The sequence below is a fragment of the Acinonyx jubatus genome, chromosome C2, assembly GCF_027475565.1.
Source record: "Acinonyx jubatus isolate Ajub_Pintada_27869175 chromosome C2, VMU_Ajub_asm_v1.0, whole genome shotgun sequence".
Taxonomy (NCBI): Eukaryota; Metazoa; Chordata; class Mammalia; order Carnivora; family Felidae; genus Acinonyx; species Acinonyx jubatus.
Window position 1 is genome coordinate 45626750 of NC_069384.1, and position 72089 is coordinate 45698838.

A 72089-nucleotide genomic window follows, 5' to 3' on the forward strand; every position below is an offset into this window, starting at 1 on the left:
ATATCAGTTTTTTCTGTATGACTTATTTCACTTAGCATAATGCCTTCAAGCTCCATACATGTTATTGCAGATGGCAGAAATTCCTTTATTTTAGGCTAAATAATATTCCAGTGTGTGTGTGTGTGTGTGTGTGTGTGTGTGTGTGTGTGTGTGTCACATTTTCTTTAATGGCTTTAGTGTTTTCTACAGTAGCTATAACCAACTTAGATTTTTATCAATAGTGCAATTTCTCCACATCTTCACCAATACTTGTTGTCTCATCTTTTCTATAATTGCCATTCTAACAGGTATTAGGCAATGACTCATTGAGGTTTTGATCTGCATTTCCCTGATGCATTTCATTTGCAACATCCCTTATGTTGAATACCTTTTGTACATGTTGGCCATTTCTACATCTTCTTTGGAAAATGTGCCTATTCAAGTCTTCTGTCCATTTTTAAATCAGATTATTTGTTTTTGCTATTAAGTTCTAGGAGTTCCTCATATACTTTGGATATTAACATCATCAGACATATAGTTAGCAAATATTTTCTCCTATTCCACAGATTTCCTTTAATTTTGTTGATTATTTCTTTTACTGAGTTGTTAGTTTGATATAGTCCCAGTTACTTTACTTTTGTTGTTTGTGCTTTTGCTGCCATCCAAAAAAATCATTGGCAATACCAATGTCAAGAAACTTTTTCTTTGTGTATTCTTCTAGGACTTTTGCAGTTTCAGGTCTTACATTTAAATCTTTAATCCATGGCACAAAAACAGACACATAGACCAATGGAATAGAAAAGAAACCCCAGAACTAGACCCACAAACGTATGGCCAACTAACCTTTGACAAAGCAGGAAATAACATTCAATGGAAAAAAAGACAGTCTCTTTAACAAATGGTGCTGGGAGAACTGGACAGCAACATGCAGAAGATTGAAACTAGACCACTTTCTCACACCATTCACAAAAATAAACTCAAAATGCATAAAGGACCTGAATGTGAGACAGGAAACCATCAAAACCCTAGAGGAGAAAGCAGGAAAAGACCTCTCTGACCTCAGCCATAGCAATTTCTTACTTCACACATCTCCAAAGGCAAGGGAATTAAAAGCAAAAATGAACTACTGGGACCTTATGAAGATAAAAAGCTTCTGCACAGCAAAGGAAACAACCAACAAAACTAAAAGGCAACCAACGGAATGGGAAAAGATATTTGCAAATGACATATCGGACAAAGGGCTAGTATCCAAAATCTATAAAGAGCTCACCAAACTCCACACCCAAAAAACAAATAACCCAGTGAAGAAATGGGCAGAAAACATGACTAGACACTTCTGTAAAGAAGACATCCGGATGGCCAACAGGCACATGAAAAGATGCTCAACATCGCTCCTCATCAGGGAAATACAAATCAAAACCACACTCAGATATCACCTCACGCCAGTCAGAGTGGCCAAAATGAACAAATCAGGAGACTATAGATGCTGGAGAGGATGTGGAGAAACGGGAACCCTCTTGCACTGTTGGTGGGAATGCAAATTGGTACAGCCACTCTGGAAAACAGTGTGGAGGTTCCTCAAAAAATTAAAAATACACCTACCCTATGACCCAGCAATAGCACTGCTAGGAATTTACACAAGGGATACAGGAGTACTGATGCATAGGGGCACCTGCACCCCAATGTTTATAGCAGCACTCTCAACAATAGCCAAATTATGGAAAGAGCCTAAATGTCCATCAACTGATGAATGGATAAAGAAATTGTGGTTTATATACACAATGGAGTACTACATGGCAATGAGAAAGAATGAAATATGGCCATTTGTAGCAACGTGGATGGAACTGGAGAGTGTTATGCTAAGTGAAATAAGCCATACAGAGAAAGACAGATACCATATGGTTTCACTCTTATGTGCATCCTGAGAAACTTAACAGAAACCCATGGGGGAGGGGAAGGAAAAAAAAAAGAGGTTAGAGTGGAAGAGAGCCAAAGCATAAGAGACTCTTAAAAGCTGAGTACAAACTGAGGGTTGATGGGGGTGGGAGGGAGGGGAGGGTGGGTGATGGGTATTGAGGAGGGCACCTTTTGGGATGAGCACTGGGTGTTGTATGGAAACCAATTTGACAATAAACTTCATATATTGAAAAAAAAATAAATCTTTAATCCATTTTGAATTAATTTTTCTAAGTGGTCTAAGATTGGTTCCAACTGCATTCTTTTGTATGTGCATATCCAGTTTCCCCAACACCATTTATTGAAGAGACTAACTTTTCCTCATTCAGTATTCTTGGCTCCTCTGTCAAATATATGCCTATATATGTGTGGGTTTACTTCTGGGCTCTTCACTCTGTTGCAATGATCCACATTTTTTTATGCCATTACCATTCTGTTTTGATTTTTATAGCTTTGAGTATAACTTAAAACTAGTGTGAGGTATTCAGCTTTGCTCTTCTTTCTCAAGACTGCCCTTGTCATTTAGAGTCTTTTGTGGTTTCATATGAATTTTGGATTTATTTTTCCTATGTTGGTAAAAAATGTCATTAAAATTTTGATAGGGATTGCATTATTTTAGATAGTATGGATATTTTAACAATATTTATTCTTTTTATCAATTAACATGGAATATCTTTTTATGTATTTGTGTCTTCTTCAATTTATATCATCAATGTCTTGTAGTTTTCAGTATACAGATCTTTCACCTTCATGATTAAATTATTCCTAAGTACTTTACTGGTTTTGATTCTATTGTAAATGGTATTGCTTTCTTTATTTCTCTTTCAGATGTTCCTTGTGAGTGTACAGAAATACAACTGATTTTTGTATTTTGATTTTGTATCCTGTGGCTTCACTGATTTTGATTAATTCTAACAGTTTTTTAGTGGAGTCTTTATCGAGTTTTCTATATAATAACATCATGTGGTTTGCAATTTTATTTCTTCCTTTCCTATTTGGATGCTTTTTATTTCTTTTCCTTGCCTGACTGCTCTGGCTAGGACTTCCAGTACTATGTTGAATAAAAACGGTTAGTGTGAGTACACTTGTCTTGTTCCTAATCTTAGAAGAATAGGTTTCAACCTTTTACCATTGAGTACTGTGTTTGCTGGGAGTTTGTCATATATGGTCTTTACAGGTCCATACTTATTTTTTGAGGAGTTTTTAACATTTGGGGCCCCTGGGTGGCTCAGCTGATTAAGCATCTGACTCTTGGTTTCGGCTCAGGTAATGATCTCATGGTTTCGTGAATTCAAGCCCTGCATGAGGGTCTGTGCTTACAGCATGGGGCCTGCTTGGAATTCTCTCTCCCCCTCTCTCTCTGTCCCTCCCCTATTCGTGATATCTCTGTCGCTCTCAAAAATGAATAAACTTTTTAAAAAAAGAATTTTTATGATGAAATGTTTAATTTTGTCAAATGATTTTTCTGCATCTATTGAGGTCATAATATAGTATTTTTCTTCATTCTATTGATGTGCTATATTGCATTTATTGATTTACGTATGTTGAAATAATCCTTGTAGCTCAAGGATAAATCCACTTGATTATGGTGTATGATCCTTACACTGTGCTGTTGAATTTGATTTGCTAGCATTTTATTGAGGACTTAATGCACATCATCTACATTCAGGGATATTGGCCTGTAGTTTTCTTTTCTTTTAGTGTTTGGTATCATGGTAATCCAGCCTTATAAAATGAGTTTGGGAGTGTTCTTTCTTCTTCAGTTTTTTTTGGAAGAGTTTGAGAAGGATCACCTTTAATTCTTAAACGTTTGGTATAATTCACCAGTGAAGCCATTTAATCCCGGGCTTTTCTTTGTTGGCAGGTTTTTCATTACTGATTCAATCTCCTTACTAGCAATTATTCTGTTCAGATTTTCTATTTCTTCATGATTTAGTTTAGGTAGGTTGCAAGTTTCTAGGAATTTATTCATTTGTTCTTGATTATCCAATGTCCTGGCCTATAATCATTCATAAGTAGTTCCATGAATACAACTGTAATGTCCCCTGTGTTTATAATTTTTTAGTTTTTGTTCTTCTTTTCTTGATTAATGTACCTAAAATATGTTAATTTTGTATATGCTTAAAAAACAGCTCCTAGTTTAATTGATTTGTTTTCTATTGTCTCTTCAGTTTCTATTTCATTTATTTCTTCTCTAAACTATTATTTCTTTCTTTCTATTTACCTTGGGTTTAGTATGTTCTTTTCTAATTCTCTTAGGTATAGTGATAGAGTGTTTACCTGAGATTCTTTTTTTCCTCACTGTATGCATTTATACTTATAGACATTCACCATAGGACTGCTTTTGCTGCATCCCACGAGTTGTTCAATGTGTGCTTCCATTTTTATTTGTCTTTTTAAAATTTCTCTTTTATTTTTTGATTTACTGGTTGCTCAGGAGCATGTCGTTTAATTTCCATGTATTTGTGAATGTTCCTACTTTCTTCCTGTTATTGATTTCTGGTTTTGTACCATGTGGTTAGAAAAGATACTTGATATATTTCTATCTTCTTGAATTTGTTGAGATGTGTTTTGTAGTCTAACATATAATTTAAATCCTAAATCCTAAAATATTCTATATGCACTTGGGAAGAATGTGTATTCTGCTGCTACTGGATGGAATGCTCTGTGTATAACTGTCAGGTCTATTTGGTCTGTAGTGTTGCTCAAATCCACTGTTTCCTTATTGACTCTCTTTCTGGATAATCTATCCATTGTTGAGAGTGGGGGTATTAAACTCCCTAACTATTATTGTATTGCTATCTATTTCTCCTTTTAGTTCTGTTAGGATTTGCTTTATATATTTAGGTGCTATGATGTTGGGTACATAAATATTTACAATTGTTTTATCTTCTTGATACATTTACATCTTTATTATTATATAATGACCTTCTTTGTCTCTTGTGACCATTTTTAGCTTACATTCTATTTTATCTAAGTATAGCTACCCCTAATTGCTTTTGTTTACCATTTGTTAAGAATATTATTTTCCATCTCTTCACTTTCAGTTTATGTGTGTTCTTAAAACTTAAGTGAGCCTCTTATAAGCAGCATGTTGTTGGGTCTTATTTTTTATTCATTAAACTCTTCTTGGGGCGCCTGGTGACTCAGTCAGTTAAGCGTCCGACTTCGGCTCAGGTCATGATCTCACGGTTTGTGAGTTCAAGCCCCACGTCAGGCTCTGTGCTGTCAGCTTGGAGCCTGGAACCCGATTCAGATTCTGTGTCTCTCTCTGCCCCTTCCCTGCTCGTTCTCTGTCTCTGTCTCTGTCTCTCTCTCTCTCTCTCAAAGAAACATAAAAAAATTTAAACTCTTCTATGTCTTTGTTTAGAGAATTCAAGTCATTTACATTTAAAGTAATTATTGATTGTTAAGGCTTACTACTGTTATTTGTTAATTGTTTTCTGACTGTAAATCCTTTGTTTCATGCTCCCTCCCTTGGCTGACTTCTTTTGTAATTTGATGACTTTTTGTGATAACATGTTCTGACTCCTTTATTATAATCATCTGGGGTTTGTGGTTTAACGTATAATCTATCCTAAAATGACCTATATGAATTTGGGAAGAATGTGTATTCTGTTGCTATTGGATCGAAAGTTCTTTATATAACTGTCAGGTCTATTTGGTCTATAGTTCAGTGGTTTCCTTGAGACGTACATAAAATATCTTAAAGTTACCCTATTTTAAGCTAATAACAAGTTTGGGTGAGGCCAGTGGCTATGCTTTGAAGCGGTATTTAGGGTAGGGGCACCACAGTCTAAGTTCTGTGGTAGGGTTGGCCTGTAGGCTGAGCTCTGTGCTCAAGAGGGCTCATTGGGTGGGCTCCCTAGTTGGGCACCTGGCCTATAGGGTAGGGCAAGGCTACTAGCTGGGCTCTGCATTTACCTCTGATCAGGCAGGGTCCCATGCTGTGTTCCCTGGCAGGGTAGTGCCACTCATTGTATTGTTCAACTGGTATGCAGACAAATAAATTGTGGTATAGCCATATGATGACATACTATTGTAACCTGTCAGAATCCAATCAAGGTAAAGAAAACATAGTGATCTGAACAGGGAGATTTTACGTCACTAACTGGTAACAGGAAGTTAGCCTCTAACAGGGAATAAAAGAAAAGCTAAAGAATACCCTAGAGCTGAGGGACAGTTCCTAAGCAAGGAACAAACTTGGAAAGGTAAGGAGGTCTCCTCTTCAAGGCTGTGATTTAGGCCTCTCTGGAAAGTGTATAACTTCTACATACTGGGCAATGAAGAAGTTTGCTGGGTTATGCAAACTACAGCTGGTCAACTGTGGAAGTTACTGGGCAAGGAATTATAGACTGAGACCAGTGAGTAGGAGCCCTCCTTCCAAAGTGCCTGTAGTTCAGAAGACCATAATTTGGTTTCCCCAGGAAATCATGGGCCAGTGTTAGCAAGAAAAGTTGCTAGAAAGTGAGTGCTCTTGTATGTCCCATGTGCATTCCAATTGAAAATATGCCGTAGGAACAAAAGAGGAAGCTTATCATAACCCATAAGAAAAGTCCATTTCTCCTAAAGTGTCCCTTAAGGGACTTCTACTGATAAAGCTTAAAATTGTGCAAGCTTGGAAAGGATCAATGTTTACCAATTCCAGCTCCAGTATCATAAAGCAGAGAAATTAATGCTGGATTTGGAACTGAGAGGCTAATCCATCCCTTTCACCATTCAGCTTCCATATGCATCATACTATATACCTGAACTTCTGTAAAGCAACAACATAACTCTAAATTCCTACCTGACAAGATTCAACTATCCTTCAAACAACTGAAAAAGTTTTCACCATTTTCTCAAAATGAGGACATGTACTATCTCAACAGCTATTGTATCTGTTGCTAGTTCTATTAATAATCCCTCAATCACAGTCCCACTGAATATTCTTATGCCTACAGAATAAATTATAAAGTTATTTTCAAACAGCTTTTATATAAATTATTAACAAATAGAAGAAAATATTTAGCATATACAAATAGACATACATAATGTGAGACAGAAAATATACAAAGCTGCTATATTCTTCATTTCTGTAATTGGTCATGTGGCTATAGTTTATATCTATGGCCTTTTTCCTTCAGTATACACTCCATCTTTCCATTGCCATCAATCAGAACATCAGCTTGTTCTGGTTCTTTTCATGGTGAAGTAATGCAAACCTTAATTCCCAAAGTGTCTGGGTCCTTGATAGTCATGCATTTGTTTGGTTGCTCTGGTATTCCATTAAAATTTACTACAGGGATGGAGGTGCTGTGAGAAGCCAAAGAGAATCACTTGTGTTACCAAATAGCTACCTTTGTCCCTATGTAAAGTAGCAATCCAATTTTCCCTGGTAATTAGGACCATTTACACAAGTCTTACTCATGAACAACCCAAAATGGACAATAGCAGTCTCATTTTCCAGTTCAATAGAATAATTGTTTTTTTCACCAGTGGAAGGAGTCCCTCTTGGAGAAAAAACCCTTCAAAACATCAAAACCTAGTTGCCAGAATAGGAATCCAAAAACCCGTGAGTAAATTATTTGGTAAACATATAGTCTGGCTATGGGGAAGCCACTCCATATAACAGGATCTAATTCAAGGTATATATTGAATCCTGAAGACAGACTACCATGCTTTTGAGCTATTGTCTCCAATTTATTATGTAATTAATTATTCAGAAAGTCACTTTTTATTTCAAGTAGGCCAACCACATCCAGGAGATGGAGTATGACAAGTCAACCATATAGTAATGAGCCCATGGCTTTATTTTCTTTGCAATAAAATGAGTTCCTTAATCATAAGCAATCATGTACAGAATGCTATTATGGTGGATAAAGCATTTTATGATACCACAGATGGTGGTTCTGTCAGAAATATAATGGGCAGGAAAGGTAAATCCATATCCAGAACATGTGTCTGTTCTAGTGAGGATGAATCCCTGTTCCCTCAATGATGGAAGAGGTCCAGTGTAGTAGTATCCAGGAAATTATGCCAAATCAAGGGCTCAGCATTGTCTATATTTTAACTGGAATAGGAACTCAACAGTAGTATTACATCAGTGTTCATAAGAGAAAGTCTATGTTGTTGAGTCAATAAAACCACAATCCCTGCCACTATAGAAAAATGGCCACTTTGCTCCTGATCACATTAAGGAAGCAAGGAGTGGCTGGAAAAAGAGGCTAAGTAATATCCACAGAGTTTGCAATTTTCCATAGTAGCTGACCCAATTTATATTCCCACCAGTAAGGTACAAGGGTTTCCTTTTCTGTACATCCTCACCAACACTTGCTATTTCTAATCTTTTTGATAACAGCCATTCCAACAGGTGTGAAGTAATACCTCTTTGTGGTTCTGATTTACATTTCCCTTATGATTTGTGATAATGCACATCTTTTCATGTGCCTGTTGGTTACTTGTATTGTCTTTTAAAAAAATGTCTACTCAGATCCTGTGCCCACTTTTTAATCAGATTATTTTTTGGTGGTGAATTATATTAGTTGTTTTTGTAATTTGAATATTAACTCCTTATCAGATACATGATTTGCAAATGCCTTCTCATGTTTAGTAGATTGTCTTTTTATTTTTTCCATGGTTCCCTTCACCTTTTAGAGGCCATTTGTTTATTTTCACTTTTGTTGCCATTGACTTTGAAAGCAGTTCCAAAAAATTATCATCAGGATTGATGTCAAGGAACTTATCACCTATGTTTTCTTCCAGCAGTTTTATGGATTCAGGTCATACATTCAAGTCTTTAAGCCAGTTGTATTTGATTTTCATGTATGGTATAAGATAGTGTCCAGTTTTATTCTTTTGCATGTGGCTGTCCAGTTTTCTCCAAAAGAAAAAACAGGAAAAAATAACAGCCAGGGGTCTAATCAATACAGATATAAGAAAGATGGAAGTAAAAAGTACATGGAATCAAATGAAATTGAAAATATGACGGTCCAAACTATTTGGTATTCACCAAAGGGCAGTCCTAGAGGGAAGTATATTGCAGTATAGGTCCACCCCAAAAAGCAAGAAAAGTCTCAAATACATACCTAAACTTACACCTACAGGAGCTAAAAAAAGAAACAGCAAATAAAGTCTAAACTCAGCAGAATAAGGGCAATAATAAATATTACAGCAGAAATAAATGATACAGAAACAAACAAAAAATGATAGAACAGATAAAGAAACTAAGAGATGGTTCTTTGAAAGAATTAACAAAGGTGATAAACTCTTAGCCAAACTTATAAAGAGAAAAGAGAAAGGACAGAAATAAATAAAATAAAGAGGAGAGATCACAACCACCACAGAAATACAATTATAAGAAAATATGAGGAAAATTTATATGCCAACAAACTGACAAATCTGGAAGAAATGGACATATTCCTAGAAACATACAAGCAAAACTCAAACAGGAAAAACCAAAGCTAGTGGGGAGGAGAGTATCACCATTCAGGACTTTAAGCTATATTACAAAGCTGTAATAATCAAGACAGTATGGTATTGGCACAAAAACAGACACACAGATCAATGGAACAGAATAGAGAACCCAGAAATTAACCCACAAATGTATTGCCAACTAAACTTCAAAAAAGCAGGAAAAAGCATCCAGTGAAAAAAAAAGACAGCTTCTTCAGCAAATGGTGCCTGGAAAACTGGACAGCAACATACAGAAGAATGAAACTGGACCACTTTCTTATATTATACACACAAAAAAAATTCAAAATGGATGAATTACCTGTATGTGATATAGGAAACCATCAAAATCCTAGATGAGAAGACAGGCAGCAACCTCTTTGATCTTGGCAGCAGCAACTTCTTACCAGAAATATGTCTGGAGGTAAGAAAAATAAAAGAAAAAATGGGGACCTCATCAAGATTAAAAAATAAATAAATAAATAAATAAATACTTCTGTACAAGGAAACAATGAACAAAACTAAAAGGCAACCAATGGAGTGGGAGAAGATATTTGCAAATGACATATCTGATAAAGGGTTTGTATCCAAAATCTATAAATAACTTCTCAAATTCAACACCCCCAAAACAAATAGTCCAGTGAAGAAATGGGCAGAAGACATGAATAGACACTTTTCCAAAGAAGACATCCAAAAGGCTAACAGACCCATGAAAAGATACTCAACATCACTCATTGTCAGAGCAATACAAATCAAAACCACAATGAGATACCACCTTACACCTGTCAGAATGGCTAAAATTAACAACTGAGGAAACAACAGATGTTACTGAGGATGGGAAGGTTGCACTTCTGGTGGGAATGCAAACTGGTGCAACCACTCTGGAGAACAGTATGGAGATTTCTCAAAAAATGAAAAATGGAACTACACTACGACTCAGCAATTGCACTACTAGGTATTTACCCAAAGGATACAAAAGGCTGATTTGAAGGGGCACATGCACCCCAATGTTTATAGCAGTGCTATCAACAATAGCCAAATTACAGAAAGATCCCAAATGTCCATCAACTGATGAATAAAGAAGATGTGGTATGTATGTGTGTGTGTGTGTGTGTGTGTGTGTGTGTATATATATATATATATATAATTTAGATATATATTATATATATATATAACATATACATATATATGTAATAAATATATTTTATATATATATATATATATATATATATATATATATATATATATAAAACAGAATACCACTCAGTGAACAAAAATAATGAAATCTTGCTACCTGCAACAACGTGGATGGAATTAGAATGTATTATGCAAAGCAAAAGAAGTCAAAGAAAGATAAGTATATGATTTCACTCACATGCGGAATTTAAGAAACACAACAGATGAACATGGTAAGGGAAGAAACAAAATAAGATAAAAACAGAGGGAGGCAAACCATAAGACTCTTAAGTACAGAGAACAAACTGAGGGTTAGTGGAGGGGAGGTGGATGGGGGGATGGGCTAAATGGTTGATGGGCATTAAGGAGGAGAGTTTTCAGGATGAGCACTAGGTGTTACATGTAAGTGATGAATCCCTGGGTTCCATTCCTGAAATAAATACTACAATGTATGTTAACTAACTTGAATTTAAATAAATAACTTTTTAAAAAAAATTATTCACCATAATCAAGTGGAATTAATTCCTGGGCTGCAAGGTTGGTTCAATATCCACAGATCAATCATTGTGATATACCACATTAATAAAAGAAAGGACAAAAACCATATGATCTTCTCAATAGATGCACAAAAAACATTTGACAAAACATTGCATCCATTCTTTATCAAAATCCTCAACAAAGTAAGGATAGATGGAACATACCTTAACATCATAAAGGCCATATATGACAGACCCACAGCTAACATCATCCTTAATGGGAAAAAACCAAGAACTCTTCCTCTACAGACAGGAACAAGACAGGGATGTTCACTCTCACCATTGTTATTTAACATAGTACTAGATGTCCTAACCTCAGCAATCAGACAACAAAAAGAAATAAAAAGCATCCAAATCAGCAAGGAAGAAGTCAAGCTTTCACTATTTGCACATGACATGATACTTTATGTAGAAAATCCGAAGACTCCACAAAAAAAATAGTACTACTATTTCATGAATTCAGCAAAATTGCAGGATATAAAATCAACATACAGAAATTTGTTGCATTTATTTTGTTTTTAAGTAGGCTCCATGCCCAGTGTGGAGCCAATGTGGGGCTTGAACTCACGAACATGAAATCAAAATCTGAGCTAAGATCAAGGGTCAGACACTGAACTGACTGAACCATCCAGCACCCCAGAAATCTGTTGCAATTCTATACACCAACAATGAAGCAGCAGAAAAAGAAATCAAAGAATCAGTCTCATTTACAATTGTACCCAAAACCGTAAGATACCTAGGAATAAATCTAATCAAAGAAATAAAAGATCTGTATTTTGAAAACTATAAGACACTTACGAAAGACATTGAAGAGGCCACAAAAAAATGGAAAAGCATTCTATGCTCATTGATTAGAAGAACAAACATTGTTAAAATATCTATACCTCCCAAAGCAATCTATATATTTAATGCAACCCCCATCAGAATATCACCAGCATTTTTCAAAGAGCTAGAACAGACAATCTTAATATTTGTATAGAACCACAAAAGACCCCAAAGCAATCCTGAAAAAGAAAAGCAGAACTGGAGGCACAATGATTTTGGACTTCAAGCTATATTACAAAGTTATAGTCATCAAGATAATATGATACTGACACCAAAATAGATGCATAAATCAGTGGAACAGAATAGAGAATCCAGAAATGGACACACAACTATATGGTCAACTAAGTTTTGACAAAGCAGGAAAGAATATCCAATGGAAAAAACAGTCTCTTAAAAAAATGCTACTGGGAAAACTGGACAGCAACAGGGAGAAGAATGAAACCAGACCACTTTCTTATACCATACACAAAAATAAATTCAAAATGGATAAAAGACCTAAATGTGAGATAGGAAAATATGAAAATTCTAGAAGAGAACACAGGCAGCAACCTCTTTGACATAAGGCAGAGCAACTTCTTACTAGACATACCATTGGAGGCAAGGGAAACAAAAGCAAACATGAAGTATTGGGACTTCATCAAGATAAAAAGCTTTTGCACAGTGAAGGAAACAATCAACAAAACTAAAAGGCAGCCTATGGAATGGGAGGAAATATTTCCAAATGACATACTGGATAAAGGGTTAGTATCCAAAATCTATAAATAACGTCTCAAACTCAACACCCCATAAACAACATCCCCAAAACAGTGAAGAAATGGACAGAAGACATGAATAGACATTTTTCCAAAGAAAACATACAGATTGCTAACAGGCACATTAAAAGATGCTCAACATCACTCATCATCAGGGAAATATAAATGGAAAGCACGATTAGATATCACTTCACACTTGTCAGAATGGCTACAATTAACAACACAAGGAATAAAATGTTGGCAAGGATGCAGAAAAAGGGGAATCCTCTTGCACTGTTGGGAATGCAAACTGATGCAGCCACTCTGTAGAAGAGTATGGAGGTTCTTCAAAGAGTCAAAAATAGAACTACCCTACAATTCAGCCATTGCACTACTAGGTATTTACTCACAGGGTACAAAAATACAGATTTGAAGAGGTACATGCACCCTGATGTTTACAGCAACATTATAAACAATAGCCAAATTATGGAAAGAGACCAGGTGTCCACTGATTGATGAATGGATAAAGAAAATGTGGCATGCATATATATATATATATATATATATATATATATATATATAATATACATATACACATATATATATGCTACATATATATATATATATATGCCACATATATATACACACACATATACATACAGTGGAATTATTACTCAGCCAATGAAAAGAATGAAATCTTGCCATTTGCAACAACATGGATGGAGCTAGTCTATTAAGCAAAGCAAAGCACGTCAGTGAGAGAAAGACAAATACCATTATGATTTCAGTCAAATGTGGAATTTAACAAACAAAACAGATGAACATATGGGAAGGGAAAAAAAGAGGGGGGGGACAAACGATAAGAGAACTCTTAACTATAGAGAACAAACTGAGGGTTGATGGAGGGAGGTGGGATGGGGGATGGGCTAAATGGGTGATGCCTATTAAGGAAGGTACTTGTTATGATGAGCACTGGGTGTTCTATGTAAGTGATGAATCACAAAATTCTACTTCTGAAACCAATATTCCACTGTATGTTAACTAACTAGAATTTAAACAAATATTTGAAAAAAAATTTTAATTAAGAAATAAAGATAAAATTAGTAACATCAATAAAACTGAAAAATTCACAAATATGTGGAAATTAAACAACATATTACTGAATAACCAATGGGTCAAAGAAGAAATCAAATAAAAAATTTGAAAATTTCTTTGGAAAAACAAAAATGAAAATACAACATGCCACATCTTACAGGATGATGCAAAAGCAATTCTGAGAGAAAAGTTATAGTGAAAAAATGTACATTAAAAAAGAAATACCTCACATAAACTACCCAACATTAAATCTCAAGCATTTAGAAAAAGAAAAAAATTAATCCCAAAGTTAGGAAAATAAAGGAAATAATAAATATTACAGCAGAAATAAACAAAAGAGACTAGAAAGACAATAGAAAAGATCAATAAAGCTAAGAGTTTGTTTTTTGAAAGTTAAACAAAATTAAAAAAATCAATCTATATTAACCAAGAAAAAGGGAGAGGACTTAAAGTTGTAAATGAAAGAGGAGACATTATGACTGACACCAGAAATATACAAAGGATCATAAGAGGCTATGAGGAATAATTACAAGCAAGTAAACTGGATAACACAGATTAATGGATAAATTCCTAGAAACATTAAACCTACCAAGGCTGGCTCATTAAGAAACAGAAAATCTGTTAAGAAACAGACCAATAATAAGTAAGAAGATTGAATTGATAATCAAAAACCTCCCAACAAAGAAAAGTCCAAGACTACTAGGTGGTTTCACTGGTGAATTCTACCAAAAACATTTAATGAAGAATTAACGTCAGTTCTCAAACTTCTCCCAAAAATGAATACTTTCAAACTTATTTTTTAAGGTCAGCATTACCCTGATACCAAAATCAGATAATAACACTCAAATAAAAGAAAACTGGGGGCGCCTGGGTGGCTCAGTTGGTTGGGCGGTTGACTACAGCTCAGGTCATGATCTCGCGGTCTGTGAGTTCAAGCCCCACATTGGGTTCTGTGCTGACAGCTCGGAGCCTGGAGCCTGCTTCCAATTCTCTCTCTCTCTCTCTCTCTCTCTCTCTCTCTGTCTGCCCTTTCCCTGCTTGCTCTCTCTCACTCTCTCGCTCTCTCTCTCTCTCGCTCTCTCGCTCTCTCTCTCTCTCTCAAAAATAATAAAACATTAAAACAAAAAGAAAGAAAACCAGAAGACAATATCCCTAATGAATATAGATGCAAAATACACAGCAAAATTCTAGCAAACTGAATTCAACAGCACATTAAAAGTATCATACACCATGATCAAGGGACTTATCCCTTGGATACAAGGATGGTTCAACATACATAAATCCATTAATGTTATATGCCACATTAATAGAATGAAAGATAAAGATCATATTCAATATATTTAATAGATGCAGAAAAAGCATTTCAAAAAATTCAGTATTCTTTTATGATAAAAACTCTCAACACTTTGAATATAGAAGTAACATATCTCAACATAATAAAGGCCATATATGACAGGTTCGCAGCTAACATCAGATGCCACAGTGAAGAGCTGAAATTTTTCCTCTAAAATCAGAAACAAAACAAAGGTGCCACTCTCCCCACTCTGTTCAGCACAGTATTAGAAATCCTTGCCAAAGTAATTAGGCATTAAAAAAAAAACATAAATAAAAGGTATTCAAATAGAAAAGGAGGAAGTAAAATTGTCCTTGTTTGTAGATAGAATAATCTTATATATGAAAAACTCTAAATCTACCAAAACAGAAGTAATCAACAAATTAAGTAAGGTTGCAGAATAACAAAAATCAATATACAAGTATCAACTGCATTTCTATTCACTATCAAAATATCTGAAAGAGAAAGAAAATAAATACCATTTATAACAGCTTTGAAGACCAATAAAATACTTAAGAACAAACAACCAAAGAGGTGAAAAGTTTGTACACTGAAAACTATAAGGCATTGATAAAAGAAATTGGAAAATATGCAAATAAACAGAATAGCTCATGTTCATGGATTGCAAGAATTAATATTGTTAATATGTTCATACTACCTGAAGTCATCCATAGATTCAATACAATTCCTATAAAAATTCCAGCAGCATTTTTCACAAAATAAAAAGGAATCCTAAAATTTGGATGGAACCACAAGACTCCAATAGTGAAAGTAATCTTGGAAATAAGAATAAAACTGGAGGCATCACACTTTCTGATTTCAAACTATAAATCTACAGTAATCAAAACAGTATAGAACTGGCATAAGAACAGACACATAAATCAATGAAACAGAACTGAGAGCCAGATATAAACCCACACATAACTCAATTAATATTTGAAGAGAGCCAAGAATACTTCATAGGGGAAAAGATAATCTCTTCAATAAATAATGCTGGGAAAACTGGATGTTCACATGCAAAAGAATGAAATTCAATCCCTACCTTACACAACTCACAAAAATTGATTAAAGTATTAAAGACTTAAATGTAAGACCTGAAACCATAAAACTCATAGAAAACAACATAAGAAAAAGCTTCCTGATAGTGGTCTTGGCCAATGATCGTTTGGATGTCATGCCAAAAAGCACAAACAACAAAAGCAAGAATAAACAAGCAGGACTACTTCAAACTAAAACTTCTGCATGGCAAAAGAAACAATCCACATAATGAAAAGGAAAAGTATGGAACAGAAGAAAAATATTTACACTATAGTCCTACTCCTAATCACCATATTATACTGTTTTGTGTTAAATGACATCAGATACAGAGTTTTAAAAAAATCTCGAGTTTTTAAAAATCTCAAGTTTTTCATGCCCTGCGTGCATTAAAAAAAATGTTTATGTAGTATTAAGAGCAATAGTTCTGTTTTCAATAGTTAGTATCATAAGGTACATTTCAGGTTGACTTTCACTATATTCTGATGCAAAATGCATATTTTGATGTTATTATCTGACCTTTCTATGTATGTAAAACAAATCTCCTGGTTACTTCATATTTTATTGATACGGTAATTTACCAGGACATATCTGAGACACCTACAGACTAGGATAGGTTTATTAGTTGTAATAGTTCTAGATAATGGAATGATCTCAACTAATTGCTGCCCTGGCAAGATTGGGTTAATATGATACCCAATGATAAGCTGCACACTTCAGTTAAAGCATAGCTACCAGTTAATTAAGGTACAAAGTGCATTCCAAATGTTTCATAATATCAGTCATTATCCAGTGGAAATAAACAAAGAGCAACCAAATAAAAAAATCCAAAGGCTATTTATCCAGAGCTCGCTGTAGCAAGGGTGTCAGCTGCCATCACTTTTGTTTGGCAGAGACTCAAAGGCATATAAGAAGTGGGAAACTTTATAGTGGAAAAAAGGAAAGGCTTCAGTTTTGCCTTCATTGAAGGCTACTGGCATGAGGAAGCTGTAGGTGGGCTAACTGGAATTGAGGCATCCTATGTGATGGATCATGGTAATATATTTGGCACTCTGTCTTATTCTAAGTTAGAAAGAGAGACAAAAATTATGAAGCTAATTGTAATTAAGTCCTGGTCACTTGATGATTGTTACAGAAGTTATCGTTTAACTTCCTGGATTGTTACTAGAGGTAGCAAGCAGTCTGACTTCCTACAAGTCTGATTTATAACAGGCTGGCTTTCTGGATTTATTGAAAATATAGGAAATAAGTCATACAGAGAAAGACAGATACCATATGTTTTCACTCTTATGTGGATCCTGAGAAACTTAACAGAAGACCATGGGGGGAGGGGAAGGGAAAAAAAGTTAGAGAGGGAGAGAGCCAAATCATAAGAGACTCTTAAAAACTGAGAATAAACTGAGGGTTGATGGGGGGTGGGAGGGAGGGGAAAATGGGTGATGGGCACTGAGGAGGGCACCTGTTGGGATGAGCACCGGGTGTTGTATGGAAACCAATTTGACAATAAATTTCATATATATATATATATATATATATATATATATATACACACACACATATATACACATATATATGTGTGTGTGTGTGTGTGTGTGTGTATATATATATATATATATATATATATATATATAGGGTTAGTTTCTGATACAGGTTGCTGCAGACTGTGGGTAAGAGTTATACTTTTATCTATTGTATATTCATTGTATATTCAGCCTCTTAGTCTTCATAATTCTTTCTGTTCAGTACTAATATCCACGTGCTTAAAATGTTACTTCCAACCATTTACAGGAGCTAACATTCAGTTGCTAATATTGCATCAACATGATGCTGAAGCTCTCCTGATGAATTTGATTGCTCTGGTAGCTGAGAGTGACCAAAAGGAGGGAATTATAATGAAGAAATAATACAGTCTTCATTTAACTGAGGAGGTGGGGCGAAGGCAACCCAAAGCCCCAAGGAGCCATTAACCATAGATGTTCATGCCATATATACTTTTTAGGTCAGATCACAAAATTTTTCAGAAAAAACCAATCATGTTAATCAGTCTATCTCAGGACAGACTGATCTCCCTGATAGTAACTGGACAACTAGCTTGCTCAAGGAGAAATTTAAGTTTCATAGTTCACATAGCTTTTTTTTTCTTTTGTAAATCTTGCCTTGCCTTTGTTCAGTGAAAATCTATAAATGATTGATTTTCCTTTACAGATGAACAAATTTTAGTGATTCTCTGAAAGGGCACTGGGCCAACTGGTTATGTGTGAGTCATGGTATGTGAGATATATTGAGAAACAAGATGGAATTCTGTACTTGCAAGTATTGGTAGTGACTTCCATGCTTGTTTCTTTGTTTTCAGCCTTCATGATATACAGTAGTTTACGTGTGCTCAGATGAATGACTGCACAGATTATCTTACCTTAATTTTAACTCAACTTTTCTATGAAATGTTCAAGTGACCTAAATATATTTCTGCAAATAAATGTTCAAAATTAATGGTATTATCTACATATAGCTAAGAAGAAGAGGAGGAAAAGGAAGAAAATGGTAAAACTGACATTTCCCTTAAATTCCTTATAAGCACTTTATCAGTTTTGGAGGTAAAACTAATAATTCTAATGTCATCTGAAAAAGGTGTAAAGAATATGTGAAAATTATCAATAACTTCTTCAGAAATCTTTTTATCTACTATCATTAATAGTGAAACTCAACCTGAAATGTGCTTTGTGATATCAGCTATTGAAAACAGAACTATTGCTCTTGTTAATACACAAACATTTTTTAAAATGCACTGAGGGCATGAAAAACTTGAGATTTTTTACAAGTCTGTATTTAATATCATTTAACATAAAACAATATAATATGGTGATTAGCAGTAGGACCCTGGGCTCTAGAGTCAAACTTACTGGGTTCAAATCTTACAAATATTGTAACTTAAACAGTATAGAACCTGGGGTGGTTACTTGACCTTACTTGGTGTCTGTGTGTCTTAGTTTCCTCATCTATAGAATTGCAATCATAATATAACTTACTTCACAGGAATGTTATAAATTGTATGAGTGAGAAGAGTGCTTAAAACAAAGCAGCTGATCAGCGATTGCCAACTATCACTATGCAATAATCATTCCATTACTTTATAAATTTAATTAAATGATAAAAGTTAAGAAGCCCTTATTGAGGTTACTTACTTAAAAGTAAAAATGAGGGGTGCCTGGATGGCTCAGGTCATGATCTTGTAGTCCGTGAGTTCGAGCCCCATGTCAGGCTCTGTGCTGACAGCTTGGAGCCTGGAGCCTGCTTCAGATTCTGTTTCTCTCTCTCCCTCTCTCCCTCTCTCTCTCTCTCTCTCTCCACCTCCCTTGCTCATGCCCTGTCTCTCTCTGTCTCAAAAATTTAAAAAAACATTAAAAAAAATTTTAAGTAAAAATGAAAAGTCATACAGATAGTTCTGACTTAACAATAGTTTGACTTGTGATATTTCAAATTTAGGAAGGTATAAAAGTGATACACAGTCAGTAGGACCTGCACATCAAGTTTTGGATTTTGTTCTTTTTCCAGGCTAGGGATATGAGGTGGAATACACTCTCGTAATGCTGACCAGAACAATGAGCTGCAGCACCCAGCCAGTCATGCAGTCAGGGTGCTAAAGAACCAATACATTAACAAACATTCTGTACACATGCAACCATTCTGGTTTTCATCTTCAATACAGTATTCAATAAATTCCATGAGATATTCAACACTGTATTGTGAAATATTATAAAATAAACTGTTAGCCCAACCATAGGCTAATTCAAGTGTTCTGGTTACATTTATGGTGTGCTAGGCTAAGCTTTGATGCATCAGGTGTATTGATGCATTTTTGACTTAGGATATTTTCAAGTTATGATGTTTTTTTCTCAACTTATGAGTTTATCAGGATATAACCCCATTGAAAATCGAGTAAGATCTGCATATCAGTGGTGAAATGCTTGTTTCTCTTTATGCAGTAAAAATTAACTGCACTGGTTTAAAAATTGGTGGAAATAGTAGAGAAAAACAATATAGCAACAAGTTAAAAAAATACCTTTATAATTAAAAACTATTGCATGGTGAATAAATGAATTAGAATGTAAGAAATACCACTCCATTCAAAAATCATTTTCATCAGAGGCCAGCTACTGCAGCACAGAAGCTGAAGCAAACAGTGCACAAAAAGATATAGGATGTCATTAATATGGTTAATTTTTATGAAAAGGATCTTTAATATATGAGATTCTATATGAAATATTTTTATTGATATAATTAATATACAGTATTAGCTTCAGGTATACAATATAGTGATGCAATAATTTATATATTACTCGGTGCTCACCAGAGTAATCTTAATCCCCTTATCTCTATCACCCATCCCTCCACCTACTTCCCCTCTGGCAACCACCAGTTTGTTCTCTATATTTATGAGAATATTTTGTTTGTTTCTTAAATTCCACAAATGAGAGAAACAATATATTTGACATTCTCTGACTTCTTTCACTTAGCATTATACCCTCTAGCTCTATCCACATTGTTGCAAATGGAAAGAGCTCATTCTTTTTATGCCTGAATAATATTCCATTGTGTGTGTGTGTGTGTGTGTGTGTGTGTGTATATATATATATATCTATATCTATATATATATATACCACATCTTCTTTGTACATTCATCTATGGATGGACACTTGGGTTGCTTCTGTTAATTATTATAAATAATGCTACAAATAGGAGTGCATATGTTTTTATGAATTAGTGTTTTCATATTCTTTGTGTTTTTAAATTTTTTTTAATGTTTCAAGTTTTTAATTAAATTCTTAGTTAACATATATATTAGTAATAGTATCAGGAGTAGAATTTAGTGATTCATCACTTGCTTATATCACCCAGTGTTCATCGCAAGTGCCCTCCTTAATATCTATAACCCATTTAGCCTATCCCCCACCCACCTCCCTTTCAGCAACCCTCCATTTGTTCTCTATAGTTAAGTGTCTCTTATGGTTTGCATCCCTCTCTTTTCCCCCCTTCCCCTACGTTCATCTGTTTTGTTTCTTAAATTCCACATATGAGTGAAATCATATGGTATTTGGCTTCCTCTGATGGACTTATGTCACTTAGCAAAAAATTTGGATAGAAACCCAGTAGTGGAATTACTGGATCATATGGTAATTCTATTTTTAATTTTTTGAGGAAACTCCATACTGTTTTCCACAGTGGTTGCACCAGTTTGCATTCCCACCAACAGTGCACAAGCGTTCCTTTTTCTCCACATCCTTGCCAATACTTGTTATTTCTTATATTTTTGATCTTTATGAACTCCTAAAATGAGACAAGTGACCATGTACAGTTGAGAGGTTCACTCAACTAAGTATTATCATGCTAATACTTAAAAGAGTTGCTGAATTTAAGATGAGTTATATATTTTTCTGCTAATAAAAGATAAGTGTTCTAAATTTGCTGCTCTATTATCTGGTAAGTCCCTATTCAACAAATGTTTTATAAGTCATTAACATCTTTATTTTGTCCTCTGATATCAATATGATATTTAAGTAAAAAGCAACTGCTTTTCAAAAGGAAGAATTTTGAAAATATATTTGGGATGTTTCCGTATATCCTGATATGATTTTCTGGGCAAGTTATATGAATAACATACTAAAATTTTTCATGTCTACATATATTTGTTTTTAAATTTTTTTTCCATTTATTTATTTTTGAGAAACAGAGTGAGACAAAGTGTGAGTGGGGGAGGGGCAGAGAGAGAAGGAGACACAGAATCTGAAGCAGGCTCCAGGCTCTGAGCAAGAGATCAGCACAGAGACTGATGTGGGGCTCGAACCCACAAACTGAGATCATGACCTGAGCTGAAGTCGGACGCCCAACTGACTGAGCCACCCAGGCGTCCCTCATGTCTGCATATATTTTCTTTAAAACTTGGAAATAGGGGGTGGCTGGGTGGCTCAGTCGGTTAAGCGTCTGACTTCGGTTCAGGTCATGATCTCACGGTTCATGGGTTCAAGTCCCGTGTGGGGCTCTGTGCTGACAGCACGGGGCCTGGAGCCTGCTTCGGATTCTGTGTCTCCCTCTCTCTGTACCCCTCCTTCACTGTCAGTATCTCTCTTTCTCTCTCTCTCAAAAATAAATAAAAACATAAAAAAAATTTAAAAACCTGGAAACAGAATTTTCTCACCTACATGAAAATATTCCAGAGAATTTCAGTGAGGTTTATACCATTTTAAAAATAAATAAAAATTAAGCACAGTCTCATTAGTTTATAAGAGCAGCTGATTGCAAGGGAATATGGAAATTTACTAGCTAAATATTGGGAAAATCCTTTTAAAAATTAGCAGTTTTTAAAACAGTGTCATGATTTTGTAAATGTACTCAAGGACACACTATTTCAACAAATGTGTATTTGTAAGGAAAGGAAAATCTAATACAAAACATGCCATGGGGTGGGGGAAGGGGAAGAGATGTAGATACAAAAAATGTTATCACAGATGCCTGATAAGGCAATGAGTTTCAGAGTGTGGTCAATAATTCTATATAATATAGTTAATTAAGATAATAATTGACAAATGTGCTTTTGATTCGGTGATTAGGAGATGAGTCTGATCTTGGTGAGAGATTGGTGTCATCAAAATGGAGGGGGCAGAAGCAGAACCAGTTACAACCTGAAACTCCTAACTCCTCTTCCTATCCTAGCATGCATCCAGACTGTCTGGATGCCCTGGCTTACTCTCCATTCCTTAAATATGCCTATATTTTGAAACTTCCATGCTTTTACCTTTAATCATGATCCTCCTTCAGCCTAAAAAAACTTACAAAAATATTTTCTGCTTACTCAAATCTAATTTATCCTTCAAGAATCACACGAAATGTCATTTCTTTGAAATGTCTTCCCCTAGTCTTATAAGTTATGTTCTTCTTTGTGTTCCCATAAAACTTGCTTATAGTTCGTTTTGATATTTAACTTGGTCTGAGCTGTTCTATATACATTTGTGTAAGTGATTTTTACTCTCTAAGTTGGTAGCTACATTAGGATTATTTCTTATTTATCTATGAAGCTTGCTTCCCAACCCTTGCCTGACTGTGAGCTACTCTCGACTCAATGCTGACCCAATGACTTGTTTATTATAGTAATCACTCTATACACGTTGAATTTAATTTAATTGAAATTGCTGCAACCAACTTAAGAAGCATTCTTTGAGGACCTATATTATCTGGAACTATAAGAGATGTGCAGTATGGAAAGTCAAAAAGAAAATCCCCCTGAGAATAAACAATTTTCATATGAGAACAGCTGGACAAATATACAAGGGAAACTTGGCTAAGAGCTCTTTGTGTTATAAAGACAATAAGCATTTTTGCAGATCAGAAAATTGAAGATGTCTTCATGCAGAGAATCAGAACTCCTATAAAGACTGAATAAGACTTGGACAGAGTAGGAGGTCAAAGAGGGCATTTTAGCAAAGAAGTCAATTCTGAGTAAATATTCTAAGTCAGGATGTAGCTCCAGTGCATCAATGAATAGAAAATTCATAAGTATGTCTCTGAAGATAAGAGTCTTAGAGGTGTATGGTAGAAAATAAAGTCATAGGTGATATAAACCCAGTCTATGGAGTCCTTGGAAGACTGAGACAAAAGACAAAGATTTGGTTTAGCTAAAAACATTTCCAGTCCATAAGAGCATATGCACAATAGAAAAAGATGGATATGGAAAAACAGTCAAAAAGTTCTCTTATGTGGGGTGCCTGGGTGGCTCAGTTGGTTAAATGTTAGACTTTTGATTTCGACTCAATTCATGATCTGACTGTCTTGAGATGGAGCCCCACATTAGGCTCCATGCAGTAGAGCCTGCTTAAGATTCTCTCCCTCCCTCTCTCTCTCCACTCCCCCACTCACACTCTCTCTCTCTCAAAAAAAAACAGTCCTCTTATGTTGCATAAGTGAAATAAAACAACACAATGTCTGAGTTGTTTCAGAGAATGAATCTACAGCATTTGGTCAGATTCATCAAAGGGAATGAAGAAGATTGCAACCCTGGTTAATCACACCACATTTTTGCCTCTTTTCCACAAATCCAAATCTCTCTCCCAATCTTGGTTCAACTCCTACTTTGTCTATTATGTGATCAGCATGAATTTCTTTTCTCTTCACTACGGTTTTCAAGTAAAGAAGATTTGAGAGAAGGAGATCCTGTGAAAAATCTACATTACACTTAAGCTGACTTGAGTGATGTCCATTTCATCTAACTTCAGAATCCCAAAGGATATCCATCTTTAATTGATGCCTTTTGGTTTATCTGTGTTTTGGGAACCATGTCTCTCAGGTTAAGAGTCTTTGCAGGAATAAATACCCTGATACCAATGCCAAGGAAATCCCTTTAGAACCAATGTAAAACTTTAACTGTGCCCTAAGGCTAACATAATTATTGTCACCAACCTACTGGTAGAGTGTCACATATCTTCGTAATCTATTCCCAAATGTTTTAAAGAGCAAGGTTTTTATTCTTAATTTCTCTAATAACAAATATCACATGGCCAATCAGCTACTATAAAATGTTTGTCAGTGAACTCAAAATATGAGAACTGATTTCTAATGTATTTAAAATATTAAAATGCAGAAATATGCATTTCCCTAAAATATGTCAGCATTTTAATTTGTGATGCATGTTTATCTACTTAATAATTTTTTGGTTTGTCTCTTAATTGAAGATACTATGGAAAGCCATAATAAGACACAGTACAGTGGACCCTTCTGACCTATCCTGACTTCTAAAGTATCATTGTGTTACCAATAAATATACAGGTAAGGCTATAAATGACTCTGTAATATAATTCTGGGAGATAGAATAAAATTGATTTCTAATTCAGTAGCATAATTTACATTTTAAACTAGGGAGATAAAATGAATTTTCATTATTACTCTAATTCAGTATCTTCTCTATAAAATAGTGATTATCAAAAACTAAACCAGATTCCATGTAGTGATTTACCAGTAGATGTTGCTAAAATAATGATAAAAAGCTGCCTTTGAATATTTTTACTAAGTTTTTCCAAAACACTATAATTGTGAAATTTTTTTTGCAGTGTTATAGACCTAAAACATAAAAGGAAACTTATTTTATTCATTTGATTATAACTCCTTAGTGATAAAATTCCAGAAAACCTTACCATACCAAGTGAGCAAATAGAAAAATAGTATAGTAAATTTAGTGTAGCAAAGGATAAGAACTAGAAAAAAAGGCTAACCAAATATATATGTTTTTAAAACAATATACTTTGAACAACCTACAGGCTCTTCTCCAAAATTATCTATCTGAAAAATGATGAGGACAAAGACTTTCAGCAATCTTTGGAAGAAAAGAAAAATAATTTTAGCATTATTTAAAATGCATGTTTCTGATAATATCATGGTTGCTAAACTATAATAAGTATAAATTTAGTGATCATTGAATTTTAATAAATCTGTAGTGGATTAAATCATGAGTTTATAAACACAAATAATCATATATGTAAAATCTTCACAGAATTCACAAAAACAACAACATTAGTTTTTACAGAAGTATAAAAGGATAAAAGATAGGTATTTATCATAAGGAATATAAACATTGTGAATGGAAACTTGATAACCAAATCTCATAATGTTAGACATGCACGTAAAACACTTAAAACTAGAAAGTACTAGGATAAATGGATAATTAAAAAATAGTAACTTCTTAGAGGAATGTGTCATGCCAATATAGGAATAGAATCTAGAACATGTTGAAATAAACATAAAAACAGTATCAAAATTAGCTTGTGAAGAAAAATTTTAAATGTCCTATATTCTTACCCAGTCTTAAAGGATGAAGAGGTATTGCCTTAAAATATCTCTTGGTAAGCTCATCTGTGAAGAAATACTAAGCTAGAGAAACCATTTTTAAGTTTGTATTTATTTTTTTAGAGAGAGAGTGAGTGCACATGAGCAGGCAGGGGAAGGGCAGAAAGAGAGGGAGACTCAGCGTGGAGAGTGACATGGGCTTGAACTCATGACAGTGAGATCATGATCTGAACTGAAAACAAAAGTCAGACACTTAACTGACTGAACCAACTAGGTGCTCCAAGAAGCCATTTTTAAAATCCACTGTGAGTCTGTGAGGTTTTACAAATAATACATTTAGACATTTAAAATATCTAAAGTAATTTATTTCCAACATCATATCAATTCCACAGTATCTAAAATATGTTTATTTTTTCTTTCCTTGGAGAAAAAGATACCATTAGAAAATGTATTCTAATTTTAGAAATGTCAAATTATATATACTGTCTAGGAGTTTGTACATTATCATTGGATAATTTATGCAGAAAAAGCCTTTCTGTCCTGAGAGTTCACACTGGACATTTTTAGATGATCCCTGTGTACACAATCTGTGATACTTTTTTTCTCACAGACTTAACCTAGTGTGCATGTGCTAGTTTGTAGGAAACAGTATGGGATGATTTAAAAAGAGCTTCTTTCCATTTTATATATATGTACCACATCTTCTTAATCCATTCATCACTTGATGGGCATTTGGGCTCTTTCCATAATTTGGCCATTGTTGACAGTGCTGCTATAAACATTAGGGTGCATGTGCCCCTTCAAATCAGCATTTTTGTATCCTTCAGATAAATTCCTAGTAGTGTAATTGCTGTGTCATAGGGTAGGTCTATTTTTAATTTTTTGAGGAACCTCCACACTGTTTTCCAGAGTGGCTGCACCAGTTTGCATTCCCACCAACAGTGTAATAGGTTCTCCCCTTTCTCCCACATCCTCGCCAACATCTGTTGTTTCCTGAGTTGTTAATTTGACAGATACTATATAATTACACTCACATGTGGAATCTGAGAAACTTAACAGATGAACATAGGGGAAGGGAAGGAAAAATAAGATAAAAGCAGAGAGGAAGGCAAACCATAAGAGAGTTAAATACAGAGAAAAAACTGAGGGTTGATGGAGGTAGGGGGATGGGGGAAATGGGTGATGGGCATTAAGGAGTGCACTTTTTGGGATGAGCACTGGGTGTCATATGTAAGAGATAAATCACTGGGTTCTATTCCTGAAGCCAAGACTATACTGTATGTTAACTAACTTGAGAATAAAAAATAATAAAATAAGATAAAATAAAATAAAATAAAATAAAATAAAATAAAATAAAATAGCTTCTTTTTGTATATGGGGAAATTAGAGGGAAGAATAAACACACTCTAATTTAGAATTTCATTTCTTTACAACTTCTATCTCAGCTGAAAAGCCAGGAATGGCTAACGAAAATAACTCTTTGACAACTGAGTTTATCCTCATAGGATTTACAGATCATCCAGTGCTGAAGATTCTCCTGTTTTTGGTGTTCTTTGCCATCTATCTAATCACCATGGTGGGAAATCTTGGCCTGGTGGCATTGATTTCTATGGAGCATCGTCTTCACACACCAATGTACATCTTTCTGGGCAACTTAGCTCTAATGGATTCCTGTTGTTCCTGTGCCATCATCCCCAAGATGTTAGAGAACTTTTTTTCTGAGGGAAAAATGATTTCCCTTTATGAATGCATGGCACAATTTTATTTTCTCTGCCTTGCTGAAACTGCAGATTGTTTTCTTCTGGCAGCAATGGCTTATGATCGCTATGTGGCCATTTGCAGCCCACTACAGTACCATACCATGATGTCAAAGAAACTCTGCATTCAGATGACCATAGGGACCTTCATAGCTAGTAACCTGCATTCCATGATCCATGTAGGGCTTCTGTTAAGGTTAACTTTCTGCAGGTCTAATCAAATTGACCACTTTTTTTGTGATATTCTTCCACTCTATAGACTCTCCTGTACTGACCCGTATATCAACGAACTAATGATCTATATTTTTTCAATGCCAATTCAAATCTTCACCATTGCCACTGTCTTGTTCTCTTATATTTGCATCCTTTTAACAATTTTTAAAATGACATCAAAAGAGGGGCGAGGTAAAGCCTTTTCTACCTGTGCATCCCACTTTCTATCTGTATCAATATTCTACATTTGTCTTCTCATGTATATCAGACCATTTGAAGAAGGGGATAAAGACATACCAGTGGCAATTTTTTATACAATTGTAATTCCTTTATTAAATCCTTTTATTTATAGCTTAAGAAATAAGGAAGTGATAAATGGTCTTAAAAAATGTATGAAGAATTATAATATTGTTAAATAAACTTCATCTTCTATGGAAAACTGATTTTAATTCATTAAACTGTTCTGTAGAAAAGGGACAAAGAGAAAGTTGTATTTATATGAAATACTAATCTCTAAATCATTAGACTGTGTTTGCTAAAAGATATATAAATGTAATTTCAAAGTTGTCTGGCATTATCTTACTGAAAATTCCACAATTACCAGAGTAAATCAGGAGAAAATCCAATAGTAACTTTCATTACCAATTGTTATTACTCTCACTGAATTGTGTCAGGCTATTGTTCCAAACCATAATAAATAAACATAACATCAAGTTTAAGTGTCTAAATGTATAGAACAGTCACTTTTATTCATCTTGTCTAGCTAATGGAGGGCATTATATCTGATCCTATGTAGAATGTTTGAAATATTAAAAATTTCCTGGCAGGAGAATAAAATACGAATTGCTATTCAGAAAAATGACCTTGGAGATACATGTAGGTTAGTCTGGGGGGAGAGAGGCTAGAAGCAAACTAATTGTAGTCGTGTATATTTAAAATAATGAAGTTTGATCTAGAAGAAGACTCCAAGAATGGGAAAAAATGGAATGAGAAGGAACACACATATAGTCACATATACATTTTGTAGAACAGTTAACGATGAATTATAACAAGTTGGCTATAACAGATTAAGATCTACTTTAATTTTTAGTATAATTAAGGTTCTTTATTTTTTTAAAGAATAAATCATGTTATGTATTATGGAATATAGAATAGCAATTTACATCTCTCTGAGATGGAGATGTGCATATAAGAAGTTTGTTGGAGTGGAGGAGTGGCCAAGATGGCGGAAGAGCATGGAAGTTTTTTTGTGTGTCTCTAGTCCCTGAGATGCAGCCAGATCAACACTAAACCATCTTGCATGCCTATAAAACTGATTTGAGGATTAACACAACAATCTGCACAACCTGAACCACAGAACACAGCAGGTACATGGGGCAGATAGGTAAACTAGGGGAGAGAAAAGCCGGGGAGGGCAGGGAGCTGTTTTTGCTTGTACAGAGAGGATGGAGACAGGGGGAGAGGGGGAAATATGGGGAAAAACACCCCCCAAAAGCAGCTGGAGAGAAAGGAGAAAAGTGGAAACAACCCCAGGGACTGAACTAAAAAGGGAGAAAGGAGAAAGGAGAGGGTTTAACTTCCATTAAGACTCTGTAAACAGGGGGAATGCAGAATCTGAAACTTCACAGCTCCATACTTGGCAGTGCTCTGGTGGGAGGGGCGAATCCCCAGGAGTAGAGTGAAGTCTGGGGGTCTTTAGGCCACACAGGGAGAGGCAGGTCCCTTGCTGGGAAGACATCTGGTAGAGGCTGTGTGTGCCACCCCCCCTGCCCCCACCACAGGCAAAGACCCCAGGGGACCCAGGAAAACAACCACATTTGCTGGTCATTAAGGGTGAAGCCTGGTGCCAGATGTGTGTTGTGATGTTCCATAATCCCTGAACACAACTGCGTTCACCTTTTCTGGGGCAGGCTGACACCCAGCCAGTCTCTGGGCATCAGCAGTGGCATGGTCCCGTGAACATTCCTGGGTGCAGCAGGTACCCGGCCATTGCTCAGTGAGACCCTCCTACAGAGGGGTAGAGCAGGTCAAAGCCACAGTCCCTCAGAAGTAAGGGGTCAGGAAAAACAGGTGAATCTAAGATAAAATTCAGGAGGGAGGTGCTGCCTGGGGTTGGTTATGGACAGTGTAGGAGTGGGGAGTGGACAGAAGCCAGAGACAAGGGATGGGTGTGTGATTACTGATCAGAGAGAACAAAGTTCCAATACTAGAGACTGGATAGCTGGGTGACGCAGTTTTCACTGCTCCCACACATGCACATACACACCTAAAAGCGCCACAACAATCCACCCCAGTCAGCTAAGCAGCGCCATCTAGTGGAGAACAGAGATGTTATACTAAGCCCCACCCAACTGGGCCAAACTTGCTCTTTAGGAACACCACAAGTCTCTCCACCTGCTTAGTTTACGGACTATAAAGTGCTTCATAGTTGACTTCTAGGGGAAACCAATGTAATTTCAATCGTATTTCGGTCTGTTCACTGGTCCATCTATTCAATTTCTTTTTCTTTTCTTATTGTTCAATACAGAAAGAGAAAAAAAGTATTTTTATTTTCAATTTTTATTAAAATATTTTTCTTTAATTTTTTCTACTATATTTTTTACTTTTCTGTAAATTTTTCAAATTCTATTTTATTTCAATCATTTCATTTTATTCTATTTCATTGTATTCATTTTTTCAAATTTTCAAACATTTCCTTTTTTTTCCTTTTCTTATATTTCCCTTTTTTCTAATCTATGAAGCTCCTTTCAACAACCAGACCAAAACACACCTAGGGTCTAGCATCATTTATTTTATTTTTTGTGTGATTTGTTTTTAATTTTTTTTTACCTTATTAATTCCTTTTCTTCCTTCAAAATGATGAAATGAAAGAAACACCCCTAAAGAAAGAACAGGAAGAAATGACAGCAAAGGACTTAATCAATACAGATACAAGCAAGACGTCTGAACCATAATTTAGAATCACAATAAAAAGAATAGTAGCTGGGGTTGAAAATAGATTAGAAACCCTTTCTGTGGAGATAAAAGAAGTAAAAGCTAGTCAGGATGAAATAAAAAATGCTATAACTGAGTTGCAATCTAGAATGGATGCCACGGTGGCAAGGATGAATGAGGCAGAACAGTGAGTCAGCAATATAGAGGGCAAACTTATGGAGAATAGTGAAGCAGGAAAAAAGAGGGAGACTAAGGCAAAAGAACGCAATTTAAGAATTAGAGAAATCAGTGACTCATTAAAAAGGAAAAATATCAGAATCATAGGGGTACCAGAAGATGAAAAGAGAGAAAAAGGGTTAGTAGCATTATGTGTGCAAATCATAGTGGAAAACTTTCCTAACCTGGGGAAAGACAGAAACATCAAAATCCAGGAAGCACAGAGGACCCCTATTATATTCAACAAAAACCATCAACAAGGCATATCATAGTCAAATTCACAAAATACTCAGGAAACAATCATGAAAGCAGCAAGGAGAAAAAAGTCCTTAACCTGCAAGGGAAAACAGATCAGGTTTGCAGACCTATCCACAGAAACTTGGCAGGCTGAAAAAGAAAAATATGCAACCAAGAATTCTTGATCTAGTAAGGTTGTCTGTCATTCAAAATAGAAGGAGAGATAAAGTTTCCCAGACAAACAGAAATTAAAGGAGTTTGTGACCACTAAACCAGCTCTGCAAGAAATTTTAAGGGGGACTCTCTGAGGGGAGGAAAGATGGGAAGAAAAAAAAAAAGACCAAAAGCAACAAAGACTGGAAAGGACCAGAGAACACCACCAGAAACTCCAACTCTATAGGCAACACAATGGCAATAAGTTCATATCTTTCAGTACTCACTCTAAACGACAATGGACTAAATGCTCCAATCAAAGACATAGGGTAACAGAATGGATAAGAAAACAAGATCCATCTATATGCTGTTTACAAGAGACTCACTTTATTTTTTTTTTTAATCTTTTTTTAAATTTTTTTTTTCAACGTTTATTTATTTTTGGGACAGAGAGAGACAGAGCATGAACGGGGAAGGGGCAGAGAAAGAGTGAGACACAGAATCGGAAACAGGCTCCGGGCTCTGAGCCATCAGCCCAGAGCCTGACGTGGGGCTCGAACTCACGGACCACGAGATCGTGACCTGGCTGAAGTCGGACGCTTAACCGACTGCGCCACCCAGGCGCCCCTTAATTTTTTTTTTAATGTTTATTTATTTTGGGGACAGAGAGAGACAGAGCATGAATGGGGGAAGGGGCAGAGAGAGAGGGAGACACAGAATCGGAAGCAGGCTCCAGGCTCTGAGCCATCAGCCCAGAGCCTGACGCGGGGCTCGAACTCACGGACCGCGAGATCATGACCCGAGCTGAAGTCAGACGCTTAACCGACTGAGCCACCCAGGAGCCCCAAGAGACTCACTTTAGACCTAAAGACACCTTCAGATTGAAAGGGGATGGAGAACCATCTATCATGCTAATAGAATGATGGTTGCCAAAAGAAATATGAGGTAGCCATACTTATATCAGACAATCTAGACTTTAAAATAAAGACTGTAACAAGAGATGAAGGGCATTATATCATAATTAAGGAGCCTATCCACTAAGATCTAATAATTGTAAACATTAATGCTCCAAATGTGCTAACACTCAAATATATAAATCAATTAATCACAAACATAAAGAAACACATTGATAATAATACCATAATAGTAGGGGACTTCAACACCTCACTTACAACAATGGACAGATCGTCTAAACAGAAAATCAACAAGGACACAATGGATTTGAATGACACACTGGACTGGATGGATTTAATGGATATATTCAGAATATTTCACCCTAAAGTAACAGAATACACATTCTTCTCAAGTGCACATGGAACGTTCTCCAGAACAGATCACATATTGGGACATAAATCAGCCCTCAGCAAGTACAAAAAGATTGAGATCATAACATGCATATTTTCAGAACACAACACTATGAAACTTGAAATCAACCATAAGACAAAATGTGGAAAGATAACAAATACTTGGAGACTAAAGACCATCCTACTAAAGAATGAATGGGCTAACCAAAAAGTTAAAGAGGAAATTAAAAAGCACATGGAAGCCAATGAAAATGATAACACCACAGCCCAAAACCTCTGGGATACAGCAAAGGCAGTCAGAAGAGGGAAGTATATAGCAATCCAGGCCCTCCTAAAGAAGGAAGAAAGGTCTCAGATACACGATCTAAACTTACACCTTGAAGAGCTGGGAAAATAACAGCAAATAAACCCTAAAACCAGCAGAAGACAGGAAATAATAAAGATTAAAGCAGAAATCAATGCTATCAAAACAAACAAACAAAAAAAAAATAGAACAGATCAATGAAACCAGAAGTTGGTTCTTTGAAAGAATTAACAAAATTGATAAACCCCTAGCCAGTTTGATCAAAAAGAAAAAGGAAAGAACCCACATAAATAAAATTAAGAATGAAAGAGAAGAGATCACAACCAACACATCAGAAATACAAACAATAAGAGAATATTATGAGCAATTATATGCCAATAAAATGGGCAATCTGGAAGAAATGGACAAATTCCTAGAAACATATACACTACCAAAATGAAACAGGAAGAAATAGAAAATCTGAACAGACCCACAACCAGTAAAGAAATTGAGTTAGTAATCAAAAATCTCCCAAAAAACAAGAGTCTAGGGCTAGATAGCTTTCCAGGGGAATTCTACCAAACATTTAAGGAAGAGTTAACACCTATTCTCTTGAAGCTGTTACAAAAAACAGAAATGGAAGGAAAAATTTCAAACTCTATGAAACCAACATTACCTTGATCCCAAAACCGGACAAAGACCCCCCTAAAAAGCAGAACTATAGACCAATTTCCCTGATGAAAATGGATCTTCAACAAGATTTTTGAACAAAAATTTTCAACAAGATATTAGCCACCTGGATCCAACAATACATTAATACAAATTATTCACCACGACCAAATGAAATTTATATGTGGGATGCAGGGCTGGTTCGATATCCACAAAACAATCAATGTGATACACTACATCAATAAAAGAAAGGACAAGAACCACATGATCCTCTCAATAGATGCAGAGAAAGCATTTGACAAAATACAACATCCTTTCTTGATAAAAACCCTCAAGAAAGTAAGGATAGAAGGAGCATACCTCGAGATCCTAAAAGCCATATATAAACGATCCAATGCTAATATCATCCTCAATGGGGAAAAACTGAGAGCTTCCCCACTAAGGTCAGGAACAAGACAGGGATGTCCACTCTCGCCACTGTTATTCAACATAGTATTGCAAGTCTTAGCCTCAGCAATCAGACAACACAAAGAAATAAAAGGCATCCAAATTGGCCAAGAGGAGGTCAAACTTTCACTCTTCACAGATGACATGATAGTCTTTATGGAAAACCCACAAGATTCCACCAAAGAACTGCTAGAACTGATCCTGAATTCAGCAAAGTCGCAGGATATAAAATCAGTGCCCAGAAGTCGGTTGCATTCCCATATACCAATAATGAAGCAACAGACAGAGAAATCAAGGAATTGATCCCATCTACAATTGCACCAAAACCCACAAAATACCTAGGAATAAATCTAACCGAAGAGGTGAAAAATCTATACACTGAAAACTATAGAAAGATTGTGAAAGAAATTGAAGACACAAAAAATGGAAAAAATTCCATGCTCCTGAATAGGAAGAACAAATATTGTTAAAATGTCAATACTACCCAAAGCAATCTACATATTCAATACAATACCTATCAAAATAACATCAGCATTTTTCACAGAACTAGAACAAACTATCCTAAAATTTGTATGGAACCAGGAAAGACCCCAAATAGCCAAAGCAATCTTGAAAAAGAAAACCAAACCTGGAGGCATCACAATCCCAGACTTCAAGCTGTATTACAAAGCTATAATCAAGACAGTATGGGACTGGCATAAAAACAGACACTCAGAAAAATGGAACAGAATAGAGAACCCAGAAATGGACCCACAAACATATGGCCAACTAATCTTTGACAAAGCAGGAAAGAATATCCAATGGAATAAAGACAGTCTCTTCAGCAAATGGTGCTGGGAAAACTGGACAGAGACATGCAGAAAAATGAATCTGGACCACTTTCTTACACCATACACAAAAACAAACTCAAAATTGATGAAAGACCTAAACATAAGACAGGAAGCCATCAAAATCCTAGAGGAGAAAGCAGATAAAAACCTCTTTGACCTTGGCCACAGCAACTTCTTACTCAACACATCTCCAGAGGCAAGGGAAACAAAAGCAAAAATGAACTACTGGGACCTCATAAAAGTAAAAACCTTCTGCACAGTAAAGAAACAATCAGCAAAACTAAAAGGCAACCAACGGAATGGGAGAAGATATTTGCAAATGATACATCAGATAAAGGGTTAGTATCCAAAATCCATAAAGAACTTATCACACTCAACACCCAAAAAACAAATAATCCAGTTAAGAAATGGGCAAAAGACATGAAATAGACAATTCTCCAATGAAGACATCCAGATTGCCAACCGACACATGAAAAAATGCTCAACATCACTCATCATCAGGGAAATACAAATCAAAACCACAATGATATAACACTACACATCTGTCAGAATGGCTAACATTAACAACTCAGGAAACAACAGATGTTGGTGAGGATGTGGAGAAAGAGGATCTCTTTTGCACTGCTGGTAGGGGTGCAAACTGATGCAGCCACTCTGGAAAACAGTATGGAGGTTCCTTAAAACATTAAAAATAGAACTACCCTACGACCCAGCAATTGCACTAGTAGGTATTTATCCAAGGGATACAGGTATGCTGTTTTGAAGGGGCACATGCACCCCAATGTTTATAGCATCACTATCAACAATAGCCAAATTATGGAAAGAGCCCAAACATCCATCGATGGATGAATGGATAAAGAAGACATGGTGTATATATATATACATATATATATATATATATATATATGCACATACATACATACATAGTGGAGTATTATTCAGCAGTCAAAAAGAATGAAATCTTGCCATTTGCAACTACATGGATGGAACTAGAGGGTATTATGCTAAGTGGAATTAGTCAGAGAAAGACAAATATCATATGACTTCGCTCAGATGAGGACTTTAAGATATGAAACAGATGAACATAAGGGAAGGGAAGGGAAGCAAAAATAATATAAAAACAGGGAGGGAGACACAACATAGGGGACAAAAATATGGAGAACAAACAGAGGGTTGCTGGAGGGGTTGTGGGAGGGGGGATGGGCTAAACGGGTAAGGGGCATTACGGAATCTACTCCTGAAATCATTGTTGCACTATATGCTAACTAACTTGGATGTAAATTTAAAAAATAAATAAATTATTTTTTAAAAAAAGCAGTTTGTTGGAGAATGTTCTCAGGCTCAATAATTATTCATGGGAGTGAAGCAAGTAAGACTGGGCAGAAGGATAGGTTGACTAGAGTCACAACAAAAACCTTAGCCAATCTGGTGGAGAAGAGGGGGTTTGGAATATCCCTTCAAAGTTCTCATGCCTAAGACAGGGACATTAAATTTACACTTTCCATGGAACAGTCATTAAATGTAGGCTGCCTCCAAGTAAGGCACATGACCTTCCTAAGACCATTACCTTAAGCTAAGGATACTTCCTGAATAAGGATTCAGCTAAGAACTATCAGCTACTGGCACTCTTACTGCTGGGGAAATACCTTGAATCTGGGCTGTGAACCACAGATCCATTACTGGCCACCTTTTATACTGTTCAAAGCTGCTTATTTCTTATAATCAATTCTGGGGAAAAAACCACCAGGATTTGGGCCTTTTTCTTGTCCTGGAGAATCTTACAAGGTGAAGGTTAATGGGACACCTGCAGTTCCCACTGTTGCAGCTGGTCTCATGCCCACACTAATGTCCATCTTCTACCTCTTGATTCCCTTCACCTTTGCCTAATACCTCTACTGGTCCTAATATGGCAGGATGATTCAGAATCAGATCACCAGGGAATCTGAGCCTTTCACACGATGTCTTTTTCAGTTCTGGTTGTTGTATTTGTGTATTTACTGTCAAATTGAACAAGGAAGTACCAACAGATGCCTATGGACCCCTCAATGCCAAACATATTTTTCCTGCTCCCACCTGATAATAGCAGCCTTATCTCTTCCTGATAACAGGGTCAATTACTCCTATAATCTTAATGGACTCCTTTCCTTGTCTGTTAGTCTCTTGGAAAAAAAAAAAAGAATCTAAAGTGACTGGGTAGGGAGCTGAAACTATTCTGTATAATGGGATTCTTGTCACATTCTCTGGTAAGAACATATAAGAACATATCGCCTCTGAGAACCAGGCCCTCTAAACCCACACAGCTCAGAGATGAGGAAACAAAATGCAAATTCCCCAAGCAGATAACTTGAGGAGGTCCTGGACTGAGGTATTCAACCTACTGTGGACATGACAACATACAGTGGTCACTAATTTCTCATGGAAAGTGAACCTTGGAGGACAGTCTTGACATCTTAATTTTATCTTTGAAAGGTCATTTCATCAACTCATTAAGCCAGCAGCTTCTGGGTGATTTGAAATAGAATAGAACCGGGGCGCCTGGGTGGCGCAGTTGGTTAAGCGTCCGACTTCAGCCAGGTCACGATCTCGCGGTCCATGAGTTCAAGCCCCGCGTCAGGCTCTGGGCTGATGGCTCAGAGCCTGGAGCCTGTTTCCGATTCTGTGTCTCCCTCTCTCTGCCCCTCCCCTGTTCATGCTCTGTCTCTCTCTGTCCCAAAAATAAATAAACGTTGAAAAAAAAAAAAAAGAAATAGAATAGAACCAGTGTGTCAGTCACTGTCCAGTACCACACCTTCTTTACTGCAACCTAGATTTCTTGGTCCAATGCAATGCATGCACCATTCTACCAGCCCCAGAGAGTGATTCTTCCTGAGAATTTACAGATTAGAAAGTTAATCCATACCTGGATTATGTGGATTCCAATCCAGATAAATTTATGTCCCCTTCAGAGAGGAAGAGGTTCTTAGTAGCAAATGCCACCATGTGGCTGACTGTTTTTTTTGTTTTGTTTTGTTTTGTTTTGTTTTTTTCTTTTTGATGGATGTTGTGAGACTGGGGGATCCAAAATGGTCTCTGGTTTTGGCAAGTTAGAACTTGACAAGAACAGTAGCTAGATTAGCCTTGAAAAGTTGGAGCGTCTGCTATTAGGCACATGCATACCTCCATCTCAGCCGCTACAGCACTTCATTCATGTGCCCATTGTGCCAGCACTGGGGTGGCAGATGAACAAAACTGGATCACCTCAACTAGCTGAATCATTCTGTGTGTACTTGGTTGTTTAGTATTTTTTTTCCCATGGTAGATGCTCTCTGGTATACCTTTACATGTAATATGAAGAACTCCACACTTCATATCCATCCCAAGAGATCCATTCAAATACCTCTCCCTCAGATTTTCTGGTCACTGACCTTTTAATCTGTCTCCCTACACACCACTGACCAACATCCTAGATGTTCACCTCTTCTATGAATTTATATATTCTCACCTTGGACCACCTCTTTTTCTATACAATGGAATAAGGTAATCGGTCTGCTGCTCTGTGGGAGGATGTCTCCCTAGTCTTACTTTTCAAGGTCACCCTAGGTGGAGCTATAGTTTAGCAGTAATCTATCTTGGCTTGCATCAACATACCAAGCTGACCACCCAAGAACCACAGGGTTACCTTCCTGTGCAGCCTATTGTATTCTCTGGCCCTGTTCATGCCAGATCCTTGGATATGCCACCTTCATCTTCTAATGAATTACTCCTGGGCCTGCTCAATCTTATACTTGCTAGTCTGACAAATTCCAGCTCATGAAGGCAATTCTGGCCTTTTAGTCACTTGATGTCCTACAGTTAGGAGCTCTTCAACTAGCAGGGTCCATAGCACAGCAGGAAGTTATTTGTTGAATAGTTTATAATTCTCTGCTGCAGAAAGCAAGGCCTTGTTCCCAAACCATTAGGGTATATGTTATGATTCTCCTATCAGAATTTTCCATACACTTCCCATTAGTTTCACTTCTCTTCTCACCTCAGATATCTTTAATACTACTGGCCTGCTGAGTCATTTGGCCCAAATGTCAGGGCTGTTTACCCCGTAGTGTGGGCCTATGAAGAGCCCTCTCCTGTTCTGAGACCCACTCAAAACTTACATTCTTCTCCCATTTGGGCAGATATATCTGTGTGCCGGATCTTTTCAACTGTGTAGGATATTAAGAGATGTTTGGAAGTAAGTTCAAGCAAGTGGGTGCACTGCTGTATCACAGTGCTAAGCTGTGATTTAAATAATAAGCCATATATCACATTTTGTTCTGAATATAAGATTATTATTTAATTAATAATAGTGTTAGTGGGGGTAAACAATATTTTAATAGCATTAAATACATAAAATTTAAAATTTTAATAGCATTTCTCTTAATCTAATTCTTTTTAAATTTCTATTTTCATGTTTATATATAATATTTTAGTATAGTAGTACATCTATCTAATTTGTAGGTAAGAATGTATATATTTAGAACATACTCCAAATGAGCTTATCAATATGAATGTACACCATGGTTTGAAATATCTCTCCTAGTAAAACTATCAGCAAATGAAAGATAGTTGAAAACACAAGAGTAGATGAGATAACATGGGGAAATTTCTAGAATGAATGAAGAGTGAGGCCAAGGATACAATCAGGGTGAATGAAAGCATTATTAAGGACAAAAAGAGAAACATGACTCAGCATCAAAGACTGAGATGGAACAATCAAGATGATAGGAGCAGAGAGGGTTTTCAAACAAGCCAGAGAAGACTTTCAATAGTACCAAACACTATACTTTGTTAGGAAATAATTAAATATTCTTTAGAGTTGGCATTTAGAGTTGGTTGTGGCTTTAGAGAGAGAGGGTATAGTGAATTGGCAGGAGCAGAGGAAATAAATGAGAAGAAATCAAATAGAATTTGAAATTTCCCATTCCCTTTATATTACTTTTTGTGTCTCCTTGTATCATGTATGAGTAAGCTTCAGTCACTCTAGTTTACTGTCTCCCTTCCCTTTTTTTTTTAAATTAGGCCTTGCTCTTTTAAGAGTCCAGGCTTTAGGATGCCTGACTGGCTCAGTTAAGTGACTGACTTCAGCTCAGGTCATGATCTCACGGGCCCCGCATCAGGCTCCATGCTGACAGTACAGAGCCTGCTTGGGATTCTCTCTCTCTCTCTCTCTCTCTCTCTCTCTCTCTCTCTCTCTCTCTGCCTCTCTTCACACATATGTTCTTTCTAAAAATAAATAAATAAACTAAAAAAAAGTATCCAGGCTTTTACAGATGGTTCCCTCAGACTGCTTTTCCTCATGTTCTTTACCAATTATTACCCTGCAAAGTTATCTGAAATTATACTCCCATTGGGAAATCTTTCTTTCTTCCTCTAGGTCACCAGTCACTTCCTTTACTATATTTTTATATGATATGTTTACACTTTTTTATATCACAGCCTAAATTGCACACTAAATTATACACACAGCGTTAAGTGCCTTTCTCCCCATTAGATTATGAGCTTCTTGTCAGGAAGCCATATCTAAAAACTAAGAACTTATCCCTGCCATTCTCACATCCTGTGCCCACACTTCCCATTGTCTCTTCCAATACCCTGCATATTGTAAGTACTTGATTAAGATTAAACATGATGGAAATTTTAGCAATCAATGCAGCATATATCATAGATCTAGCTCAGTTTATTGTGAGGTGCTTAAAAGATTTATGATTGGTGACTTAAGAATATTTAGTCAATGGGGCACCTGGGTGGCTCAGTCGGTTAAGCAACTGACTTCAGCTCAGGTCATGATCTTGTAGCCCGTGAGTTCGAGCCCCACGTCAGGCTCTGTGCTGACAGCTCAGAGCCTGGAGCCTGTTTTGGATTCTGTGTCTCCCTCTCTCTCTGCCCCTCCCTCACTTGTATTCTGTCTCTCAAAAATAAACAAACATTTAAAAAATTTTTAAAAAGAATATTTAGTCAAGACTTTTACAATCAAGACACATATGAGTCACACTTGATAAAGTGGTGAATGCATTTTAAAAGCAAGTAAGTATCACAATGGAATACTACTTGGCAATGAGAAAGAATGAAATATGGCCTTTTGTAGCAACGTGGATGAAACTGGACAGTGTTATGCTAAGTGAAATAAGTCATACAGAGAAAGACAGATACCATATGTTTTCACTCTTATGTGGATCCTGAGAAACCTAACAGAAGACCATGGGGAAGGGGAAGGAAAAAAAAAAAGAAGTTAGAGAGGGAGGGAGCCAAACCATAAGAGACTCTTAAAAACTGAGAATAAACTGAGGGTTGATGGGGGGTGGGTGATGGGTATTGAGGAGGGCACCCATTGGGATGAGCACTGGGTATTGTATGGAAACCAATTTGACAATAAATTTCATATTTAAAAAAAAGCAGTTAAGTATCACGTAAATCAGGAAAAGAACAAATCAATTCTATCTATTTATTTTTACTGAGTATATTTTATTTAAAAATTTTTTCCAAGTTTTTATTTAAATTCCAGCTAGTTAACATGTATGTCAACAGTATTAGTTTCAGGTGTAAAATGTATTGATTCATCACTCACATACAACACCTGGTGCTCATCACAGCAAGTGTCTTCCTTAATATCTATCACCTCTGCCCACCTCCCCTCCAGTAACCATCAGTTTGTTTTCTGTAGTTACGAGTATATTTCTTGGTTTTCCTCTCTTCCCACCACCATCCCCATGTTCATTTGTTTTATTTCTTAAATTCCACATGAGTGAGATCAATGGATAAAGAAGATATAGTGTGTAAATAAATACACACACACACACACACACACACATACACAGTGGAATATTAGTCTTAAGAAAGAATGAGATCTTGCCATTAATCAGCTAATTCTATTTAAAGGACCTAGGAAAGTCTTCATGGAGGAGATCTGATTTGAGCTCAAGTATGAGTAGTATTGGGATGGAAAGAAAGGGAGGAGTGTTAAATCTTTTTAATGTTTATTTTTGAGAGGGAGAGAGAGAGAGAGAAGCAGAGAGAGAAGGAGACACAGAATCCGAAGCAGGCTCCAGGCTCTGAGCTGTCAGCACAAAGCCCACCACGGGGCTTGAACCCATGAACTGCGAGATCATGACCTGAGCCGAAGTCAGACAGTTAAGTGACTGAGCCACCCAGGCACCCCAAGAAGGAGTTTTAGCAGAGGGAAGCAGTATAAGAAAATTAGGTGAAGCAATTGCACAGAGGGGCAGTGAAGGGATGCACATGGCCAAGTGTCCTGAGGTTGAGGAAGAGAGCAAGGTGAAAGTAAGACAAAGGGTGACCATGGAGCATCTGGAATACCAAAATAAGTAAAATGGATTTGGTTTGAAAACTAATGAGGGACCACTGCAAATTCCTGAGCAGCAGAGTATCATTTTTTTTAATCCATTCAACAAATATTTGTTAAGCGCTACAAAGAACCACTGTTTAAGGTATTAGAGATGAAGGAATGAGCATAACAGAGAAATTCTTTCACTCTTATGTCTACTGCTAATGGTAGTGGTGGGGAATGAGTGACTGATTATAGACATACTAATAAATACAGTATATTGAAGAGTAATTAGTGGAATTAAGAGAAAAAAACAGGGTAAGAAAGATAAAGTAATTGGGGTGAAATGAAAAGAACAGAGAACAACTCAGTAAATCATATGTGGGGCTAAATGGTAACAGCAAAATTTCCAGGAGGGATTTGCAACACATGGGAACTAATTCAACTCACAGAGTGAAGTTGATGAGTCTCGCTAACCCTACACCTTTTAGGCTCCACTGCAAATGCTAATCATCTTTCATTAACCATATTAATTTTTCCTGTAACTGTCCAAACCAACCTGAGACCCTTTTCTGCTCATTACATTTTATGCATAGGATAGTGAACAGAGATATAAAATGTACAATTTTACAATTGTAAAAATGATGTCAGTTACATAAGAATCAGCAAGACGATCATCAACTGACCTTAGTTACTTTAGTGAAAGTCATTTACTTAACCTCTTTGTCTCACAGGTAATCTTTAATTAATATCACAGAGTTAATACATTTTGGAGACTGAATCTCCCTACAGAAATACACGGTTGTCACTACAGGGAAATCCCTTAAGCATTTGATGGAAAAGTTTAACTTTGCAATGTAAGAAACAGAATTATTGATACTGATCTATTAGCAGTCTTCCAGATTTTCATTTTTTTAAATCCCAATGTGTTTGAGACCAATATTTTTATATTCTGAAATTCTACAAGACTTAACACAGTATCAGAGCATTTAGATAAGGGAAGTACTCAAATTTACTTTTAGTTTTAATATTAGCATCCACAAACATTTATTTATCTGAATTACTTAGCATTTGTTCATTGATCTTAGATTTCAACTTCTCACCTTTCTAGCTCTTCTCACAACCGAAGGCTATGGGAAATTAGCAAGATATTTAAATTCAATTCATGCTGACCTTTTCTGATTATAAGGTAAGTTTTCAAAATACACAGGTAACAGCATAGCTTAATTCTGTTAAATAATTCAGGCAGGTACATTGAAAGTTATTTCTAACACAGCTGAATAATTAAATGGCTTATATTTAATATTTTAAAACAAGAAAATAAAATGTTCAGCCTGTGCCTTTTTAAAAAAATTTTTTTAATATTTATTTATTTTTGAGAGAGACAGAGTACAAGCTGACGCTTAACCGACTAAGCCACCCAGGCGCCCCAGCCTGTGCCTCTATTTTGATGTTTTGATTATGGAAAAATACATCCATTCTGACCATAAAATTTATATGATTTGACACAATGGTCAATATATCCTAATGGATCACTAAGTAATGATAGAAGATAGCCTTTTTAAAAAAAAATTTTTTTTAACGTTTATTCATTTTTTGAGAGAGAGAGAGACAAAGCATGAGCGGGGGAAGGGCACAGAGAGAGGGAGACACAGAATCTGAAGCAGGCTCCAGGCTCTGAGCTGTCAGCACACAGCCCACTGCCGGGCTAAAAATCATGGATCACGACCTGAGCCAAAGTTGGACGCTCAACCCTCTGAGCCACCCAAGTGCCCCTAGAAGATAGCCTTTTAGGGAAAACAAAATTTGTTCTCAAAAATCATATTAAGATTTTTCAATTTTTCTAAGTGTTATGAAATTAAACTATACAGGCAGGCTTATTTTTATTAGCTTTTAAACTACTGTGATATACTTTAGAAAACCTTATATAAGTTTCTCAGAAAACAGAAAAATAGTAGATGGGTCAATTCAGATAAAAGAATGACACCTAAACTTTTTTAAAAGATGATTTTTGAATAATGTCCTTTGTAGACTATTCTTCAAAATTAACAGTCTCAACTTGCAGAAACCAAAGAAAGTCACTAAGAATCAACAGTGGTATGCTGACAAGTTTATCTTATAAGTCAGGTCTTTAGAATGAAGTTGGACGGGAATCAATACTGCTTTTTCTCTATCGCATTAAACAACTCTTACAAGAAGAATAAGTCATAGCCTAACTCAAATGTCTCAGTTCTAATAAGGAAACTGTGTATAGATAAATGAAAAAAAAAGCTATGTAGGGGCGCCTGGGTGGCTCAGTTGGTTAAGTGTTCGACTTTGGCTCAGGTCATGATCTCACAGATTGTGAGTTTGAGCCCCACGTCGGGCTCTGTGCTAACAGCTTAGAGCCTGCTTCAAATTCTGTGTCTCCCTCTCTGTCTGCCCTTCCCCACTCTCAAAAATAAACATGAAAAAAATTTTTTAATAAAAATAGGACGGGTGCCTGAGTGGCTCAGTCGGTTAAGGGTCCCACTTCGGCTCAGGTCATGATCTTGTGGTTCATGAGTTTGAGCCCCATGTCGGGCTCTGTGTTGACAGCTCAGAGCCTGGAGCCTGCTTTAGAGTCTGTCTCCCTCTCTCTCTGCCCCTCTCCTACTCACACTCACTCTAAAATGAATGAAGGTTAAAATTTTAAAATAAATTAAAAAAAAGAGAAAAAAGCCATGTAGACAAGCAACTCTAGATTGTGTTATGTATATAAGAAATGCTTGAGGATTCAGAAAGTGAAAATCAGTGTGGTCTAGGGCATTTAGTTAAAACTTAATATTAAGCAGCATTATATGTAAACTGTACATAAAGAAGGAAAGGATTTAGATATCTGGGCAAAAATCAACAGGAGTGAGGGCGTGGACAGAGTCAGTTTTTATGGAAATGAGTGTAATACTGGGAACAGGAATGAGAGAGGTGACAATACATGGATATTTATTTCTTTAGATATCCAAAGTAATTTTCTTTAAAGATGATAGTCTTCTTAATTCTTAGTAATCTCATACTATTCCTAATATATAAATTTAACATACCTTTTGTATGCTATTTTCAAATATTTACTCAACTGGAAGAATATATGAAAACTTCTTGCTCAGTTAAAAAAATGTGTATATATGAAAATTGATTTAAAATTTTAAGGATCTTTAATACAAAAATTGACATCAATGTACCAAATATGGGTACGTTATATTTGTACACTATTCATGCATGAATCCATAAAGACAAAACTTTTCCACTGTAAGAATTCTCCTTGGAATTATAAAAATATTCTTGGGAATCCAGAGTTTCAGAATTGAGGTTATAAAGCTGACATTTTAGAAGAAGGAATATCCCCTAGAGATTTGTGTGCCTGTGTCCAGAGATAGTAACAGAAGTTTGCAGAAGCTACTCTCTTTGTTGTAACAATTAAAATGTGAAAGGAAAATTAGACACACTCTAATTAGAATTTTATGTCTCCAGAATTCCTATCTCAACAGAGAAGGTGGATATGAATGAGGATAACCACTCCTTGACAACTGAGTTTATCCTCATAGGATTTACAGATCACCCAGAATTGAAGAGCCTACTCTTTGTGGTGTTTCTTACTATCTATCTGATCACTATGGTGGGGAATCTTGGCCTGGTGGCATTGATTTTTACAGAGTGTCGTCTTCACACACCAATGTACATCTTTCTGGGCAACCTAGCTCTAATGGATTCCTGTTGTTCTTGTGCCATTACGCCAAAGATGTTAGAGAACTTCTTTTCTAAGGACAGAATGATTTCCCTTTATGAATGCATGGCACAATTTTATTTTCTCTGCCTTGCTGAAACTACAGACTGCTTTCTTTTGGCAGCAATGGCCTATGACCGCTATGTGGCCATTTGCAGCCCACTACAGTACCACACCATGATGTCAAAGAAACTCTGCATTCAGATGACCACAGGGGCCTACATAGCTGGAAACTTGCATTCTGTGATTCATATAGGGTTTCTGTTTAGGTTAACTTTCTGTGGGTCTCATCAAATTAATCACTTTTTTTGTGATGTTCTTCCATTATACAGACTCTCTTGTGTTGACCCTTCTATCAATGAATTGATGATATTTATCTTTTCAGGGTCAATTCAAGTCTTCTCTATTATCATAGTTCTAATCTCTTATCTCTGCATCCTCTTCACAATTTTCAGAATGAAGTCCAAAGAAGGAAGAGGCAAAGCTTTATCTACTTGTGCATCCCACTTTCTCTCTGTCTCAATATTCTATGGTTCTCTTCTTTTTGTGTACATTAGACCAAATTCAGTTAAAGAAGAAGATAAAGATATACCTGTTGCTATTTTTTATACTCTAGTAATTCCTTTATTAAACCCCTTTATCTATAGTCTAAGAAATAAGGAAGTATTGAATGTTATGAAAAAAATTATGAAGAAAGTTTTATAACATTCTGAAAAAAATTTCATCCCCTGTGGAAAATTAACTTAAATTTGATAAAATGCTTTTCAAAATATGGAATATTGAGAAAGTAGAAAATGATCACTTTGTATATAAAATATTAAATTACTAAAACATGATAGTGTATAAATCAAATAAAGAAATTCAGCAAGGAGAATTTCTGCTACAATGTATTTTGAAATCTAAGCTACTAGCTCCCAGCAGGAATGAACTAAATAATTATTCTTGAGGTCATAAACTGTGGCACAATGAAATTAGTTAAACTCTTAACTAATTGTTTCAAAGTGTAATGAGTTACAATTTTCTACAAATACTAGGAATAGAAGTCAGTATATATAAAGATTGCCTCCATTTGGAATTGACAAATTTTTGGAACCTCAAAGCATAATCTTACAAACTCTGGCACATTCCAAGTTCTCAAGAATTAATCCCTTCTTAACACCACCTGTCAGAAGTAAACTGGATATACTTGATTCTCAATTTTGAGTTTATTCAAGAGATTATGTTTCAATATTAATTCACACGGAATACCTATTTTCAAATCAAGAATATTTTCATCTTTAGTGTTTGTCAATTTTACTCTCAAGTTCTCTGAAATAAAGTATCTGTTTACTGATTATTTATCAATCTATAGTTGAAATAGATACTATTTATTCTGAAATCCCTATGGATTTGGATATTTTCATGCTGTTTGATTAGGCATCCATCAAAAGTAAAGTGAAATTCTGAATATATGAAACTAAATGATTTTTTTTCTCTCTGATATTATTACTTGTCTTGTTATTAGCAATTACACCAACCTGTACTGATTCCAATGTAAATTACTGACATATTCAGAGCATTAACAAAAATTTGGGGATGCTGTAAAGCATAAATTAGGCAGAAAATAGTGAAAATTCTAAATACCTAAATACTTGAACAAAAAAGATTTACTGATCACTTATATATGCAAATATGAAAGAAAAAATAATTTACTGAGAACATACTATCTGCTAGGCACAAAGCTAGACCTTTCATATATATTGGTTAGACATGATTTTTCATGTTTTTTCTCAGTAAAAATCTCATACTTTGAGTAGCTTGCTCAAGTTCATCCAAGTCATTCAGATCAAGCTAGAATTTGTATCAATGCTGCTTGGGAGTTCAGAAAATGGAGATCCCTGTAGCTTTGTGTACTGAGTTCTTATGTAGTATCAAAAGTAAAATGTGCCCTAAAAATGATTTTAAAAATGATATTTGGAGGAAAAAAGGAATAAGTATGACCACAGCCGATGTTTATGGAAATAAGCGTGGCCTTGGGAATGGGGGATAAAGGAGGTGAACCATGGAGAGAGTAAGAAAGTTGTTGTTCAGAGCTGTTCCTGAATATGGGAAATAAAGGTGGAAGTGTATCAGGTTATTGAGAATCTTATATGCCACCCAAAGGAATCTGAATTTATCTCAGCGGCATCAGACAGCAAATTCTTCCTAGAACAGGGTAGTATGATTGTATCTTTCAGAAAACTAATCTGGCAATTGAATGCAATGAAGCTGGACACAATAAGACTCACTGTAATGATTCATACATTAGACAATGAGCTGAAACTGAATAAAAGTAGAGGAGTACACAGATATCAGCAACATTTTAATGAAAAGATAGGCAATTGTAACTACTACTGGGTAATAAAATAAAAGCCTACATTCTTCCTATGAATATCAACCTAGTCATAACTGATTTCCTTTCACTAATACTTAGTAAGGTGCCTGACATATTTGGCCATTCACTAACCATTTCCTTTAATATATTTTATTTTTATTTTTTACATTTTTTTTAACGTTTATTTATTTTTGAGACAGAAAGAGACACAGCATGAACGGGGGAGGGGCAGAGACAGAGGGAGACACAGAATCAGAAGCAGGCTCCAGGCTCTGAGCCATCAGCCCAGAGCCCGACATGGGGCTCGAACTCGCGGACCACGAGATCGTGACCTGAGCTGAAGTCGGACACTTAACCGACTGAGCCACCCAGGCGCCCCTCCTTTAATATATTTTAATATAATTAAGTTAATATGTAACAGGTTTGTTATTTTTATTTTTGAATTAATCAATCAATAATAATAAACACATAAACAAAGCTCTATAGGGTCCTAAACTCTTTTTAAGAGTATAAGGGAAATCCAGATACCTGAGTTAGATGAATGTTGTTCCTTTGTATCCACTCCCTACTTTAGAGGATATTTTTAATTGTCAGACTCACATACATTGATTCCCTCTCCCTTTCTTAGAGGTACCACAAGTTTTGTTATGTATTTCTGTACCATCTACCCCCAACTCTTAGCAACACTGAATCCTAGAGGTCTGTTAAGGGAAGAGTACATGACGTATTTGGGGCCAATGAAACAAAAGAGGTAATTTTGTAGAAGTTTCTGGAATACGTGGTTCCTTTATTTTAAAACAGATCCACAAAAAAGGTAGTCTTCCTTCCTCTGAATGTCATGCTGTGTGGATATGAAATCTGGCACAGTCTACATCCATTTTGCCATCAAGGGAGAAACCAGCCTAGAGACGAAGTCAACACACACAAGAGCACATAGCTGAGGGAATTACATAGAAACAAACCCAGAGTCACTGGAATTAACCATCCCTTCTGGTTTCAAAATTTAATAGACCTTCTAACTGTTAAACTTGTTTGGGAAAAATACTTTTATTGCAGCTGAATAAATATTAACTAATACATTCATGTCTCTTGCCTCATCTTTCATTTTATACTTGATTTTAAATTAATTCTCATTCTTTTAGCTTATAAATAACTTTTCACCAGTATCCGTTTAACTATTTGGTGTTTTGTTACATATTTTACTTTTATTTCTATATTTTAATTTCCTATAACCCCACTGAAAAAATGGGGGACACAGAAATTGCACAATTTGTCCACAAAAATATTAATTTGGAGTTCAGGGATCAAATACAGGCTATCTAGCTCCAGAATCCATGTTCCTAACCACTAAGTCACATTGTACACAGCTCAGAGAAGTAAAAGTAGCAAGAGAGGAAAACATTCAAGAAACTAAGCTGTAAAGTGGGCAGAGATTCAAGAAAATGTGAATCAGTGACATTTTCCTTTAAATTTATTTTGAAATATTTCAAACCTACAGAAAAGTTGAGAGAATGCTCATGAATTTTTTTAAACCAAGATTATTAATTAACATTTTACCATATTGCCTGGTAATCTATCTATAAATGTGTACATATATATATTTAATTCACATATGTATATATACATATATATGATGACATTATGACAGTTTACCCACATATCCTTCAACATATATCGCAAAAGAACAAAGACATTTCCTACATTGTCATATCATTACTATCCTCAAGAAATTTAACATCGCCTAATACAATGTTCACATTAAAATTTTTCCCATTTTCCCCAAATTGTCCTTGATAGCAATTTATTTTTTCATCAGGAATTCAATTAAATGTCACTATTTACTTTTGGTTATTATCATTCTATAGCTACCTGTAATCTAGAAGAAGCTTCTGGCTTTTTTTTCTTTCATGACATTTAAGATTTTTTAAAATATATGCATCAGACATCATGTAAAATATCCCACAATCTCTATTTTTGTGACATTTCCTCATGATTAATTTAAATTAAATAGTTCAGCAACACCAAATGTGCTGGTTTTTTTCCTTCTCACATCACGAGACCTATAACATCAGTTTGTCTTGTTAACTGATTACTTCATTCAAGGCAGTATTCATCAGCTCTTTCGATGATAAAGATAACTGATTTCCTTGCTTTTAAAATCTAATCTGTAGGGTGATATATTGATACCATGTGCATTTCTTGTTCCCTAATAATTTTTCATCAATGGTTTTAGCATCCAATGACAATAATTATTTGAATCAATTATTATAATTGGAGACAGAAAAATGGTGATTGTTTTTCCTTCAAGTGTTATCTGGCTTAATTCTGAGAAACAAGAACTTTACCTCAAAGTCTTTTTTTTTTTTATGTTTATTTATTTATTTTGAGAGAGAGAAAGAGCAGGAAGGGCAGAGAGAATCCCAAGCAGTCTCCATACTGTCAGCCTGGAGCCCAATGCAGGCTCAATCTCATTACTGCAAAATCACAACATGAGCCAAGATCAAGAGTCAGATGCTTAACTGACTGAGCCACCCAAGCGCCCCTACGTCAAAGACTTTTTAATAAGTTTTTAAAAATTTTTTGAACAGTTTCGGATTTATAGAAAATAATAAAGACAGTATAGAGAATTCCCATATATCACACACCCATTTTCCCACATCGTTAATATCCTACATTAGTATGGTACCTTTGTTATTATTAATGAGCCAATATTGATACATTATGATGAAGTGAAATTCATATTTTATTCAGATTTCCATAGTTTAATCCTGTGTTTTTCTGCTCCAGAATCCCATTCAGCATATCACTTTATGTTTGGTCATCATGTCTCTTTAGGTCTCTCTTAGGATATGTTATCTGTGACAGTTTCTTAGACATTCCTTGCTTTTGATGTCCTTTGTAAGTTTTGAGGAGTACTAATCAGGCATTCTGTAGAATGTCCCTCAATTGGGATTCTTCTGATGTTTTTCTCATGACTAGACTGCGGTGATAGCTTTTTAGGAGAAAGACCACAGAGAAAAATTGTCATTTTAATCATATCCTATCAGTGGCAAATACTATCCTCATAACTTATATAACTTTTGATGTTGACCTTAACCATCTGGCTGAAGTAGTGTTTGCCAGGTTTCTTCCTGGTAAAGTTGCTCTTTCTCCACCTTCTCTTACTATGTTCTTTGTCAGCAAGCCCACAACTAAAGAGAGAAAAGAAATGGTCCAGCTCCCTGGGGCAAAGTATCTATATAAACTGGAATTCTTCTGCACAGATTTGTCTATTCACTTTATGTTTGTTTGTTTGTTTGTTTATTCATTCAATCATCTATTTACATCAGTATGTAATTAATGGATTAATGGATATTTATTTTATACTTTGATATAATTAAGTACTACTTTGATATAAATAAGTACTACTTTATTAATTAAGTAATACTTTACTGCTCAAATCATTCTAGCTTTGGCCATTAGGAGATGTTTCTGGTGGTTCCTGTGTCCCTTTGACATGCACTGTGACCGTGTATGCAGGGTGGAGTTTTTTTTGTTTGTTGTTTAGCCTTTTTCTTTTTTCTTGTCTTTTCTTTTTCTTTTTTTTAACTTTCTGGCATTACAGGATGCTCCAAGCTCATCCTGTAGATTTATTTCCTGCCCTCGTCACTGAATCTGCTATTTCTCCAAGGAGCTATAGTTCCTTTGACTGAATAATGGTATTTGAAACCAAGATCTGGGCCATAGGTATGCTAATTGTTTCTGCAATGTCATTGCTCCTAGGCCCTGATAGCTAGCAGAGAGAGGATGTGTGTGTGTGTTCCTGTCATTCCATATTCTTGCCAGCAATTGGTTGGGTTTATTTATTTTTTTAAATTTTATCCATTCTTTTAGGTATGGCATTATTGTTTTAATTTGTAGTTCCCTAATGACAAATAATGTGGAGCAGCTTTTCATATGTTTATATGCCATCTGTATTTCTTCTCTGGTAAAGTGCTTGTTCAGACCTTTTGCCCAATTTTTATTGGATTGTTTGTTTGCTGTTTGTTGATTTTTTATCAACAAACAACTTGGAGCTCTTTATACAAGTCTTTCATCAGAAATGTGTTTTCTTGGTACTCCCACATGCATATGCTGACATTTAGTGTTGTCTTTATTTCTCTCAGGCTCTGCATATCTCCTCATTCTTTTTTTTCTGCATCCTTTGGATTGCATACTCTCTGTTGATATAACTTCAAAACTACGGATTCTTCCATCAGTTTAAATCTACAGTTGAGCTTCCAAAGTGAATTTTTTATTTCAGTTGTACTTTTCAATTACAGAATTTCCATTTAATTGTTTTTTACACTTTGTGTCTCTTTATTGACAGTCTCTATTTCACATAACATGGCATTCATGCCTTCCTTTACTTAAAGTTAATATTTACTTCCTTTAGTTCTGTGAACATATTTATCATGATTATTTTTAAGGGTTTTTTTTCTATTAAATCCAATACATGGGGGCGCCTCGGTGGCTCCACCGGTTAAGCGTCCAACTTCGGCTCAGGTCATGATCTCATGGTCTGTGAGTTCGAGCCCCGTGTCCGGCTCTGTGCTGACAGCTCAGAGCCTTGAGCCTGCTTCAGATTCTGTGTCTCCCTCTCTCTCTGCCCCTCCCCTGCTCATGCTCTGTCTCTCTCTCTCTGTCAAAAATAAATAAACATTAAAAAAAATCCAATATATGATTGCTCTCATGGGCAGTTTGGGTTGCCTGCTAATTTCTGGTATATGGGTCACACATTTTGCCTGTCTCATGACTTTTTTGGTTGGGAACTGGGCATTTAAGATAAAATAGTTTAGAACTCTGGATGTTCATTCATCCTTAGGTTTTGTTTTATCCTTGTTTATTTGTTTAGTGAGTTGGTCGATGTGTGTGTGTGTGTGTGTGCGTGCGCGCGTGCATGCATATGAAGTCCATTTCCTCTGCAGTGTAAAGCCTTTGTTGTTGCTCTCCAGAGGATGCAACATGCTCACAGTCACTTGGGATGACCATGATTTTAGCAGAGATCTTTTCATCTCTTTCTTTGATCATATCCCACTGTTAGGCCCCACTAACTCCCAGCAATAGCATGAACTCTCTTTTTTTTTCATGCTATGGGGAATAAGTTGTTCCACATTCATAAGCGATTAAATTTGGGTCCCTTTGAAGCATGGTTTTTGAGGATAATATTTGAGGCTTGTTCTAACTTGAGGCAGGCTCCTCCCCACTTTCTCCCACCCTGCATCTTTCCAGGCAAACCAGCTGGCCTGAAGTTTCACCAATGATTCCACCAATCTATTAATCTCCTTTTGCCATAAAGTCACTTTCTTTGGGGACACTTTTGACGTCTCTGTTCCTAAGGCCTTTCTTCCCTTTTGGGTAAAATCTCTAAGACTCAACTCCTAGACATGGGAGTAGTGATAGTGACCCACTTCTCTCCATGCGATACCCCAGCTTTAAGAGTGGGTCACTGGAAGTGTGGGGGGTGGGAAGGGTGCCCAGGTGGCTCAGTCAGTTAAGCGTCTGACTTGGCTCAGGTCATAATCTCATGGCTATTAAGTTTGAGCCCCATGTCGGGCTCTGTGCTGGCAGTTCAGAGCCTGGAGCCTTCTTCGGGTTCTGTGTCTCTCTCTCCCTCTCTCTGCCCCTTCTCCACTTGCACTCTGTCTCTCTCTCTCTCTTAAAAATAAACATTAAAAAAAAAAAAAAAGGAAAAAAGCATGGGTCACCAGGTAGGCACAGCAAGCAGCCTCTGATCTCAGCTTGCTCCTTCCAGTCTGGAACAACTGCCTGACAACTGAGCTCAGTCCCAAGGTGATCAGGGCCTGGTATTTTTGTTATGCCACACCTAGGGTAGAGTCTCTACCTTACGAGTGTGGACTGGGTGGAAGAAGGGATCCACAAACTCGATCACACTCACCTAGAATTTAATCTCCACAACACATAGCTGGAAGGAGGCGAGAAAGGCTGTAGGCCTGGCCCTTGTGGGAAGTAATATAGTCTACTACTGGTGGGTGGGAGAGATACAAGGAGGGAGTTCTGTGTCCTTGGCTGCACCTGAGTGAAGTGGACCTTTTGTCAGACCGAGCTGGGAAGGCACAGGCAGAGAGCAGGTTATGATTCAAAGGCTGTAGATTCTCACTGTTCTTACCAAGTTTTAATATATTTTCTTGAATGAATGATTTTTCACTTGCTGCATTGCTCTTAGCACAATTTCCACAGATCTCTTTTTCTTTCTCTTTTAGAGGGCATACATGCCCACAGCCAGGAATATCATCCACTTGGTGCCAAAAAACCAGTGGGCAGTGGGAGGGATGCTGGCACCATTAGCCTACCCAGACTGCTGTTGCCTGAAATCAGAGTGGCCACAGTTCCAGGTTCAAGCTCATGAGGTGATGTGAGGTGGGAGCAATCCCTGGCCTTGGAGTCAGGGGTCCTAGGACAGAGTAGAAGAGCTATAGACTTGCTGGGTGTCTCAGGTGAGCCTTGGGTCCACACATTTCAGTTTTCACAGGTTAATGTGGGCACAGAGCCCAAACCACAAACCTCTCATGGCCACTGATGAGAACAGATGTACAGAGCAAAGCAGCAATGGGCGTCATGTTGATGTCCATCAGCATCTTATTGTCCATGTCAGGCAACCTAATGTTGCCATACTTCACCTCATGCTGGTTTCATCATAGTGCAGGATCAGCAGCATCTACAGGAGGCCCAGGCAGACACCAAATGGAAGCAAGCATGCCACCTGCGCTGGCCGCCAGCACGTTCTTGAGCATGTCCAGGCAGTAGTAGAGGCGCTCTTCCTCCTCCTGCTTATAGTTGGGGTGCACAACTGCCAGCTCGTCCACCAGAGCTCCAAGCCTGTCATAGACCCTCAGCTGGTCCTTATCACCCAGCAGCCCTGCAAACCGCCACCTAGTATATCAGTGGCACCACCTCCATGGTCCAACCCCACTGGAACACTTGGGTGGCCACCCCATTTTCCAGAGATTTTTTTTAAATGTTTGTTTATTTTTGAAGGAGAGAGAGAGAGAGAGAGAGAGAGAGAGAGAGAGAGAGAGAATGAGTGGGGGAGGAGCAGAGAGAGGAGGAGACACAGAATCCAAAGTGGGCTCCAGGCTCTGAGCTGTCAGCACAGAGCCCGACGTGGGGCTTGAACTCACAAGCTGGTGAGATCATGACCTGAGCCAAAGTCAGACGCTTAACCAACTGAGCCACCCAGGTTCCCCTCCAGAGATTTTTAAATCGTGTTTTTTAATATATAATTTTCACCATTTATTCTTCTTTTGAGGAACTGGGCCATGAAACTTATGCTGCCATTCTGAAGTGGACCTTGGCTGTAGTTTTTTCAAAAATGTTCTTCATCAAGTCAAGAATTTCCCTTCTAGCCCTAGTTTGCAGACTAGTTTTTAACTCTATTCTAGTTCTCCTCTAAGCCTTCCCCTGTGTGTAAATCCAGGTTGTCACTTATTAACTGTGGCATATTGAGCAAGCTAATCCTTGCTCTTAGTTCTAAGTGTGTATTCATTAAATACTTCATATACTTATTCAAGATCACTTTATCCCCCCTAAAACTTCAGTTTTTAATGAAGAAATATCAATCCCCACAACCACTTTCAACTCTTTTATCTATGCTTATGTTAAACATGTCCGTATTTTAAAATCATACGTATATGTTGCCATTTGTTGACTTTTCAGTTTTAAAAATTATTAAATTCATACAAATATGAGAATTTCCATACTTAATTCTTCACATCCCTAACCCTTTCAATACAGCTATATTAGAATTATTATTTTATCAATATTCATATGACTGCATAAATTTTGTTCATAGGAAAAACACATAAGGGTACTATGATGATGTTTCCTTTCTTACACAAAATTTTCCTTCCTAATAATCACTTTGGTTTTTATCTTTGATTAATATTTTTATCACTAATTCAGATGCAAGATTTTCTAGATGCCAAATAACCTATCAATTCCAGGTTATTCTTGCCCATGTTTCACCCAGGGCCCCTGCCCTTCTTCCCCAGTCTGTACTGGTTGTTCTCTGGGACTGTGGTTAGCGACCGTGAAACCTAAGGGAGGGGAGCATGGTGGGTGGGCTACATAGGTCTTTAAACTTTGATATGCTTTTCTGTGGTGAACTCAAAAAGTAAAAGTAAGAAGTACAGTTTCAGGTGGGTACTAACTTAATATGCACACCTAAAACATCTCCACTTCTTCTAATTCTCATATTTTTTTTCCTAATTACACAAAATTATACTAAGAATCATCTGGAAGAATAAGTGCTTGTCACAAACATTTAGCACACAAGGCAATATGGTAGGCTGTCAAAATATACAAGTATATATATATATGTGGAACTAGATAAAAGTACAGAAATAAACCCAAGTTACTTTAAAAGCTCAAAGTATGTTAGGGTTCCTGGATGGCTCAGTTGGTTGAGTGTCTGACTCTTGATTTCAGCTCAGGTCATGACCTACATGTTCATGAGTTCGAGCCCCGCATCAGGCTCTGTGCTGACAGGATGGAGCCTGCTTGGGATTCTACCCTTCTCTCTGTCCTTCTCCTGTTCACATGCTGTCTCTCTTAAAATAAACAAATAAACTTAATAAAATAAAATAAGATTCCAAAATATCTTAAAGGTGTAATTTCAAATCAATGGAGAAATAATGGTGTTGGGAAAACTAGCCTGTCATTTAGAAATAAGGTTGGATTTCTGTTCACATCTTAAATCAAACTATATTTCCTATGAACAAAATATGTAAGAACCCAAACTGAATACAAATAGTAGAGGAAGTAATCTTGAGAAAGGACTTTATTACCAAAACAGCAAATCTAGAAATCATAAACAGAATAACTGAAGTATGAGATTCTTCTGATCATTTGCATGTTTGCCCTTAATCCATTTCCCAACTTCTCCTGTGTTTTGTTTCATAATCAAATGACCTCTCTAAACTCTTGTTTCCCAGACTCCTTTCAAGTAGTTTCTGGCTAGATTTGGACAATGGGAGGTACTGATAAGAAGTTAAAGAGTCTGAGGAAAGAAATCACAGTATTTCCCCCCTCTTTCTCTGCTGCAAGCAGTGTCTCCAGCACAACCAGCCTCCTCATTAATTCCAGCTCCTGAAGGAAAACGCTGCATGTGGCCAGAATCATGGATTCTGTTAATACCACTCCTCCCTCCCTATTGGAACTTCCCACCATGAGTAATCTCTGGGTTGCCTTACTATTCCATGTTTGATATTTTTGCTTTTGCAACTCTTTGGAGCTGTTTACTGAATGAATTTTTTATCTCTTTTAACTAGTGGGCAAGAACACAGTTCTCCTGGGCAGACCATCTTACAATGACTATGCAAAACTTTAAAACTGCTATATAATTAAGAAAAAAACAAACAGAGTTAACAGCCAGATAAGATTACAAGAAAAATATTTAAGACATTTATGAGATTAAAGATTAACACCTTTAACATATAAAGAGCTTTCACAATTGCTATGAAAAAGGTGAACATCTAAATAGAAAGAAGAACAATGGACATAAAAAAGAGAAGAAATACAAATAGCCAATGAATTTAAGAAACTATGTTTAGTTTATTTAAATTTAAATTAAGGGGCCCCGGGCTGGTTCAGCTGGTAGAACATGAGACTTTTTAAAAAAAACTTTTTTAATGTTTATTTATTTCTGAAGGAGAGAGAGAGACAAAGCGTGAGCTGGGGAGGGGCAGAGAGAGAGGGAGACACAGAATTCTAAGCAGGCTCCAGGCCATGATCTGTCAGCACAGAGCCTGATTTGGGGCTCAAACTCACAAGCCATGACATCATGACCTGAGCCAAAGTTGTACACTTAACTGACTGAGCCACCCAGGCACCCCTGAACATGTGACTCTTGATCTCAGGGTTGTAAGTTTGAGCTCCAGGTTGGGTGTTGAGATTACTTACAAATAAAACCTTTAAAAAAATAAATTAAGAAAATTAAAACATCATTGAAGCTTTATTTATTTTATCTTTGGGGATGAGGAGAAAGAAGAGATATCAGTTTGGCAAAAATTAAAAAGGATAATGATAGACAAACTGTTGGGAGTATCATGAAGTAGGGACTTCTCCCAGATTTATACGATCTTTCTGGATGACAAGTTAGCGAAAAAGATTAAAAACCTTTGAAATATTCATGCACTTTGATCCAGACATTTTACTTTTGATGAATCAGAAAATAAGGGTATATTTAAATAGATATTATTTAGTGCCTATTTATGATAGATGGAAGTAGAATTAAACAAAATACCCATCAAAATGGAATGAATTTAAAATGGTACATAAAGCCTCATGGTAACCACAAAGCCAAAAACTACAATAGATATACTAAAGAAAGGAATCAAAGCATACCACTACAGAAAAATCATCAACTCACAGTGACAGAAAGAATGAAACAAGACTATAAAACAGCCAGAAAACAGTAAGATGGCATTAATAATTCCTTATCTGCATTCAGTTATCCCACATTCTACAGCAGACAGAAAAAAAAGAAAACCTTGGAAGCCATGGATTTATAGGTCCAGGGTGTACAGATCATGGATTTTCAATTACACCAATTAACTACCACTCCTAGAAAGCAACAAAAAAATCAAGGTCCAAACATTATTAAAGGAGTTTATCATATCATTATCAGAAAAAGCCTAGGCATTGAACAAAAGATTGTCTAAAACTCAAAAGACATATACAAACCAAACCACTTGAAAAAAATTCCACCTTTTGCTCACATGACAGAATAGGGAGGCTTCAAAGATAACAGGGATTTCCCAACTACTATTAATCAACACCTTAGGAGAAACAGATCTTACCATTTTGGGGGAATGAAGTACCATTAGTTCTTACAAACACAGGAGCAACAGTATCAGTTCTTAACCCCACCAGCCTCTCTTTTCCCCTTCCTCAGAGTACAGAAACACTTCAAATGGTGGGAGTTTCCAATAACCCTATGACTTTTTAACTCCTTGTTTATCTCCTTTTAACAGGGACCACTGCTGGTCACACATGAGTTTCTACTCATTCCCACAATTCCTGTTCATTCACTAGGACATGATTCTCTCAAGATCTTTCAGGACCATATTTCTTTCTCTTAAAAGGGATAAATATCTCTAGAAACAACAGATCAACAAAACATAAAAGAATCTACAATAAATGGGTCAATACCAATACCTGTCTTTCCCATAATTCAAATTACACAGCATCTGCTTCTTGACACTGTCCCTGACATCCTTTGGTTTAAATGTTCTGCTGACATTGGACACATACACTCTGCTCCTTCTATAACAATTCACATGGACTCTTCGAAGCCACTTCCCAATATTAAGCAATACCCATTGAATACTGAAGATATTAAAGACATTAAACCCACTATCAAGGAATATTAAATAAGGGTTTAATTATTCCATGCACTAGCCCTTATAATATCCCAATTCTTCCCATACAAAAACCTCACGGAAAAGGGCAGAGATTTGTGCAGGACCTAAGAGCAATAAATAATAGTTATACCTTGTCACCCAGTTGTGCCTAATCCTCATGTTCACAGAATCCAAAGCAGACTCCAGGCTCCAAACTGTCAGCATAGAGCCTGATGAGGGGCTCGAACTCACAAGCCATAAGATCATGACCTGAGCTGAAGTCAGATGCTCAACCTACTGACCCACCCAGGTGCCCCTGAACTTTTTGCTTTAACACGGGCAAAGGATAAAATAGCCAACACATACAGGAAAGGGTGATATGCTTTTGGAGCTACAAAGTATTTCAGAATGGTCTGGAAACAGAGGATTTCTAACTTCTACTGGGCAACAAATTAAAGATAATTCTTATGCCCTGAAATTACTCGATCAACTCAGCTACCCAAACAACTATCTATAATTAAAATTCCTGCTCATTATGCAGCAAACGTGGAGGAAATTAAAGGCAATTAAATGGCAGATAGCATAGCAAAAAATTGCAACTTTACAAAATCATTTCACATTAAAATTAATGTCAACCTTAATTCCTTCAGAGACCTTAAACAAACTCATTTTGAGTGACCTGAAACAATTTAGGATATTCAACATAATGTCACTATTAATGAAATAAAGAAGTAGATAGAATCAAATTGTAAATTTGATCCCAACACCCACCTTTGGTCCAGCCCAAATAGGCAGCCTGTCCATGACTGCTTATAGAAAATGATTTTAAAATTTAACCATAAAATGACCCTCTGGAACATGGATAAAATGATGGACTGGGGACAACAGTTTTTGCAGAACCCACCTCATAAAACTGCAGCAGAAATTTACCATTGTTTAATTTGCCACACTCATAATCCTGGGAAGCCTACTCATATTTCTATGCCGCATTTCCCATTACCTTTAGAACCTTTTGAAGTTTGGTGGGTTTTATCCATATGTCCCCCTCACAAGGATACAAATATGTACTGGTAATGGTATGCATGCACTCTCATTGGGTGTAAGCATCAGCAGAAATCAAGGTATCATTACAGAAAATCATACCTAACTAGGAATTTCATCTGAATTACATAGTGATGGAGGAATTCATTTCACAGGACAAATAGGCAAGGCACTTTGTGAAATTTAATCTATTCTACAGCATTTTCACTGCACCTACCATCCCAATCATCAAGGCCAGCAGAAAGAATCAATGGCATAATTAAAACACAGCCACAATTATAGAAGCTTTTAATTTGCCCTGACCTAAGACTCTGCCACTTATGTTATAAAAATCTAAGGTCCACACCCTTTGGGAAACATATACAATCTTCCTTTGTCACAACTGGAAGACCTAGACTCTGGGGCTTATAAGCCCATACCAGTCAAAGGAGAAATGCTTGAATACTATAAAGAACTGATAAAAACCTTGAAGAAAAATTCATTCTTGGTAGAAAAACCTTTTTACAGCATGTTCTCCTGAAGACCTCCTCTACTATGATCTACAGTCTGGAGATTTTGTCTACTGACAAAGACATCTCCCCAAAGACACCCTACAACCCTGATGGAAAGGACCCAACTGAATACTGTTAACCAACCCTTGCACAGCTAAACTCAAAGACATTGACTTTTGGATTCATGTTTCTCATTTAAAGAAAGTCCCAGCCCCTCAGTGAACATCAGAACCAACTGCAGACCTAAAACTCGAAGTGACTCAGAGTTGAAGCAGAGTACCTCTGAGTACACAGTTGTCCCAAGATGCTGCAACAAGTATTGTTTACTTCCAAGTCTTTTTTTTCCCCTTTTACCAATAACTTATTTTTTTAAAAACTTTTTTTAAGTTTATTTATTTTGAGAGAGAGAGAGAGAGAGAGAGAGAGAGAGAGAAGGTGGGGCACGTGAGCAGGGAAGGGGCAGAGAGAGAAGGAGGGAAAGAATCCAAGCAACCTCCACACTGTTACTGCAGAGCCCAATGTGAGGCTTGACCCCACGAACCACAAGATCATGACCTGAGCCAAGATCAAGAGTTGGACACTTAACCAACTGAGCCACCCAGGCTCCCCAATAACTTGTTATTTTCTCTATAACCCTTCTCATAATCATCTTATTGGGGAAGCTCCTTTATCTACTTTTCTATGAAGGAATATAACACCATTTAGAACATGTATTCTGTACTCCTTCTTGTGGACCTCTTTGCACAAAGTGAAGATTCCAGGAATGGGTTTATGCTTGACATTTAAACTTGAAGAGCACCCCTCAGATTTTTTGGGAAATTAGTTATGAAGGACTACTAAAATATTGAGCATTTTTCCTAATAAGCATTCTAATGCTTTTTGATATATTACACAGTAGGATTCCTTTTTGGATGGTAAAACCTTATAGTATTGGAAAAACCCATTTTTCATATTGGTTACTGCATTAGAGACTGAATTTATTGCCTGTTAATTGCTCTAGGCTGCTTGGAATTCATACAGTAATCAACATATCAAACCAACTTTCTCTAAGTTCTCCTTACAATGGCCTCTGTTACTAGGAATAATTCTAGTCCCTGGGTTAATATTTTACTTTTTCTTATTACCCTCATTGCTGATGGTCAAGTCTTATCACATCCTTTTGCTCTCCCCTGCAAAAATCTTCTGATTCTGACTTTCTGATTCAAACAGTCTTTCTGACTGTTGGATTTGTGCCAGAGCAAACCATACTTATGATGTGCCTGAATTAATAGCTTGGCCTTTATCCCTAGAGGCCAAGGGTTAGAAAAACTTAACGGGTAACGTAGGATTCTCTTTTTGTGTCTTGGAAAATATTCACCAACTTCCATCTGGAAAACATGCCCCAAATACAAATACCTTCTATTGGATTCCCCTACTCATAAGGGAATACCTTTAACTCAGATATGGGCCTTGACTAATAATCATTATGTTTTGAAAAATATAAATGGTACAGGTAAAACATTAGATTATCTTTTACTGAATATTTGTAACTATACACTCTTATATGATTCAGGTGACCATGATTTCACTTCACATTGGAGTCTATACAACTACAAAACGCTTCTTTGTAATGTATTCTTGTGGTGGAGAAATGAGATCTATAATGGAACTGGATATTGGGAAGCAATATCCCTTTTATTGGGACAATGTGGGACATTGATAAAAAAAACATCTGGAGAATGGTAAAAACTTAATTCCTTCTGTCTTCATCCCAGAAGCTTCCCATATCCTAACATGAATCTGACTCACAATAATCAAACTCATTTATTGCTTCAAGTATATAGAAATATAAGATGCTCTTAAAATCACTGAGAAAATTCCATAAATCAGATGATTATGTACTCTGTGAAGATGATTACATTTTGATCATGAGATTTCTTCCTTTGAAACTGATAAAAAAGAGCAAAAGGACCCCACTTATGCCTCACTCCTAGAAGGTTCTGGATTTGTTTGTTTGTTTATGTGGTGCCAATATTCACTCTACTCTTCCCATTAAATGGAAGGGGTTGTGGGATTGTTGCTCTTACCACTGATGCCAACATTAGAAAAACTCTTCCTTCCACTGCTCGTATACCAAATCTGAGATCCTTCTCATATCAATTAAAAAGCACTTGGCAAAGCTGGGAAGGTTATAATTCTGCATCGATACAAAGCAATTGTAGACAGAAAGGGCCTTGGTGACTTTGCATGAGCATTCTTTCCTTGGGCTGGAGTAACAGACTTGAAAAAGGCAATACATAACCTATCCATAGTCTAAGTGACCACCACCTTCAATGCTTCTGTTCAAGCATTTGGGTATCAACAAACTCAAGTTGGTAGCCTGGTAGAAATTATCCTACAAAACAGAAGGGCACTTAACATCTTAATGGCCCATTGGAGAGGTACTTATGCCCTATTAGAAGAATTTTTTTTTATGTTAATTGATTTGGCAGAATAACACAAGAACTAAAATCTGTAAAGGATAGTACCAACCTGTTAGCTGACAGGACACAGGCCAGGACTTGGAGATTATTTTAATATCCTTAGTATCCTTAATATCCATCAGGAATAGGATCATGGTTAATAACAATAGCACAAACTGGTTTATTACTATTTTTCTTAATAACATGCATGTTATGTGAAACAAATGATTGCTAAAAATTGGAACCTCTGCTGTCACTTACCCAACCATGCAGCTTATATTTGTACTGATGACCATGTTGATGCTTTTCATCAGGATGGATTTTATGGACCAGAAAAACTAGAGTGGAGTTAATCCACCCTGGCCTCAAGGGACTAATATTACCCTATTGATTTTATTTTTCTCTAGGGAATTATGAGCAAAAGGGGAAATGTGAAAAGAGTTGTCAGCAATTACTCCATTTTTGTACTTTCGACTCAATCTTGTTAAAATATGTACTGGCCTTGCTAACTTGCCTACAATTGATATAAGATTTTTACTTCCTTAGATCTGCTCTATCACACTAACAGCTTACTGAGCCCTTAGATACTTAATAATCCAACATTCTTAACAATTTCCTAGATTAGTGTGTAATGTCCACAAGACTTTTAAAATATTATTGCTAATTGCTCTTCTTATGCTCACTACCTTGCTAAGAAAGTTCCACCTAAAACCTCTACAAGTGCCTGATTATGGTTACTCCCACAGGCTGATTTATTTGAGCCTCCATATGGCATAATAAAGTCCTCAGAAGAGGAAACTGTCTAAGAACCATTTCCTGATTGCTTCCTTGTTGCTCAAATATGGCCTGACCCTAAACGACAGTGACTCCTTGACACAATAATCAAAGATTAAAAACTTCCCCTCCCCACCCTAACTTGAGACATTAGCTTCTGGGTAAATCTATAGATGATTGCCAATGCTTTCAGAAAAAGATCTAGATGGGAAGGGGGAAAAGTGAAATTGAAACCATGTCCTATAGGGTGAATGAGGTTAAAATTGACACAAGCAAGATCTTCACTGACCCCCCTCTCCCTTCTTCTTCACAGGAATGTTAACCTTATGTTTTAGAGGCTCCAGCCTCTAAAAAGAGCTCCAGCCAGCCTAGGCCAGTTTTAGCTTGACCACTGAATCACACCTGCATGGATAGGCCATGGAGTGTCCAACAGCTACCTCTACCTCATTATAATGTTAGAATCTTCATCCAAGGAGGAACACAAGCTTCATTAACATACACCTGGTGTAGTCTCTATCTGTAACTCACCAAGACGTAAACTAATTTGGTTACAAAATGAATTGGAGTAACTCAACTCAAGGGGTTTTAAAATGGAGTGGGAAGGCCAGTAAGGAACTGGGCCTTATGCACATCTTTGGTGGATGAACCATGAATTATGAACTGGACCAAACTGTAAATATTCAAAGAACTCAGCCTGCAATTTGCTACAGTGAGAGGTGCTGAGCGATGACCTTAGCAACCAATTTAGCCAAGATTAGTTTTCTGCCACCAACACCAATCAAAATTCTTTGTAAACAATACACAAGAGCATCCCCTTTTGTTTTTAAAAACCTTTCACTTTGTTCCCTAGGGGGGCACAGTTTGGGTTGCTACCTGAATCTGTGCTCCCCAAACTGCAATTCTGAGATCTTACATAAATGCTTTTATTTCAACTCTGCCTCTTTGCTCAGTTGACAATATACTTGAAAGCTGCTAAGAGGTTAAATTTTTTTTTATAATGTTTATTTATTTATTTATTTTGAGAGAAAGTGTGTATGAGCAGGGGAGAAAAGGAGAAAGAAAATCTCAAGAAGGCTCCGTGCTCTCAGCACGAACTGTAAGATCATGGTCTGAGCCTAAATCAAGAGTCCTAATATGCTGAACGGACTGAGCCACCCAAGCTCCCCAGAGAGTAAATTTTAAAATTTCTCACCACACACATAAAAAGGGTAATTAGGTAAGGTGATGGGGTGTTAACTAACATACTGTCATCATCATTTCATAAATATATACATGTATCAAATAATCATGTGCGGCTTAAACTTACACAATGTTATATGCCAATTATATCTCAATAACACTGGAAACAAATAATGATACCAATCCATTATGTACGTACCTGGGGCTGTTGTTCTTCAGGGGAAAGCCTCGAGGAACAGGCACGATGGTCTCCGGAGATGAGTTCATGAGTTCTTGGCTCGCTGCTACAGGGAACAACCACTGGCCCCAAGGATATGCCATGGAATGAAGCACTGAGGATGCTATAACCCCAAAACCTTGGAAGACCTCAGACTGAGGCCTCCATGCCAGGCCAGAAGCCCACGTTGCTGACCGCTGGCCTTCGGGCTCCTGGAAGGAAATGCATAGACTTGTCCCGCACATGCGTAGTGCACTCCCTCATTCTGGTCTCTGGCAGTCCCACCCCTACCCAGGCTGCCGGCTGGGGACCCGGTCCCAGACACCAGCCAGGCCCCCTGGGATGAGGAGTTTCAGCAATGCGACTCTGACTGGGGCGAGGGGGAGCCTTCAGCATGGATTGAGGTTTGCTTGATAGGTGGTGTGAGCCAGACTGCTTCCATTTGGAGAGAAAGGGTTCCGGACACCTGGGTACCCAGGTGTTTCTCATCCCAAGAAGCTAATTGTGATGTAGATTTGTGCTTGTTGCTAGAAGCAGAGTTCTTTTTAATACTGTTAAGTTAAAACACTCTTTCCAATATGATTCCACCTTCTTAAATGAATATGAGAAATAATTCTGAAAAGATATGCATAAGTGATGTTAGTAGTTGTTTTAGGTAGCCACCGTGTGTGTATAGTTTTTAATTTTAATTTCCTTTTATTCGTTTCTGGTTTTTATTTGACATTTCATGTTGATAAATGTAAACACATAAAGAACTGGAGAATATTGGCATTATCTGCTGTCCATGAAGCTACCTTCATTTAATGTTTTTATGGCAGTGTCATATGGACATATCTGGTCAAGTCTGGCTGGCTTGAGTTAGCAGCTGATCCTCGGGTTTGAAAGCCAGCTTGAGTCAATATGATGGAATGAGTGTGTCGCTCATTCATTAAAAGAGGAGCCAGCCTCTTTCTCTCAAGCATTGAGGGTTTGAAGTGGCCAATTGTAGTCATCCCACTTTACTTTCTCTGAAAGTGCTTTGATTTCAGGCCCATCCAGAGCTCTAGCAGGAACCTAGATAGTGAGTGATAAGGTTGAGTGATCAGCTATAATGAGCCCAGGAACATCTACATATACTTGCATATGTAGAAGAGAGACTAGGTAGGAGAACAAAGGAGAGAATAGAACTGGTCTTATTTTTAAGATTCTATTTATAAGTAATCTCTACACCAATGTGGGGCTCGAACTTACAACCCTGAGATCAAAAGTCATATGCTCTCCCGGATGAACCAGCTAGGCACCGCTGAACTGTTATTGCTGTTGCTGAGTGCTTTTGTAGTTGGAAGCACTCACAACATTTTCAGGAGGAGGGCAGGAATATTTGTCGACTAAATTATTGTGGTTTGATGGCACTAGGAGAAATTCAGGCCAATAATACTTCTGGGTTCTTCATTAGAGAAGCCATTATCAGTTTAAAGCTGAAGAGTGTAGAGGTCCTTTATAAAACAAACCTTTGATATAGACTGGGGTTAGGCTACTAATGTGATTTCCCTGACATTGGATTGTTGTCATTTTCTTTAATAAAAAGATTGGTTATCAGCCTTCAGGAGAGACTTTCTAGCATTCTTTGCTTCATACAATCAAAGTATGATCTTTGAAAAATAAACTCAGCCCTAAGTCTTGCTAATGATGTCTCTGGCCCAAAGGGTTGCCTCAATACAAACTCCCTTCTCATTCTTTCACACTAATGTTCCTTTACTAGAAATCCCTATCTATTTCCTAATAATGTCCATTGTGCATTGTTTGAAAACAAAACAAAATCTGTTTGCAGTTATGGAACTTACCCAATTCCCAGTCTCTGAGGGTCAAACTTTTAATAAAGTCTCTAGTGAGGACCTTCAGGCTTACTAAACATTTCACTAGGTATCATTAATTCATGCAAATCTCTTCAGCTAACCAGTTAAAATGAACCAATTCATACAAAGACATTAATGATTTTAGCAGCATGCTCTAAAAAATGAAAAGACACAAAAGCATTAACAAGACAGCAATAATTACAACAAAATTACTATACTAGTATAACAAAGCTTCATAATATCTATAAAACATCCACTATTAATGAAAACTTTCCCTGGTGGTCCTTCATACAGTGTTTCTATCTTGAAAAAAAACCTGTTCACTGGTGTTACCAAGCTCTCTTACATATTTGTGAGATAAAATGTTAACATTTTTCAGTGTTATGGTTCACTTCTGGCCACCTATTTGCTGTAGGCAACACCTTGCTTTACTATGCCGCAGGACCCAGTCAGTTAATGGATAGTACCATCTCAGAATGTATGGTGAGTTGTACAAAAAGTTAAGTTTAAAAATTAGCCAAAATATGTAAAAATAACTTGATTAAAATCAGTCTTATTGATCTCCAGTTTGTGATCCTCTTGTGCAGATTTTGAAACATGAGCTGAGAATCACGGGACATAGTCCTGAGTGACATGAGAAATGTTTTAAGAATCCATGGAACTTGATGTCAACTTGATGATAAGTTGGATATGGGGGGTGAGGATAATGTCAATGTCATAGATGGTCCTGAAGGTTTGAACCTGAAGGTGTTGACTCCCTGTTGCTGTTAGGATACACTTGAGAATCTTGACCCTGGACTATGAGGTCCTGTGATATCTGCCCCCTGACTCCCATTCTAACCTCGTTTGCCACCGCTACTCCACTAACTTACTGTGCTGTAGACACTCTGGTTTCTTAGTTCCCAGAATACACCAGGCTACTTCCCAACTCAGAGCCTGCAAATGCTATCTATGTTATAAATGCCATTTGTTTCACTTCTTGCCCAATATCTGGTTAATTCACATATTGTCAAGGCTTTAGCTTATGTGCCGTTTTCTCTGGGAAAATTTCCCAGCTTCTATCCCCAGACTGGGGTAAGACCTCTATTATATATACTTCTCATCATAGCTCTTAGTAGAGTTGTAATGATTTGTTTAGTGTGTTTCTCTGCACCACAAGATGATAAATTCCATGAGGGCAGGGACCACGTTAGACTTGCTCACTGCCCATCCCAGGAGACTGCCCTCACCTTATGTGTTATTTCCTCAGAGATACTTTTCCTCTCCCATCTTCTACATTCTGTGACAACATGGGGAAGTTAATAGGGAAAGCTCTTTCTTGGTACAGGTAATTTCCCTTGCAAGTGTGGTAAGTTTGAGGCATGATTAGATATTATGGAAATATCCCACAGACATGAGTTATGTGGAGTGATCAGGGCTGTAGATGATGATCTGGAAGTCAGCTGCATCCAGCTGTGAGTTACTAATTTCTAAGAGAAAAGAAAGGGTCAGATGGAACTTCAAAAATGCCTATGTTGAGATGGAAACAATGTTAAGAATGACAGGATGGTTGAATTTTCAAATATTTTAGAGAGGTCAAAGAGAACAAAGGTTCTGAAAAGATAATTTGACTTGATGGGCAGGTCATTGGGGAGTGCAGTCTTTACAAAATGATGGGAACGAAATCTGGGTTGCAGGTAATTTAAGAGAGTTAATGAAAACGGCAGGTATAGAATTCTTTTGAAAAGTGTGGTGCTAAAAATGGAGAGAAATGGGACAAGAACTAAAGAGGTGATAGTGAGGTCAATTAAGGTTTTCCAAAATAGGGCAGAACTGTGCAGCTACAGGGGAAAAACAACAACAACAAACAAATGCCACTTTCACAGTGGGAGTCTGAAGTCCCTTGAATCTTTTGACCACTCTTTTTTTTTTTTTTAAGAAATACTATTTCCTTGACTTTTACTACATTACACTATCTCTCCTCCTCTTCATTTAACTCTCTCTCCTCTCTTTTTTTTCTCCCCTTCCCCCACCTTGGAGCTGTGCTTTCCAATAGTAGCTCATAAACACATAGCTAGTAAGTACTTGAAATGTATATAGTCTGAATTATTATGTGCTGTAAATGTAAAAATCACACCAGATTTTGAAGGCTTAGAAGGAAAATAAGTTAAAATAGCTTATTAATAATTCCCTATGGATTGTTGAGGCTATAATATTTTATATATATTGAGTTAAATAAAATATATTATTAAAATTAATCTCATATTTTTTACTGTGTTGTTATGTGGGTCCCTTGCCTATCTCCCCACCCTCTTTTGCACCATTTACCCCAACTGTCTGCCTCATGACCCTCTTTCACTACCTGGAAATTGTCATGCTCCCTCCAGAAATCGGGTCTTTGTATGTTTTTCTCACAACTCACCCACTTTACCTTTTCCTGGTAAAATCTGTTCAGCTTCCAGATTTGAGTTTAGTCATCACTTCTTCAAGGACATCTTTCTACCACTTCCCGCACACCCTTACCCTCCACAAGTACTAATGACAGTGGTGACCATAGTGGTGGTGAGTGATGACAACATTTAGCACTTAGTAAGCATTTATTATATACTGGAATCTCTTCTACTGTTTTAAACATAATTCATTAAATCTTCAAAACTACCTTTTCATTCCCCATTTTCAGACTATAATCCATTATAAAAATTCATTTTTTGATGTGCAAATTGACTCACAGAGAAATTAACTAATTTTCCTGAGATCAGTTAGAAAGTGCTTAGCCAAGATTCAAAATTAGGCATTCTTGTTCCAAAACCCATGGGGTTAACTACTATACTATACTGCCTTTTCAGACTAGGCTAAGCTTCTCTATTATGTTTCCAATAATCTTACCTTTGCAATAGTGAAGTTGTAATTACTTAATAATTAATTTAGGTGATTATCTCTCTCCCATAACTTTTTCCAATTATGTAAGGAGAGGGGAGGCAGATACCATATCTGCTTTTGTTTCGTGTTTAATCATAGTGCCTAGCATTGTAGCTGGCATAAAGTAGACACACAATATAGTTGAATACAAGTATACAAAATGTGTCAATATATGAAAGAAGGAAGAAAGGAAGGAAGGAAGGAAGGAAGGAAGGAAGGAAGGAAGGAAGGAAAGAAGGATGGAAGGGCAAGTTCCTCCATATCTCCAGTTATGGATTTCTCTACTGAGCACAGCTTAATCTACTACTTTCTATTTCTCAAATCCTACATGTGTCTAAGGAAGTCAGACTGTGGCAACAACAAATTCAGTGATCCTGTCTGGTATGTACTAACTTAAGAATTTCTGAGCAATTAGTTGATTATGGATAGCTGATTCATTCAATATTATTTTAGGCAGAGCATGTCAAAATCGGATCAGCCATTAAGTAAACTGCTATGACATAATTATGAGTACCAAGTTCTCTAATTACACCCATACTGCAGCCAGATTTGGGGCTACTTTCTAGTCCTCCAATACTTCATGAGCTTTCATGCCTCTGACACTTTGCTTAGCATTCCCTTTCCAACTTTTCTCTGCTAAGAAAATGTCGATATATCTTTCAAGGCCAGGGTCAAATGTCCTCTCCTGGGTAATCTATAATAAAACACCCCTTATCACTTTTTGTTGTGTATGTGTGTGTCTTATAGAGATGCTAGACCTAACTGGAGGATATTTTAATATGATTGCTCAGTTGAGGATATGTCTGTATCCTTGTGGTTAAGGTTGGAAGGTCCACCGGAGAGCTGGGCATGCAGTGTCAGTCACAGGGGGAAGGGTTAAGCCCTCAGATTCAGAACCCAGGAGTGGAATGCCTGCTCACTCTTTCATCTTTCACATTTTTAGAAATGGATACCTTGGGGCTGAGCCAGGTCTGAACTTCCAGGTAACTGGGAAAAGACATCTGCCTCTTAGAAGTAGATTTGGAGATAGGTAAGGAGGCCTTGCCATAGCGAACCATAAGTGTAAGATGAGCGACTCACTCATGTAAACCAGATTATCAAGATCAGCAGGCTTCAGACTATTTCAGCACTCTGATCTGTCACAATCAGTTATGAGATGCATCACAATTGATGCATTTCTAATAATAAAGTACCATAGTTTAATACGATTTACCTTTTCAAAATATAACTAGAGTCAATTCCAGATTATCTCAGGAATACATTTCTCACTCCTTTGCATCACAATATATCTTGAATGTGAGAAAATAAAGAAGAGTCATAGCTAGCCAGCAGGCAATTGCTCATTACTGGAGGAAGCTGAGAGGAGTGTCAACATCATCTCCCGACTTGCTTTCTCAGTAGAGAGAAAGTGTTGAGAACTGCTCTTCTAGTGGTATATTAACACATTTTATTTCCCAGTGGTTATCTCCAAGTCTAGT

The 72089-nt window shown here is 36.7% G+C and overlaps 2 protein-coding genes across 2 annotated transcripts; both read left to right on the forward strand.

Annotated features, from left to right (window-relative positions):
- Positions 1-27384: 27384 nt before the first annotated feature.
- On the forward strand, positions 27385-28314 carry LOC106982898 (olfactory receptor 5K4-like). The gene has a single exon (XM_015081075.1). It carries the CDS (start codon positions 27385-27387, stop codon positions 28312-28314), a length of 930 nt encoding a protein of 309 aa, XP_014936561.1.
- A 17462-nt stretch (positions 28315-45776) lies between these two features.
- LOC106982891 (olfactory receptor 5K3-like) lies at positions 45777-46706 on the forward strand. Its single transcript, XM_015081062.1, has one exon. The coding sequence runs from the start codon at positions 45777-45779 to the stop codon at positions 46704-46706; it is 930 nt and encodes a 309-aa protein (XP_014936548.1).
- Positions 46707-72089: the final 25383 nt, after the last annotated feature.

Coding starts and splice junctions, on each gene's coding strand:
- LOC106982891 (XM_015081062.1), top strand. CDS start 45,777: ATGAATGAGGATAACCACTCCTTGACAACTGAGTTTATCCTCATAGGA.
- LOC106982898 (XM_015081075.1), top strand. CDS start 27,385: ATGGCTAACGAAAATAACTCTTTGACAACTGAGTTTATCCTCATAGGA.